Source organism: Coffea arabica, chromosome 2c (assembly GCF_036785885.1).
Source record: "Coffea arabica cultivar ET-39 chromosome 2c, Coffea Arabica ET-39 HiFi, whole genome shotgun sequence".
Taxonomy (NCBI): Eukaryota; Viridiplantae; Streptophyta; class Magnoliopsida; order Gentianales; family Rubiaceae; genus Coffea; species Coffea arabica.
The window spans coordinates 49,004,021-49,076,109 of NC_092312.1; the positions used below are offsets into that span (position 1 = coordinate 49,004,021).

Sequence of the window (72,089 nt, forward strand, 5' to 3'; positions counted from 1 at the left end):
ATCCTTGAAGTTCTTAAAAATAAGCTTGAGTGTTTGGTTAATGTTCGCAATTGAGTCCTTGGTAGTCTCAATTTTTCAACTCGATTGCTTGTTTGCTTTCATTAATTACCATGTTTTGTTTAGGTAGTACTTAATGCATGAATTTGTGAACTTTGTGTCTAAATGAGCTTGTGTTTTTCTATCTTCTTTAATTTCCCTAAATAAATTGGTTACTTGACCTTTCCTTGCTCTTGGACCTTTAAAGTTCCTAAAATGTTTCATTTGGACTTGATTGTTTTGATTAAGGGTTGCTATTGGATCTTTAGTCAGTTTTGCTATTTTAGAATTTTGATCAATGACTCACTTTTGCTTCGAATTCATGCATTATTTGATCATTTCTAAGTTGCAAAGTGAGGAAGGATTCGATGTTTGATGGATTCCGATTGTCTTATTTACATTTTATCATTAAATTGGTGCATTAATCCTTTGCTTCGGATGGTTTTAGCCCAAGTTATCCCGTTCTTTGGTGACTTTAGCCCAATTTAAGTCTTGTCCACTTTATTAGCACCACAAAAGGGGGAGGTATAATTTCTTTTATTTTTTTTTGTCTCTCCTATGTGATTCAACGTGTTAAGTGAGAATTGCATGTCTAATTTGCTTTCCTTGCCTTTCTTTAGTTCCTTTATTTCATTTACCCTTGCTTTTTGTTAAGTTATTCTTTTATGGGGTATGTGTACACCTCTTGGCTTGTAATAGGTAGGGCTTGGCAAGCATTCTTGTCCATTCTTCCCCTTCCCCTTTTGTTTTAGTTAGCAAATGTAATAGGTTCATTAGCTTGGTTATTTGCCTTTGTTGCTATGTGTTAATTTGCTTTATTCGGTTCTTGCATCTAGTCGAGCATGCTAAGTGTTATGTGCTATGTGTTTATAGGTGATTCGCATGTCTACTCGCTTTCTATAGTCATAGATGAATATGATGGATGAATGCACGTCACCACACTAGTCCAACGCTAGTTGTGGCCCATTGTCCGTTTCCACTAGTCCAACGCTAGTAGGAATTCATAGAAAGGGCTAGTCCAATGCTAGATGTGACGCCCCGAAAAGTATGAGTATGAGAATCCGATTTTTAATATATTTTCTAGACGTTATTTTGTTTCCTTGTCTATAATTTTGTACCTTTCTTCAATATATTCATTTCTTATACATTTTTATAAGGAAATATAGTTTTCAAATCATTTCCTTGATACAAGTTAGTCCACGTTAAGTTTGAAGTGTATTATGGACGTGGGACCCGCTAGTGCGGTAAATGTGGTATATTTTTGACAACTCATTGGAGTTAATTGTAAAGATTAAAAGAAGTTTGGGCCATAGTGTGACTTTGGTTGATTACAAGTTGCTAGACTTCCTAAAGGTTCCATGATATTCCTAAGCTTAATTTTCATTGGCTAATCAAAAAGGTAGTGGACTTTGACCAAGGGACTTAGTTAATATCTTCTTAGCAAGACCAAAGGCCAAAACAACAAGGAGAATTTCAGCCAGCTCTAGGGAGAAAAGAGGGGAGAAAAACCAAGAGAAAATAAGAGAAAGAACAAGAAAAAATTCTGGTTTTGTGCAACCCATCCAACAAGCTTGGGAGTTAGAGCAAAAGAAAGCTAATGAACTTGGTTCTTGAAGTGCAGCCTTGTAAACCCACCTTTGGAAGGTAAAGCAGCCTTGAACTCTTGTAAAAGCTTATAGCAATTGGGTAGAAATGTTGTTTTTGATGTTGTAAGATGCTAATAAGGGTTAATGATGGTTTATATATCACTTTTGTGGGTTTGTGTGGAAGATTTGGTGATTTCTATGGTTGTTGAGAAAATTCCAGAATTGAGATTTCTTATGGTTCAGTTCTGTCCGTTTCTGTTTGACCAGGTTAGATGCCGAATTGGCCTTAGCACAAAACATGAAAGTTGTAGATAATGATGTTTTCTAGTTACCTGTAAATTTTCAGCTCAATCTGAGCTCGGTAGCCTGTGAAAAGATCGAAATACCCCTGCTACCCTGTTTCTGTCCGAAACTGATAATCAGCTTTGGTAATTGGTTAGTTTGACTGGGAATACTACTGATTTAGTTGTTGATGTCTTCTTAAGAATTCTAACCCTGTATCTTAGCTTTCAAATGGCTTTGGAATTACCTGAATTGGAGTTGTGTGTGCTGAGATATGAGTGAATAAAGCAAGACTGCTAGTTGATTTCCGCAGTGAATTTCGAACTGGAAAATCTGGAGTTGTTTTGGAAAATTTGACCTAGTTAGGGTGAGAACTGGACTAAGTGGTCTTCATGAAAGTTATAGGGAATGATATTTTAGAGGTGCTTGCAAAATTTCAAGTCAATCGGAGTAGCGTAGCTTGAGAAAAGATGGAATTACTATTGCTGTTCTGGTTTTACCAGAATGTAAGAATTGCGCCTGTAATTGGTTGTTTTGGTCAGGATTGCTTCCGAATTAGTTGTTGAGGCCTTCTGATGAAATTTAGCCCTGTTTCTTAGCTATCAGCTGGTTTTGGAATTTCTGGATTTGGACTTGGAGAGCCTGAGTTATGATGTTTCCGCTAGAATGCGTTCTGTGAATCTGTTTTTGTGATTCTGGTGTAGTTTCTTGCATTTTTGACCTAGTTACACTCGAAACTGGGTTGAGTGACCTTCTGCAATATTGTAACCCTGTCTCTTAGCTTCGAAACGGTGGGTCTTGTACCTTCATCCGACAATCGTAGCGCCTTTGGTACCATTACCGCAAAATGACGTCCAAAACTGTTTTTCTGACTTTGAGCTTAACTTTCATTTCCGAACTTCTCCCTAGCTTGAATTGTACTCGTATTACTTGGAGTTTGCTGAATGGCTATTGGATGAACTTGTTGTTGTATGTGTACCTTTGGGACTGGCTGAAGATATAATGAAGCCATGATGGCTGGGAAAGTAAGCAAATTTAGGGGAAGTGCTGTCCGAAGTTTTAAAGGGTTTGATTGCATTGAGTTTGTGATCTAAGACTTGGATTTGAGCAAGGCAATGATATATGATGGATGGTTTCTGAGCCATGGAGGTGAGCGACCTCAAACTACTTTTAAAGTTATTTATGAACCGTTTCTTACATTATTTACTTTTGGACTGTTTCCAAAGTTACTTTTGAAATGTTTTCTTGCATATCATGTGTGCTGGCATTTGAGTGTGCCTTGTTTGCTATTTTTCTTGACTTCATGACTTGTATTTTGGTTGATAACGTGTTAAGCGCTTATAATGATTTCCAAAACGAGTTTTTCGAGGCGAGTGTGTACTTTATCCATCAAAACCTCGGACTATGGTCCCTAAAGGCCTCAGCTTGACATCTTGCAATCCTAGCTTTTCCAAGGTGCTCCAGGGACATATATTAAGAGCGGATCCATTATCAATCAATACCTTCGGCAGCATTTTTCCGTTGCACCTCACAACTATGTACAGGGCCTTGTTATGTCCAATGCCTTCCGCCGGCAATTCCTCGTCAGAGAAAGTGATTTGTTTGGTGAATAATACGTTCCCAACCACGTGTGAGAAATTATCAACTGAAATGTCTCTAGGAATTTGAGCTTTAGTCAGTACTTCGAGCAATGCATCCCTATGCACATCTGATGAAAAAAGTAGATCCAACATGGATATTTGAGCGGGCGACTTGCTAAGCTTCTCGATCACATTGTATTCGCTTCTTTGGAGCCTTTTAAGGAAATCTAAGGCTTCTCTTTCGGTAATTGTTGGTTTGGCGGGTGGCTCAGAGTTATTTGCTTGAATCGGAATGGTTGCTTCAAACGGGCTTGCAATTTTCCCCGATCTTGTGACCACTGATACTTCCTTTTTTGCAATTGACTTTTCCCCAATCTGTACGACAGGTTCATCATAGTTCCACGGTACTTGTTGCAGGCTCAAGACAGGCTCCTGCTTCGGAAATTCAATGACTATTGGCTCCAAAGCCGCACTCTCAGCTGGCGTGAGATCCAAAATAAAGGGCTTTTCGTCCTCTTCCAATGGCAGTTCTATGACAAAGGGTTGGTCTGTGACCCCAAACACTTCAGCTTCCCTTGCCAATTCTCTGACTGGTTCCACATACTCCGTATCATCCAGAATAACCCCAATAATATTGGCATGTTCCGGTAAAGGGTTCCTATTTACGTTCGGCCCTTGCGCCTCCCTTTTCCGGATTACAATCTCCCCGGCTTCCACCATATCTTGGATTTTATGCTTAAGCGCCTTGCAATTAATAGTCGAATGTCCGGTGGCCCCAGAATGATAAGCACATACAGCTTGTGGATTATACCACGCGGGCATGCCATATGGGTAGGTAGGAGGGGGTACTGTACCGATTTTCCCGGCGGCCTTCAATTGTTCATACAATTGATCCAGAGGCCTGCCTAGGTTGGTAAATGTACGGCTAGGGGGTCGGTTGTAAGGTTCAGGAGGTGGAGGATGATTGTAAACAGGTCTATTTGGTGGAGGAAATCTTGGATTATATGGAAGGTGAGGTCGATTTTGGGGTGGATTTGGTTGGGAAATTTGAAAAGGGGCTGAAGGTGGGTTTGAATAGCTTGGGCGAGGTCGAGGGTGGTGGATATTGGTAGTATATACAGGGTGCGGATTTGAGTAGTAAGGGTAATGGGGTTGGTAGATTAGACTGTGTTGGTATCGGGGTCTGGGTGAAGGGTTTTGGTTCCAAATAAAGGTTGCATCCCCCTCTTTCTTTTTGAACGGCGGCTTTTTCACATTGCTTCCTTGACCTTGTAAAGCATCCAACTGGGATTTGAGAGTAGAGACATTAACAATTTTTCCGGCTCTCACAAAGTCGTCAAACTCTTCCAATTTATTCACAATTGCAGCAAAAGAACAACCAGTCATACGGAAAATTTCTTCGAAATATGGAGGATCATGCGCCTTTATGAATGTGCGAATAATTTCATCCTCAGTCATCGGTGGCTCCACCTTCGCAGCTATTTTTCTCCATCTCTTGGCATATGTCTTATGATCTTCAGATGGTCGCCTTTTCGTTCCTTCCAGAGTAGTCCGGGTTGGCGCTAGCTCACAGTTATTGTGAGGCCCCAGTCCGTTCTATGTTGATATATTCATTAGTTAGGCGGTAACGTTTGGTTTTGTGAGTATTTCGAAAACCCTAAGTAGGGAGTAAGATTTAAACCCTAGTTTTGTATTCGAACAAGTTTGAGTGGTGATTAAAGTTAGTTATGTTAATGTGTGTTTTAGTGTGGGTAAGTATAGGATTTAATCCATTTTGTATAGATTAATTAAGTTTAAGAAGGTTAGAAACCCGAAGTGAACAAAAACCCTAATTTCCGGTTAAGCTTGGAAACCCGTCTTTTCTACATTTTTCTGTATTAGAAAAATTCCCCAGATAATTTTTATTGAGTAAATAGAGTTTTTAGATGATTTTTCTAGTATTAGTTGGATTTTGAGAAATTAACAACGTATATCGAACGTGGGACCCACTAGTGCGAAAAGTTCGGAAAAATTCGGCCAACTAGGTTAAGTTCTGAATACTGGATTTAATTTACCGGGTGTTATGAGATAATTGAAGGTTGAGATGTGGATGAGAGTGGAGAGAGACAAAGTGATAAAGATGCATTAAATAGGGTGACATGTGTCACCATTTGATTAAACCTTGTTTTGACTTTTATTCAACCATTTTCCAAATTCTAAATAAAACCAAAAAATTGACTAAATATCTTCCATTTCTCTCATAGCTTGGCCGACTTTCTCTTTCTCAAAACAAGGAAGAAACTCTTCAAGTTTTGCTTCCATTTTGCTCCAAATCATCAAAACCAACCATTGGAACTTGTTTCTACTCCATAAAACCTCTTAGTTTAGTGCTTGTAAGGTGTTGTGTGGAGTTGTTTGGAAGCTTAAGGTGCTAAGTGGTCTCTCTTCTTTGGTTCTAAGGTAAGTGACTATGGAACCCCTCTCTTCTATCTAAAGATGCTTAATAAATGACTTGTGGTTGTTATGAGTGTGATTTTGTGGACTATTTCTTGATTTTAGTTAAGATTGATGAAGTTTTCTATTTATTTGGAATTTTTGCTGGTTGCATATGATCACTATGATGTGGCTATGTATGATGATTGGAAATGAGGGGTAATGACTCTAGTAAGTGCAAATGAGTGATAATTGCAAGTAATTTTGGATTTGGAGGAAATTTCAGCAACTTAGGGTTTCACCACCCCCTTTTCTGTCCGGTTTTGTATCTCCTACTTAGAGGCCGAATTGGCCTTTTCTTAAAACATGAAAGTTGTAGGTATTGATGTGTTTGAGGTGCCTGTAAAATTTCAGGTCATTTGGAGTAGTGTAGAGTGAGATATGTCGATTTTACTGTTGCTGTTCTGGGTTGATCAGAATGTGAAAACTGCACTTGTAATTGGTTGTTTTGGCTGGTATTGCTTCCGAATTAGTTGTTATGGTCTTCTAATGAAATGTAGCTTGATGTATTAGCTACCATATTCTTTTGGAATTTATGGATTTGGACTTGTGTAGGCTGAGTTATGATGTTTGCACTAGAATACGTTTTGTGAATCTGTTTTTGCGATTCTGGTATAGTATATTGCACTTTCGACCTGGTTGCACTCGAAACTAGATTGAGTAGCCTTCTTCAACATTGTAGCCCCTTGAGTCCTGTGTATGCCTGTAAAATCTCAGGTTAAACAGATTAGTGTATCATGAGTTATAGATGAAATGCTCAAGCCTGTTTTGAACATCAGATTTGGTACGTCTTTTAGTTTAGCTTCTGCCCGTGATCTTTCGGTTTTGATACAGTACGATTTGGGTGTCGACTCCTTCATATGAAGTTTAGATCTTGATCTCAGCTTCGAAACGGTATAAAGTACGTCGAAAACCGAGTTCCGTAGCTCCGGTTATGATCAAAACAATATCGCTCGTCAGAACTGCCTTGTATTTGGACAGTTCTGACGGGTACTTTGGCACTCGAATTTTGTTTTGTTCTGAATAGATTCAGGTCTTGGCCAAAACATGAAAGTTTTAGCCTTATGTCTCAGCTTTCTAATGCCTTTGGAATTTCTTAATTTCGATTTCTGAGCCGTGAGTTACGGCCTTGCAAACAAGGCCTGTTTGGTAACTCGCAATGAAACAGCTGGAACTGTTTCACGCAATTTTCGCCTATACCCATTGAGATCTGGGTTGCGATGTCTTCATGAACATTGTAGCCCTTCCTCTTAGCTTCGTAACGGTACCTCATGTACCTTGATCCGATATTCCTAGCCTAATTTTTGACCAAAACGGTTTGAGATGGCCGACTTGGCCAATTCCGTTTGCCGTTCCGCGCGGACGTGTGCGGCCGTTTTGCCGTTTCCGCACTTGCGCGTGCCAATTTTGCCGTTTTGCTTGTTTTAAGTACGTTAGTTGCCGTTTATGATATATTGTGACATAATCTTCGTTTTCAGACAGTGGTGAGCTAGGCGGAGCCGGTGGGGCCCACTACTAGCCAACACACAAAGTGAATTCCGCCTTTGTACTACTTTTGGTATTTTGAGTAAGTATTCAGGCCGCGCTTACGTGTTAGTTGTTATGTGTTTCGATATGTATGAAAAGGGTACCTAGGCGAGGGTGTACTTTATCGCACTCGACCTAAACCCTAATTTTCGCACCTATTTGTACATGACATATGTATATGAAACATTTTGGAACTAAACCCCTTGAGCTTGTGGATCGGGGTGACTTTTGAATAAATTTTGTGAAGTTTGTGAGTTTGGGGCCCGATCTCATGACCTAGATGGACTATTCGAGCCGGTTAGGGCTTGGTCGAAGTCAGTCCAACTTAGTCTGAGATCACCAAGTTTGTAGGTTCATGTTATGAACCAATTTTGTGAATCCGGTTCACCGAGAAGGTGACCAAGTTTGTGAACCGAGCTTGCGCAGCAAGTTCAATTTCGTTCGCCCGGGCAAGTTTGTGAGGTGACTGGCCAGTGAGGGTGATAAGGTGTCGGTGGGTGTACAAGTGGAGTTCTACGGACCATTGAGTGTGGTCGGCGGAGTGTCGGCAGGAGATCATACATGACACATGAATTGGCTTTGGAGCCACCCGTATCCTTATTATATGATGTTGTTCTTTTCTGCTTTTGCTTTACTCTAAATGTGTAATTGTTGCTACGTGAATTTATGCTTTTACCCCCTGTTTACTTACTAAGCTTCTAGCTTACCCCGTTTCCTTTGTTTTCCTTAGCAGGGGACGACGCGGGGAACTTTGGGACTCTGCCGCTAGTATAGTTAGGTTGTTTGTAATAGTGAGACATCTAGCATGTTTGTTTTTGTTTTGGTGGTTTGTATAAGAACCCTTCTTAGGGTCTATCTTTTGCTGGTTGTGGTTATAGTGTATTAGAGTGGTTTGACTCGAGACTTTTGAAGATGTAAATATAACTTTTGGGATTGTATATATTGTATATAGTGCTCTTTCGATTTATCTAGTTTTATTGCTTTAAGTTTTGAGTCCTGGCGCGAGCTAGGCAGGCGGCCCGCCGATACCCTTGGGTTCGCCCTTGGGAGAAGTGGGGTCGTCACAGTTATACTCATATTGTCTAATGAAGGCATTGGACAGATCGAGCCAGGTCTTCACTTCCTCTGGCTTTAGGTTGGAATACCAATCGAGAGCATCCCCTTCTAAGCTTTCTGGAAATAATCTCAACGACAAATTCTCGTCATCCACTGGCTTGCCCAACTTGTTAGCAAACAAGCGCAGGTGCGTTTTAGGGTTGCTTGTTCCATCATATTTGTTGAATTTAGGGGTCTTGAACCCCACCGGCAGTTGCACGTTCGGAAACAGGCACAAATCATCATAATCCAACACCCCTTGTTTGCTTAAACCTTGGCTTTTCCGGATGAATTCATCAAAACGATCCAAGCGTTTAAGTAGCTTCATATCAATCTGGGCAGACGACTCTCCCATTTCTGGCTTATTTTGAAAAGTGTTCTCCGGTACCACAGGCTCTGCGGTATTCTGGTAAAAGGTTTGTAGGTTCGGATGCATGTTTGGGTCGATTTGAGGCTGAAACCCTTGCCCATAAGGAGGATAGAACGGAGGATTTTGAGTATAAGCATATTGCGGGTTGACAATTCCCTCAAACGTGGTTTGCATTGAAGGAATAACAAATGGTAACGTGGTCTGGCTGAGAGGAATAACAAATGGTTCAGATTGTGGTTGTGTGGCGGGCACAGGCTCAGGTTGCACTCCGCTACTAACGAGTTCGTCGATTAACCTCTTTTGAGCGGCCATTTCGGATGCCATTTCCCCAAATTTTGTGAGTAATTCAGTCAACTGAACCCCAGGACTTGCGGCCTCCGGCTGGGTAGTTGCAACGGCCTTATCGGACGATTCTGGCTGAGTGCTCATGTCTACACGATTCCTTTGGGCCTTACTTCGGGATCGCGTAATAATGGGGCTTTTCCGAAAAGCTATTTTGAAATTTACCTGAGAATGCAAAAGACTTCTTTAGATAAACCAATGATTACTGAATTTCTGCAATTTATTCAAAAGAGAAAAAGAAAAAGAAAAAGACATGAGTTAGTAGCTATTCGAACAATTCGGATGCATGTCCTAGTTGGGGAACCCTTTTTGTGCCAAGGGTAGGCCTAGCATGATGCAACACCTTCGGAATGAGACCCATTAATCAAACCTGTTATTTGACAAACACTTTGTGAAGAGGGAAGAGATTCATTTCATTGCAGAAACCAGATACATCTGTTTACATCATATCGCGAAGGCGATTTCGTACAAGATCACCAAAGTTCCTAAGCCTATCTAGTACAGAGTCTTTACTTTCTCTAGCATATGGCATCTTGACACGTTCGGCTTGATCATATAATTCCCCACATTTCCGCTTCATCTCTTGGCGCCTTTCTCGCTCCTTCTCATATAACCTCTTGTTTTCTTCTGCCTTTCCTTTGTGCGTTTCGATGGATTTCTTCAACTGTACCACCTCCATGTCCTTGGCTTTAATGATGGCTCTCAGCTTCTCAATTTCCTCATACGGCTCATGTTGCAACCCTCGCGTGGCAGAATCTTTCAACCAATCCTCGTATGGTACGGTCATTACCCCCTTCTATTTGAGCTCCGGAAGATAACGAATGCTTCTATCGTCGGATATTGTTCTCCAAGATTCAATGATTTGGCTCTTCATAGGGATCTCTTTTGGGCATACCCCCTGATCAAAGAAAATGGTGACTTCACTAAACTCGGAAATCGGTGGCGGCCCCTGAATGCGACCTAGTTGTCTGAGAAATCTCTTCGGGGTATATGAGATGATTCCTTGAGTACCCAGCAAGAGAACACGTTCAGATTCCTTAGTGCGAAGTATCGGCTCAAAGCAGTCTGTCCAATCTAATACTCACCTAATGTTGAAATCTTGCAATGTTTCCAAGTAGTCCACACATTCGGATGCGTTCTTAGGTAGATCTCCCTCGTTGACTCTTTTGGGATGTGTGACTACCCAATTATATCCAACCACCAGCAAACTATCGGCAACTGATGCTTGTCTCTTAAAATGTCCCGTAGCCCATATGTATAAAACCAAGTTCGCCCCATGGAAAAACTTTTCTCCCTTTCGACAACCAGTACAAGCTAAGAAAATATCTGCGAGAATGGTCGGGACTATAGAACATTGCTTACCCTGAATTCCTAAGAAAAGGTCATTCACAATTTTTGCTGATTTAAAGGCTATCTTTTGATCTTTTCGCGGAAAGAGATAGGTCCCAGCCATAACTACCCCATATACTAGTAGCCTTTTGCGCTCCCATACGGCTTTGGAAGTGAACACAAAATCCGTCACATGCCTCTCGAATCCATCGCGTGGCGCAAATCGTTCAAACAGAATATTCACGGCGACGCCCTGATCTGACCCTCGTAGTACGGACTCTTTCAATCCTATAATTTGACAAAATTCGGCCTTGTCGGAAGCAAATGGAAACACCAAGGCAGTTCCACGTGTGGGTAAACCAAGGAGGCCAGCTACTTCTTCGAGTGTTATAGTCATTTGCCTATTGCCTATTCTAAAAGCAGTACACTCGGGGTCCCAAAGATGAACTAAAGCCTCTACCAAATAATTGTTGGATTTGATCTGCTTAAAGTCTCCAATTGGTCCTAAAAATTGGGCTACTTGATTCAGTTCACTAGGTAACATGAAGGTGGGCCATTGTTGAACCTCAGTTGACGGTATTAACAATTGGTAGATGCGGCGAGGGCAAGCCATCTGATAATGAAGAAGGTAGTTTGTCAATTACCTTACCTACGAGTCTCATTCCTCCAGTTATGCGATAACTTAAACGTGCAGTCCCTTGAAGGGTTAAATACCCATGGGACACAAAAGGGTTGGTTTTATTCCTAAAACGGGATTCCCTACGTGGCGTTCCCTTTCTAGGGTTTATGCATGATGCCATTTTATTAAAACAATAAAATATGCAATTTGAAATGAAACGTGACCTAAGGAACCCTTTATTTGCCAGGGTAGGCCTAAAATGGTATGGCATTATGAATTTATGAACAAAATAAACCATAATTTGTCAAACGTGCAATAGCCTATCTACAAGGGTAGGTCCTAAAAGAAGGTCATGCCAGACCTCTTATTTCTTAATGTTTGTGAATGCCAAAGACAAAAGACAAGGAAACGTGAGCTCAACACATAATCACATAACACATTTGGACAAATAGATAATATAAAAGGCAATAAAGATAAATAAGGAAAGAGGGTTGGGACCCCTCCCCTCGTGAATAGTGTCCCTAGTTCAGGATAAGGCTGACTCTACCCTAGGCAATTCTAATATGGATGCATGAGGCTTGGCTTACTAATGCATCTAGACTCGATAGGTCATAGGCCCCCGAGCCTTCAGACTTAGAAACCAAGGGTCATCAATCCCAAGGTTCTTTGTCAGTGGCTCGAGCGATTCCCCAAACACCGCTACGCACACATCGTGTCACGGCTACGTGTTTGAGTGAATCTATCAAAACCTCAATCTTCGACCAAAAGCTAAAGGCTATCAACCAATAGCTTTAAGCGGAAGATTGAGTGACCCATTGGAACATGCTACACACACATCGTGTCGTGATCACATGTCCAAGTGAGTCACCTAATCCTAATAGGGTGGAGTGGCGTGACAAGCCACTAAAGAAAAATAAAAGGGATAAAAGAAGTAAAGCGTATGCTCGTATGCTAGTGCTCGTTTGGAGGGGAAGGGTCAAGAACCAACGCGAGACTCTAGGGTGACCCATACCTCCCAAAAATGCAATGCAAGCGCGAGATAAAAAGTAAACATTCATTCAAACATACATTCGTGAGTCGAGGGATTGGTTCGATTACGTATATAAGACAAAAGGTCCTAAAAATGAAAAATGCAATCCTAATATCCACATGCCATGCATAGAAAGGGTAGAAAAAGGAAACAAATTGTTAAGTCAAAAATGCTTGGACCCACTTAGGAAGTCCCCAGTGGAGTCGCCAACTGTCGCGCCCCATTTTTTGATAAATAAATAAAATGGTTTAAAAAATGTATTTTGATTCAATTGTGATTGGAAAATGATTTTTGTGAGTTGAAAAGACATGGGTCTCAATGGGACTTGGAAAGCGACGATTTGACCCAAAACATAGTTTTTTAAAAAGGGTTTGAAAAGAAAAGTTTGGATTCGCCACTTGGTAATGATTTAAGGTGTACCAAGTCACCTAAAAATGAGATTTAAAGTCAAGTAGTAATAAACCCTTTTTAAAACGACTCCTAGTCCACGTAAGCCAAAGAAAAAGGTTCGGGAGTCACGTTTGACAAAGGGGAAGGCAAGGATAGAATCCAAGGCACCCCTTTGACCTAACCAAGGCTAGTTGCGCGACTCAACCTTACCTTTCCTAATTTTCTACCCAATGTATGTATCGCACGTTGGATATGACTATATGAATGCAAAACGGAAAGGAAAATGCAATCCTAAATTCTACGATGTCTCTTGTGAGGCTTTTGGTCCCAAACCACATGAATTGTGGCGGCCAACAAAGGAAAACCTCATAGAGGTCGATTAATGCAAATGAGAGTTCAAATTCAAGTGTGCAAGTGTGAAAGTGTATGAAAGATGCAAGAAATGTAAGTGCAAGTGTGCGAATGTATAAAAAGGTGCATGTGTGAAATTGTATAAAATTCAAGTGTTTTTTGTGTGCAAGTGTGTGAAAATAGAATAATAGATATATAAGGTAAAGTGGAATTTCATTTGTGAGGTGGAAATGAGCACGTGATAGGAAAAATGTAGTGATAAAGTATGGTTTGAGAAATGTGCAAAATTGTGGTTAAAAGTGTATGGATGTGATAAAAATGAAAGTATGACCCTAGGGGAATGCAACAAGTCGGGTACGGGGGTTGACTCCTAACTTTTCGACTTCTATTTTCCCTTTGATTAGAAGGCAAAACTAGCGTGCTAAGGCTATCGAGTAGCCACACTCGCTCGTTTTCCTTATCGGAAGGGGACACTCAAGCAAAATGAACCCTATAGCTAGCATGAGATGCAAAACCTAAAGTGAGGGGAAAAGGGGTTCGAGGCTCATGCCAAATGATAAAACTAAGGAAAATGCGTGATATGTGGTGAACAAGCAAATGATGTACTAACAAGGGAAAAACCCTAAGGGTCTAGCGTTGGACTAGCCCATTCTATGAATTCCGACTAGCGTTGGACTAGTGGAAACGATAAAAGAAGCCACAACTAGCGTTGGACTAGTGTGGTGACGTACATTCATCCATTCCATTCATCCACACTATAAAAAGCGATTAGACATGCAAATCATCTAAATCATGTAGCATTTAGCATGCTCGACTAGATGCAAGATCCTAATAAAGCATTTAACATATAACACATAGGCATGCAACCATTACATTTGCTAACTAAAACAAAGGGGAAAGGGAAAATGGACCAAATTACTTGCTACGCCCTATCTATTACAGGCCAAGAGGTGTACACATACCCCATTAATAAAAATCAAAAGTAAATGAAATAAATGAAAGGAAATAAGGAGAGGCTAGGAAAGCAAGTAGACATGCAAATTTCAATTAGCACATTAGTCCACATAGGAGAGAAACAAAAGGGGTAAAAGAGATTATACCTCCCCATAATGGTAAGCAAATGAAGGAAAATGGCTTCAAAACAATAAAGGGGTCAAGGCATCAATTTAAAAGTAAAGTATAAGCAAAAACACCAAACCCACCTAATTGCAACTTGAATGAGCTCAAAAAATGCTTAAAGACCAAGAAAACGGAATAACCCGTTCAATTTCCAAATATAGCAGCTACTAAAGACCCAAAACAAGCATTACTCAAGCATTCAAGTCCAAATAAATCGTTTAAGCATTTCAAAGATTCCAAAAATAAAGAAAGAGTCAAACAATGATTGAAGTTGCAATGATTTTAGGACTTAATTACAAGATACTGAAACATGCTTGGGCTATTGTGGCACAAAGAGAAACTTAGAGGGATCAAATTGATTAAATGTTCCAATTACTTGGGCCTTAGTAGAACAAGAGCGGACTTGGGGGGCCAAAGTGTAATATTCAGATTTTTCCCATGCATGCATACGAATTGCTACAAGGCCATGTTTCTGCAACAAAGTTTCAACCATTTCTTAAACTTTCTGCAACATTCCAGCCACATTTTGCTCTTTGATTTATTATCTCAAACAAACAAAAATTCGAAGTATCAAACCACTGATACCACACGGTCATTAAACATTCATCTCACTTTCCAACATAAAATCTTTATGTTCAAACATCAGAAAATCATGCAAAAGGTCACGCAAGCAGCAAATTTCTGGAAAAAAACAAACATACAAGAACTGGTTCGGCACTTGAACTGTCCAAGTTCCAGCCAAGTTTTCCAACATGATTCAAGTATTTAAGATTTAAATGTGCAAACTCAGCAACAAACTTCCACTTCCCCCCCTCTTTCTACACAAGACTAACCAATAAATTGGAAGAAACCAAAGCCTAGTGCATAGTTACAGTGAAAGAAAACAGCAAAGTAGCCACGGCAACCTTGCTCTGCTGCAAAATTTTTTTTTTTTGCTTTGCATCTTCATATTAGCATGGGTAAAATGCCGAGAATATCATACAAAAACTTCATCATTCATTCATCAAACTCACACGCATCTGTAAAAATAAATCCTAAACATAGCAAAAGCATGGAAGCTTCCCCTAACTCCCTCAAACGAAATAATCTAAACCCAAAAATGAACAAGAATAACAGGCGTGCAGCAAAGAAAGTCAGCAGAAACATATGTTCATGCCATTTTTGCTTAATCGAGATATATTCCCATGGAACAATTCGAACCTTAACCCATTAACTGATTCAGTAACTTACCCAAGATAGAAAAAAAAACAGAAATTGATCATCTGGACATGAACATTAAACTCAGCCGAGACTTCATCTAAAGCAACTGAAATTTTTCCCTTTTTAATGCAGACAGTCTACTTCTACAATGGATTGACCATGTTGCAGCAATTCACCCTTTTTAGTCTCACACATGATAACAAACTGCTTTGATAGCGAACATATCCATGAAGTCACAGTCAAACCATAAACAACACCAAGAACATTGAAACACTACAACTTCAGCAATTCAAAGGATCGAATTCTATCAAAAATGCTGCAACGAACCGAAAGCTACAAGCTTGTTAAAGCAAAATTTATTCCACACTTAAATGTCAACCTAGCGCACTCTGAGTTCAAATCATGACATCAACAAACATGCTTTTCAACTCTCAACATAAAAAACTGGGATTTAGACACATAAAGGAGTCAAAATACAGGAACATGCTAATCTGAAATTTCTTTCTTTCCGCCGCTTGTATCCTCATTTTTCAATTCTGTATTTATTGTCATGCCGCAAATCAAATCCTAATCAATAGAAATATGAGCCTTTTATACCTATTACTGCCAAAAGACCGATACAAACAGGCGACATACACAATAGCAACGGACGAAGCATCGAAACTGTGCGATATTTCTTGTAGTCATGAATCTGAAACAAAAGAAATCTACCCGCCACCTCATAGATGATCTCAGTTTCTTTATTAACCCCCAGACAAACTTATCAGATCTCCTACCCCTTCCCTTAACTAGAGTCACACGGGAATGAATACATATCACTTCGATGTTTCATAAATGAAGCCGCTAAGAATCGAAAGAAAGTGTTACCTTTACCCTTTTCAAGGGCAGACGAGAGCTGGAGTGATGAAAGGGCGTCGCTTGACGTTGCTTGGTCCAAAGTCCCTTCTTTCTGGTCCTGCTACTTCTTCCGTCCTTCCTTTGCCGTTTTTCTCTTGACACCTCCAACCTTGCTCCCTCTCTTTTCAACCCTAACTGCCACTCCAAGTCCTCTCCTGGTTTCCTTCTCTTTTCTTTTTCCGCTCCCTCCCGTAACCTTTTCTTTCTCAGCCCCTTTTGTTCGTCCGTCACTTTCTCTCCTCTCTTCCTCTCTTTTCCGTGAAACCTAGAATCCTCCTCCTCTCCTTTGCGGCTGCTTGTTTTTTTTCCTTTTATATCGGAAATCCTAACCCTCTAAACCCTCAAACACTCCAGCTTTATTTGCAGCTAAGGAGCCGCACAGGTCCTTCTTTGCAAGCTGCAAAAAATTGCAGCTTGCATTTCGCGGCTTTTTTTTTTTTATTTTGAAAAGTAATTTAACAAAAATGATAATAAATGATAATAGTAAAATTAACACTGAATAAAAACAACTAGAAACAATAAAAAACAAGTGCAATTTTCATTTTTCATTTTTCATCATTTTTCTCTTTTCCCCCTTTTTTTCAAGAAATTTTATGCTAAAAACTTAAAAATAAAAATAAAAACTAGAAACTAAAAACTAAAAATCAAATAAAACTGACACGACAAATAAAAAACTAAAAATAAATAGTAAATGAAATTACACCAAAATTTGGTGTCTACAGCTAGCAAATGTAATAGTTAGGGCTTTAATTGTTTTATGTGTCTTGCATGCTTAGTTGCTACGTGTTAATGTGCTTTGTTAGGGCCTTGCATCTAGTCGAGCATGCTAAATGTTATGTGCTATGTGTTTATGAGTGTTTGACATGTCTACTCGCTTTCCATAGCTATGAATGAATGTGATGGATGAATGTACGTTTCCGCTAGTCCAACGCTAGTCGGAATTCATAGAATGGGCTAGTCCAACGCTAGACCCTTAGGGATTTCCCCTCGTTAGTACATGTTTGCATGCTAATCACATGTCATGCATTCTTTTTAGTTTTATCATTTTGCATGCCCCTCGAACCCCTTTTCCCTCCATTTTAGGATTTTTGCATTTCATGCTAGTTATAGGGTTCATTTGCTTGAGAGTCCCCTTAAATATGGAATATAGACGAGTGTGGCTTTTTCTAAGCCTTAGCACGCTTGTATTCCCTCTATAAAAGGGCAAATTGAGTCACGATTTAGGTTTCCCCGTACCCAATATGCATGAATTCCCTAGGCTCATGCATTTTTAAATCCACTCTACCATTTTATACCCTCATCACACTTTCATTTTTCCTCCCATTGTGCACACGTGCACCTTTATGTTTCTTCACTTGCACACGAACACTCTTATCATCACTTGCACACATGCACTTCATATTATCATTTCACATACCGTACCTTGCCCACTCACGTGTACATTTTCATTTACATATTTATTGTTTTTTATTACTTTTTTTAACTCATGTCCTCACATTGCATACATGTATTCCATTCATTTGCATCCCACTCGCATTATTCGTGACTTCTTCAAAGGATCGTTATTGGGCTTCACAATTAATGTGATTGGCACCACTCAACCTTTGAAGAGAAATTTCCCCCAATACCCCTAGGTCTAGGGTTTGCATTCATGTAGTGCATCCAAATGTAATAAATTCTTTGGTTAAAACAAGAAAATCTTTGATTAAATCACGCAACTAGCCTTGGCTAGGTCGAAGGGGTGCCTTGGATTTCTATCCTTGCCTTCCCCTTCGTCAAATGTGACTCCCGAACCTTTTTCGTTGGTTTACGTGGACTAGGAGTCGTTTAAAAGGGGTTTCTTACCACTTTTTCCTATTTTTCTTTAAAAATTCATTTTTAGGTGACTTGGTATACCTTAACTCATTACCAAGTGGCGACTCCGATTTTTATTTCAAAAACCCTTTTTAAACTACATTTTGGGTCAAATCGTCGCATTCTCAAAACCCCATTTAGACCCATTTTTCTTTTAAATCTCAATTCATTTTCCAATCACAAATACATTTTTTAAACCATTTATTTATTTATCAAAAAATGGGGCGCGACAGTTGGCGACCCCACTGGGGATATTCGAGAGTCCGAGCAAATTTGATTTAATCAATCTTTTTCTTCTTTTAATCTTTTCATATATCACATATGGGTGTTTAGGATTGCATTTTTCCTTTTATTAGGATTTTTGTATTTCACGCGTATCCAACTACTCCGTCGCTCACGAATGTATGATTGGTTGATTGGATGTATGTTTACTTGCTTACCTCGCGCTCGCATTGCATTTGGGGGGGTGTGTCACCTTAGAGCCTCGCGTTGGTTCTTGATCCCTCCCCTCCAAACGAGCACTAGCATACGCGCATACGCTTTAATTATTTTTACCCCTCATTTATTTTTCTTTTAGTGGCTTGTCACGCCACTCCACCCTATTAGGATTTTAGGCGACCCACTTGGACATGTGATCGTATCACGACGTGTGCGTAGCATGATCCGAGGGGTCACTCGATCTTCCGCTTTAAACTTTAGGTTGATAACCTATTAGTTTTTAGTCGAAGGTTGAGGATTTTTTTTAGATTCGCCCAGACGGGTAGCCGTAACACGACGTGTGCGTAGCAACGTCTGGGGAATCGCTCGAGCCACCGACAAGGAACCTTGGGAGTGATGACCCTTGGTTTCCAAGTCTGAAGGCTCGGGGACCCATGAGCTTGTCGAGTCTAGATGCATTAGCGAACCCCATCCTCATGCATCCTAGAATTGCCTAGGGTAGAGTCGACCTTACCCTATCAGGGACACCATGCACGAGGGGAGGGATCCCACCCTCTTTCCTTATTTCTTTGTTGCTTTTGTATCATCTAATTGTCCAACGTGTTATGTGATTATGTGTTGAACTAACGTTTCCTTGTTTCTTATCTTTTGCATTCACAAATGTTAGGAAATAAGAGGTCTGGCATGATCCTCTTTTAGGACCTACCCTTGTAGATAGGTTATTGCACGTTTGAAAATTGTGGTATATTTTGTTCATAAATTAATAATGCCATACCATTTTAGGCCAACCCTGGCAAATAAAGGGTTCCTTAGGTCACGTTTCATTTCGAATTGCATATTTACATCGCTTTAATAAATGGCATCATGCATTAAACCCTAGAAAGGGAATGCCTTTTAGGGGATCCCGTGTTAGGAATAAAACCACCTTGTGTCTCGGATACTTAATCCAAGGAGACTTGCATGTTTACATTTTTGTATCATCCAAAAGGGTTAGTGCACAAGGTAAGGTAGGATCCGATCGTCTTCATAAGAGCGATCTTTGGAATATGAGCGTCTAATAATCACTTTTTGGCCATTTTATCAAAATTGGTAAAATTCCCTTGCATAAAAGGACATTAATTTGAAGAAAATTCCCAAATGATTCCTCCTATTGAGACGATAAATAAATTGAGGCCAAAATTTGATTTTAGAAGGCTCATAGGCTAATGCATCGCAATAAATTTTTGAAACTACCAATGGGTAGACAATTCAACCCATATTTGAATAAACCATCAATTCCATTCAATTCATTTGATCAAGTTATTTATCAATTTCATCCAACCTGTTCTGTCATTTTTTAAATCATCAATTTCATTCAATTCATTTGACCAATTTACCCTTTTTAGGGTCGTCCGGTCGATTTTTGAATAAATCATCAATTCATTTGACCAATTTACCCCTTTTAGGGTCATTCGGTCGATTTTTGAATAAATCTTCATTTCATTTGGCTAATTCACCCATTTTTAGGGCAACCTAGTCGATTTTGAATTCATTTGACTAGTTTATCCATTTTAGGGCAATCTAGTCGATTTTTTGAATAAATCACCGATTTCATTCAATTCATTTGATTAGTTAGGGCAATTTTGTCGATTTTCGATAAATCATCAATTTCGTCCGATTCATTTGACCAGTTTACCCTTTTAGGGCGATCCGGTCCATTTTGCATAAAATTCTCAATTTCATTCGATCAAATTCCTTTTTTAGGATGATTCGATCATTTTAAGTAAATTTTTAAATTTCACTCAAATCATTTGACCCGTTTCTCTTTTTAGGGTAATTCGGTCGATTTTAAATAAATTGTTAATTTCATTCAACCCATTTGCCCAATTAGGGTTTTCAATGTCGAATTTCAAATTGGGAAATTTAGTCGATTTTTGAGAAAACCATCCATTGCATCCAGCCATTTGATCAGTTGGGGTTTTGACCTGTGCTTCACTGAAAATTTGGTCAACGAATTCCAACCTCTTTGATAGGAAGTTCGTCAAGGTCAAACCCGTGCGTTTTTGCAAATTCTTGTATCAATCAAAAGTGATCAATCCATTCGGACGTTGACCTCATTTTGACAAACGTCTCTTCTCACTCCAATGGGCCAAATTTTTCCAATTATTTTTCACTCCATAAGCTGATCGGATCCATCAGGTATTGTATAGTGCCTGCTCTGGAGGATTGCATTTTCATGCTAGGCCTACCCCTGGCACAAAAAGGGTCCCCCCATAGGACATGCATCCGAATTTTCTGGATATCTACTAACTCTTGCCTTTTTCTTTTTCTTTTCTTTTCTTTATGTGAAAACCCGAAAAAAAAAACCCTAATCTTTTCCGAGGGTTTTACTTCCTTTAATAGCATGTTTTCTGCGTTTTCTGGCTTAGGAAATTTTCATGAGGAATTTTTATGAGTAATTAAAGTTTTTAGATAATTTTTCTCGTATTGGAGAGTTTTTAGAAAATTAAGAATATATAATGGACGTGGGACCCACTAGTGCGAAAAGTTCGGAAAAATTCGGCCAATTAGGTTAAATTCCGGGTACTGTGTAAAATTTATCGGGTGTTAAGAGATAAGTAGAGAGTGAGATTTGATTGATGTGAGAGGAAAAAGAAGTGATAAGATTGCATTAATGAGGTGACAAGTGTCACCCTCTTATTGGTTTTACTTTAAGAGTTACTATTCACTATTTTGACTTTTGACCAAAATTGGTTAATATCTCCAAAAATTCACTTAAAAATCACCATTTTCTTCTCCTTGTTGGCCGGCCATCCCCAAGCTCAAGAAGGAAGAAACTCCATCAATTTTCAAGCTTCCATTTGGTTCAATCTTCCAAAAACAAAAGCCTAAACTAGATTCCACTCCATAAAATTCCTCCCTTGGGTGCTAGTAAGTAGTTTAGTGAAGTTTGTTTGAAGAGCTAAGGTGTCCAACATCTCCCTCTCTCTTGTTTACTTGGTAAGTGGTATATGAACTCCCTCCTATACTTAATGATGGTTCATTTGTGCCTAATGTGAGCTAAAGTGATGGATTATGTGAATTATTTCTTGATTTGAAGAGTTTTGGTGAAGTTTTCAATTTTATGATGAATTTTCTGGTTTAATATGAATGGGATGTTGTGGCCATCTTGGATGATTGGAAATGGACTATAATGACTGTAGTAGGTGTGAATTGTTGATAATTGCAACCAATTTTGGATTTGGAGTGCATTGTGAAAAGTTAGGGTTCATAATCCCCTAATTCTGTCCGGTTTTAGATCATAGGGTTAGAGGCCGAATTGGACTTTTCTCAAAACATGAAAGTTGTAGGTATTAATGAGTTTGAAGTGCCTGAAATATTTCAGGTCATTTGGATTAGTGTAGAGTGAGATATGTCGATTTTACTGTTGCTATTCTGGGTTGATCAGAATGCGAAAACTGCACTTGTAATTGGCCATTTTGACTGGAATTGCTTTGGATTTGGATGTTGGTGTCTTCTGATGAAATGTAGCCGAATGTCTTAGCTAGCATATGCCCTTGGAATTAATGCATTTGGACTTGTATAGACTGAGTTGTACTGATTACAGCATTGTGTGATTTGTAAACCTGTTTTTGGTGGTTTTGGTTTAGAATTTGGCATATTTGACCTAGTTGTACTAGGATTTGGATTGAGTGGCCTTCTACATTGTTGTAACCCTACCTGTTAGCTTCGAAACGGTGTATCTTATACCTTCATCCGATAATCGTAGCGCCAATGGTGCCAAAACCGCAAAATGATGTTAAAACTGTTTTTATCCGAAAATGTTTCTAGCTTGCTTTTCATATTTATTGTTGTATTTATATGATTTGAAGCCTAGTGAATGGCCTTGGGACATGAGATTATGCTATATGACATGTTGGGACTGATTTGAGAAAAATAATGAAGCCTATATGGCTGGAAAAATAGGTAAACACAAGGGACATGCCGTCCGTTTACTTTCTTGTCAATTGAATAAAATAAAGTGGTTTTGGAAATGTATTTTGTATCAAAGTGAACGTATTTCCTTGGAAGTGTCATCGGGTCTTTTAATAAAGGTTTGAAGGCTAAGTTGCTATTCGAACTTGTATGTTATTGTTTGGCATGTAAGGTGACCGTTTTACCCTTTTAAACATGACACCTCTTCCGTTTGAACTTTAAATGTTCCTTATGCCTTTTAACATATAATGGTGTGAGATAGGGTTTTAACGGCCACAAGTGAATTGCTTTTAAGCAAGGTTTTAAGTGTGGAAGTTAAAGTATTTTATCCTCCTTTTTCACATGATTCTCATCAAGGCTTTGGTCATTTATTGGCCACTTGAATTTATACGCTTTTGAATCTTATAAGCAATTCCTAAAGAATGTTTTCTTAGCCTCTCTCTTGGAAATTTGAATTGTTTTGAGTTAAGTGTTTCCTCTTAAAGATTTTATAACCATCTTGGTTTGGGTTGCATTAGGGTTATTCTTGTCTATGGATCCAAGTGCCCTCTTTACTTTGAAGGTCTTTTTATACGTTTACTCGCGAGTAGTCGGGTATTTCTTGATTTCATCGAAATCATGTTAGATGGATTGTAATGCGGTCTTTGTGTCATTTTAGGTTTCATTGGTGATTGAGAAGTGGGCATTATTTTGCGTGTATAGGTGAGTGTTCCTTGTTTGTTATGTTTCCTGATTATATGGCTTGTTTGAATGATTGATGACATGTTAAACGCTTTTAATGATTGCTAAATTGATTTTTGAGGCGAGTGTGTACTTTATCGCACTTAGCCTAAATGATTGTGAAATTTTAATGATTGAGCGATTGAAATATTAATTGTGCATGAATGTAAGCCTTTGGGCTGAACTGGCCATTGCCCCTTGTTACCGGTCGTCTCGCGCCAGAAGCGGACTCGGTCGGGCGACTAGGAACTTGGGTGAACGTTTCGGTATACTCGAGTATTACCTTGTAGGTTGGTGGAGCCTGGCCAAAAGCCAGGGACGGGGTGAATGAAATGAATGAACGAATGAATGAACGAGGGGTTTTATTTCTAATTTTTACAAAATGCATTTTCAAATGATTGAAGTTAGGGGAAAGAAAGGAGAATGAATGAATGAATGAATGGCTCCTTGTGAGCCCGTATCCTTTTCATGAATGTGTTTATCGCTTTATTTGTACTTGTATCTTGAAGTGTTGTTTATATGTATTGAACGCATTGATTCTCTTGTTGCTTATGTGTACGGAACCTCACTGAGCTTTCCAGCTCATCCCGTTAGTTTTTGTTTTCCTTAGCAGGGGGAGACATGCAAGGACGGAAGCTGCGCATAGACTAGCCGAGTTAGTACTGTTGTTTCTTTTGTTTTGGTTCTCGCCCCAATGTTTGGTGGGCTGGTTGTATGGAGAATGGAGAACCTTTGTACATAAATTGTGGTACTTTTGGGATGGATATGTATATAAGTTTATGTTTAAGTTTGAAATTATTGTTATTCCGATTGTTTTGTGGTTTTTGTGGTCTTATCTTATAGCGACTGACTGAGTCCCGGCGAGAGCTGGGCAGGCGGTCCGCCGAACCCTTTGGTTCGCCTTAGGGGGAAGTGGGGCTGTCACACTTTATCTTTATTATAACTAAGCGAGGGTTAAATCTAAGGGTAATCTTTCAAAAATTCTCAGGTAATATTTAAACATAGCTTTTCGGCGAAGCCCCATCATAACGCGATCCCGTAGTAAAGCCCAAAAGAATCGTGTAGACATGAGTACTCGGCCAGGATCGTCTGATAAGACCGCTGCAACTACCCAACCGGAAGCCACAAGTCCCGGAGTTCAGTTGACTGAATTACTCGCCAAATTTGGGGAAATGGCATCTGAAATGGCAACCCAAAGGAAGTTGATTGATGAGTTAATCAGCAGCGGAGTTCAACCTGAACCTGTACCTGACAGGCAGCCAGAGCCAGAGCCATTTGTCATCCCTTCAACTCAAGTCACTGATACTCCATCTTTCCCTATTCCAACCGAAGGAACTTTCACATATCCCACCATACATTTGCCATACACTTACCCTCCTGGTCCTTCATTTTTCCCTGCTCACATGCAAGGCCCACCACCCCAAGCTACTTTAAACATACCACCTGAGCCAAATACCTTTTATCACACTACTGCTGAGCCATTCCTACCAGACCATACTATTCAAACCAAGCCAGAAATTGGGGAATCTTCCGTTCCCGTTGATATAAAGCTTCTTAAACGCCTGGACCGTTTCGATGAGTTTATAAAGAAAAGTCAGGGGTTGAACAAACAAGGAGTCTTGGATTACGATGAGCTTTGCCTTTTCCCGAATGTGCAATTGCCTGAGGGGTTCAAAACTCCGAAGTTTAACAAGTATGATGGGACGGGCAATCCCAAGACACACCTCAGATTGTTCGCCAACAAGTTGGGTAGGCCAACAGATGATGAAAATCTGCCTTTGAGGCTATTCCCAGAAAGTCTGGAGGGGGATGCACTCGACTGGTATTCCAAGCTGAAACCCGAAGAAGCGAAGACCTGGTTTGACTTGTCCAACGCTTTTGTAAGGCAGTACGAGTATAATTGCGAGCTGGCTCCGACGCGAACCACGTTGGAAGGAACAAAAAGAAAACCCTCTGAGGACCACAAGACTTATGCCAAAAGGTGGAGAAAAATAGCTGCAAAGGTCGAGCCACCAATGACTGAGGACGAAATCATACGCGCTTTCATTAAGGCACATGATCCGCCGTACTTTGAAGAAATTTTCCGCATGACTGGATGCTCATTTGCCGCAATTGTTAATAAGCTTGAGGAATTTGATGATTTCGTGAAAGCTGGAAAGATTGTTAATGTGTCTGCCCTCAAATCACAGTTGGATGCTTTGCAAAGCCAAGGTAGTAATGGGAAGAAACAACAATTCCAAAAGAAAGAGGGGGAAACTGCTTTTGTCTGGAATCGAAACCCTGCTCCAATACTCAGACCTCGACAATACCTTACCTACTCAAACCCTTACCCTGACTATTCAAACCCTCATCCTGTTTATCACATTAATACCCCTCATCCTCGACCTCGACCAAATTACCCAAACACACCTACAACACCATTTCATATTTCTCCACATAGCTTTCAAACTAGACCTCGCTCTCCTTATCATCCAAGACCCACCTTACCCGTCAACCATAACTACAACTATCAAAAGACCGCCGGCACCCAAGACCCGGCCCGATATAGAACTTTTACCAAATTAGGTCGGCCCTTGGATCAACTATATGAGCAGCTCAAGGCCGCAGGGAAAATTGGTACAATACCTCCTAAAGTCTATGCTAAAGGAGTTCCCCCTGGTTATAATCCTCAATCTTTTTGCGCCTATCATTCTGGAGCTCCGGGACATTCTACTGCCAACTGTTGGGTACTTAAACACAAAATTCAGGACATGATTGAGGCCAGAGACATAATTTTGAGAGGAAGAGAAGAACAAGGACCAAGTATAAGTACAAACCCTTTTCCCAGACACAAGGACACCTTTGAGGCATCCACCTCCAATGACGAAATTTGAAAATCCTGAAGGAACTCTGCACAATTTGGATGGCTGATTATCCTCCCTCTCGAAGGGAATTTCGATAAATCTAGGGGTTGTCATTTACTAAAGTTCACAAAAACTTTTTCTTGCATATGTGAATAGCTTAATGAAAGAGTCTTTTGCAATTGAGTTTTGAAGTTGCATGAAATGCATAATTTGTTTTATTTGATTATTGTCCTGAATTTTTTTTATTTCTTTAAGATGGCCAAAGATGAAATTACTTGACCCTTTGAATATCATTGTTCTGGAATCCGATGAAGCCATACATTGAAAAGTCCCTTCATTGAGAAATCTCTTCTTCGAGAAAGCCTTCATTGAGAAAACCCTTCATTAAAAAATCCCCTCGTTGAGAAATCCTTTCTTTGAGGAAGCCATACATTGGAAAGTCCCTTCATTTGAGAAAATCCCTTCATTGAGAAATCTCTTCTTTGAGAAAGCCTTCAATAATAAAACCCTTCATTGAGAAAGCTTTCATTGAGAAAAACCATTGAAAAATCCCTTCATTGAAAATCACTTCGCTGGAAAAATCCCTTCATTGATGAATCCCTTCACTGGAAAAATCCCTTCATTTGGAAATTCCTTCATTGATAAATCCCTTCATTTGAGAAAATCCCTTTCCAGCCAGGTTGAAAGTTGATTGGTTAAAGCAGTATCATTAACGATTGATTCTGATTGATGAAAAGCAGTTGAATGCTATGTGCTATGACCAACGTTGTCAAAACGCATGGCCTATGTTCATAACAAAAGGATCAGCCACCGATCTTCTGAAGAAGGAAACAAAGTGCTAAAGCGATGAAAGATGAAGTCGAAGGCAAATTTGCTTCAAATTGACAAAGCTTATTGGGTGTTCAAAGGAGAGATGGAAGGACAGACATTCCCTCAACCTATCAACTCGGACATGTGTAAGATGTTCTTTATTTGATTATGCAAAGTTTCTTTTAGGAAATCATGCAAGAGACGAGGCAAAAGTCAGGCCATCTTCCTTTCCGATCAAAACATTTCATCCCTAGTCATCCCCTTTGAACTATCAGAACAATAATTTTCGTTTGGCAACCCCTGAGAATTGCAAACCCCACACTGGGGCAAATTTAGTTTTTTGAAGAAAAATGTAAAAAGTGAGAAAAATGCAATGAAAAAAATGCAAAGAGAGAAAAATCCAAGCAAACTGGGGCAAGTTTTCCTTGGTTTCGTTCAAAAATTGGAGATAATTTCAAAATGATGCAATCTCAGTTTATTTCACACCTTTCATCAAGCCTGCTTTCAAGCCTCAACTTTTCTTGAAAAACACCCCACCTGACCTCATTACAAAAGCCCAAAAGTCCTGGCTTTCGTCACTTGCTGCATTTCTATTAGGGATTTTGCTAATCAACTGGCACGTGATGTCCATAATGCCTTCGGTTAAGTCTATAAGGGAAGCGCATTTTACTGATGCCAGCAATCTTCAACTTACATTCCTGAGTTGACTATGCTTGAGTTCTTCCATTGTTTCATTAGGTGAAAACCCACAAGGGCACCTCAAGAAAAAAAAAGAAAAAGAAAAAGAAAAAACCAACAAAAAGGGTGGGGTACAACCTTGGTGAAAACCCGAATGGGCGCCAAGGTAGGTTTCTGCAATGAGCAAGCACAAAGAGGAACAACTGGTGGTTTGGTCCATTTAGATTTCTTCTCATTTTTGTCATACCTCTGGCAACATTGAATTCCGGAGCTAAGATATCCAGAGATTTGAATATGACATCTGTTGGCCAAAGCTGTCATTTTGTAAAACATTCTTTTGCAAAATACATTCTTAGGAAACTCATTTTTTCCAAATTACTTGCATTCATGGCATTTTTGTAGAATTTAAGCACAAATGGTTAGGTGTACATTCTCGTGTATATTCATTTTTACATGACATGTGAATTTTCTTGCATACCTCATTCTTTATCATTGAATTGTGGTGAATGACAATCCCCATGGTTTATTGCAAAAAGCATGCTTGGATTCAGTCATCTTTTGGGAACAGTTGAAATTCAGCCAAGCCAGCTACACAGACTTCACAATATAACAAAGCACATACCTGGTCAGTTTGAAAATTGGAAAAGCCTTCAGGGTGAGAAATCCAACTCAATCGGCTGCCGCAGCAAAAGTTGATAAAGGCGTTGAAAGACTCATGTTTACACGATTCTCGAAGGAAAACAGATCAAATGGTGATGGCAATTTCTTTGTTTTTTTTTTCTTTCACAGGAAAATTTGCATGCACAGGAGAAAGTAATCACACCTCGCACTGGAAATTGGTGTTGGAAAGAGGCCTCCGGGGAACAAAGGCAGATTTGAAAATGTTGCAATCAAAATTGATCAAAAGGTGTAGCGACATGGCGATATCGAATCAACTATGGACTCAAATTGCAAAAATTCATCCAACTGAGGCAAATTTATTTTTGAAAAAAAAAAGAAAAGAAAAAAGAAAAAATGTCAAAAATCAAAAATCAAGTTCAAATTCTTGTTTCTTGGAAAATCAAATTCAATTTCTTGACCGCTTTTATCCTCGGCAGGCTCGGGTTTTATCCCACTGACCGCTTTTATTCTCGGCAGGACCGGGTTTTATCCCGCTGACCGTTCATATTTCGTTGGGACCGGGTTTCATCCCGCCAACCTCGGCAGGACCGGGTTTTATCCCGCTGACCGATTATTTCGTTGGGACCGGGTTTCATCCCGCCAACCTCGGCAGGACCGGATTTTATCCCGCTGACCGCTTACTTCGTTGGGACCGGGTTTCATCCCGCCAACCTCGGCAGGACCGGGTTTTATCCCGCTGACCGTTCATATCTCGTTGGGACCGGGTTTCATCCCGCCAACCTCGGCAGGATCGGGTTTTATCCCACTGGCCGATTATCATGGCAGGTTCAGGTTTAATCCCACTGACCAATTCATTACTGGGGCAAATCTTTAGATAAATTTTCAAATAAAGTCTTATACAGTTTTCTTCATACATACCCGCATTTTCATTTTGCATCGCCACTAGCCGTGGGTCAGTCCCACTAGTGAGCATTTCATTTTCCCCCGCTGCTAGCCGCGGGTCAGTCCCGTTTAAATTCCCGTTCGGGCCAGTCCCGTTTAAATTCCTGTTCGGGTCAGTCCCGTTTAATTTCTGTTCGGGTCAGTCCCGTTTTAAATTCCTGTTCGGGTCAGTCCCGTTTTAAATTCCTGCTCGGGTCAGTCCCGTTTTAAATTCATGTTCGGGTCAGTCCCGTTTTAGAATTCCTGTCCGTTCGGATCATTTTTGCAACCGAATAACACTGGTAAGTATTTGGTGTCTACTTCTTTGTCTCAAGTTTTTTCAAAACTCAGACAAAGAGGGGCAAACTGTAGACACCAAATTTTTAAATAATTTTGTATGTTGCATCTAATTCATGATTTTGTTTTAGATTGTTTGCATTTTAGTTCATTATTGTTTGTTTTGCACTTTTAGTTGTTATTTTGTTTTAGCTTCTTTAGTTTGTCTAATTCATTTGCTATTTATTTTTTATTTGTCATATTAGTTGTTATTTAAGCTTTTCAAGTTTTAGCATAGAAAATCATAAAAAAAAAGAGAAGAAAATTGCTCACAAAATATGTTTATTTCTTTTAAATTCAACCCTTTGGCATTTTATTTTATTTTAAGTTATTTTGAAAAAAAAAAGAGAAAAATGGAAAAATGAAAAAAAAGAAATTGGAAAGTTGCATTTTGTTGTTTCTGGTTTATTTATTTTTATCTAATATTAATTAAGTTGTTTTTGTTATTATTATTATCTATTATTATGAATTTTGTTTAATTAATTAATTAGTTAAAAAAAAAAAAGAAAAAGAGTCGCGGCATGCACGCTGCAAATTTTTGCAGCGTGCAAAGCACAATCTCAGAGGCTCCTTTGGATGGCTGGATGTGAAGGAAGGACAGGCCCTTCATCCTCACCATTGGGGTGAGGGTTTAGTAGCCTTGAGTTCCATATAAAAGGCAAGAAGAAAACATCAGCCGCAAGGGGAGGTTTTAGAAGAGGACGGCTGGAAAATCTGGAGTGAGCAAGAGAGAGGAAGAGCGTGAGAGATAGAAAAATAGCAAGGGTCTGGAAAAAGGGGGAAGAAATCAGAGAGAGCGACGGCTAAGAATCCGTTGAAAGATTGAGGGAAGAGGGAGTAGCGTAGAAAGGGTGAAGCTGCCGACCAAGAGGAAAAGAAACCTGCGCGCAAGAAGAGAAAAGGCTAGGAAAAGCGGTAAGCTTGATAGAGAAACGAAAGGAAGATTGTTGGGAAAGGCTGCAGACGGCTGAAGAAAGCAAAACAAGAAGGGTTTTCAACCGTAAGAACAAAAAGAGATTTGGGATTGGAAGAAGACAACCGCATCATCATCGCTTTTCCGTTGAGTGTTTGCTGAATCGTTCAAGCTCTTTCTCCATTTCAGGTATCGATTTCTTCTTTTAAAGGTCAAAGCTTTTTTCTTTAGTTATTTGTTTGAATTTCTGTGTCCTTGTTGATTCTGGTCTGGCTTCAATATGACTAAGGTTTCTTGTTTTGGGTTTGTTAAAATCTGGAGTTTGGGTGGGGAGTTGATATCTTACATATTGGTGTTTTTGGCCGAGAGAAAATTGTCTAAAGTTTCCAACTTTGGTTGGTGGTTTGTCTTAGGTTGAGTTTTGGGATGCAAGTCTAGATTTTTCTTGTAAGCTAGTGTCATAGATTCTTATTTGAGTATTGCTCCTGTCCATGTGAGGAACAAGAACAAAACCAGAAAAATAGCACGCTTCTTCGGCAAGTTGAATTTCTGACTTTTAATTCGTTGATTTCCCTTTTGTTCTGTGGGTTTGTATATTTTTTTTATGCTGTTTTTGGGTAGTTATAGGTATAAGATGCATGTTTTGTATGTTTGGGGGCTGAAATACCTGAATTGAGATCCAATGCTTGCTGGGTAATGAATGAAATCTGCTTGCTGGTTTTGCTAGAATCCTGTGTTGCACGCATGCTTTCCAGAATCTTTGTATGATATTTTTCTGAGTTTCCTGCTTGTTTGGATCATGGTGGTGGTGTAGTTAGTGGCTTGGTTTAAGGTTGTGATGTTGGGTTTAAAAACATCTAATCAAAGTTGTGATAAAAATCTGAATTTGTAAGAAAATTGCAGCAAGTTCCACTCTCGGTTTGCTGAAAAATTTTCATTCATAGGCAAAGGCTTCAGTTTTCGTTTATTCATTGGAGTGTTAAATGTTTTTAACTGGAGATGATTAGAAGGTTTTGCATGAACTTTGTTTGCCAAAAGTTTGCACTCGATGATAGAAACTTGTGGACAAATATTGCAGCAGACTCCATTTTTTTTCTCTCTTCCTGAGCTTGAAAACAAATCGCAGCAGGCTCCATTGCTTGCTGAAGTTTGAAACCATTGATGTTTTGCTAAGTTTTTCGTTTGTTTGAATGTAGTGGCTAAGCTTTCTGTTGTTTAGTATGAATGAAGTTAGTTGTTTTTGGAAAAATCTAACCAAGGTTGTGATTAGGAGATTTGAGTTTAAGAAGATTGCAGCAAAGGTGTTTGGCCGAAAGTTGCAGAAAGTTTCAAAGTTGCTGAATGGTTTTCATTGCAGAAATTTTCCTCGTGCATGCATGGAATAATTCTTCAAAATTGCCTCTTAACCCCCTCAAGTTTCCCCTTATGCAACTATGACCCAAAATTGAGAAAACTAATCAATTGGGTCCCTGAGATTTTTGCAGCAATGCATTATGGCCCAATTACATTCCATGTTCTTGCAATTAGGTCCTAAGATATTTGCATTTGAATCATTCATACACCTTTTCTTTGCCTTTGGATCTTTGAAGTTCCTAAAAGTGTTTGATTAAGCTTGAATGCTTGGCTAGTGTTCACATTTGAGTCTTTGGTAGCATTAATGTTTCAATTCAATTGCTTGTTTGCCTTCATTGGTTACTATGTTTTGCTAAGGTGATACTTAATGCAAGAGTTTAAGAACTTTGTGTCCAAATGAGCTTGTGTTCGCCTATCTTCTTAAATTTTCTGAAATAAATTGGCTTTGGCCTTTTTCTTGCTTTTGGACTTTCAAAATTTCTAAAATGTTTCAATTGACTTTGAATGGTTGATTAATGCTTGCATTTGGGTCCTTGGTGGACCCCTTTATTGGAAACTATGTATTGTTTGATTTCATTTAAATTGCAATTAGGAGAGATTTGGTGACTTTGTTATACTTTACTATTTGAGGTGCCGTGACATTTTTATTGTTTTGAAGCCATTTTTCTTTCATTTGGATATCATTCAAAGGGGGCGGTATAATTTCTTTTATTCATTTTTGTGTCTCTCCTATGTGATCCAACGTGCTAAGTGAAATACATGTCTACTTTGCTTTCCTAGCCTTTCTTTAATTTCTTTTATTTATGTCATTTACTTTTGCTTTTTATTTAAGTTACTCTTTATGGGGTATGTGTACACCTCTTGGCTTGTAATAGTTAGGGATTTAATTATTTTATTCCTTTTCCCCCTTTTAGATTGTAGTAGGGTCTCCCTAATGTAATAGATAGGGTTTGGAGGAGCATTCAATGAAGACCTATCGAAGTCATGTGCCTAGCTAGCAAATGTAATAGTTAGGGCTTTAATTGTTTTATGTGTCTTGCATGCTTAGTTGCTACGTGTTAATGTGCTTTGTTAAGGCCTTGCATCTAGTCGAGCATGCTAAATGTTATGTGCTATGTGTTTATGAGTGTTTGACATGTCTACTCGCTTTCCATAGCTATGAATGAATGTAATGGATGAATGTACGTTTCTGCTAGTCCAACGCTAGTCGGAATTCATAGAATGGGCTAGTCCAACGCTAGACCCTTAGGGATTTCCCCTCGTTAGTACATGTTTGCATGCTCATCACATGTCATGCTTTCTTTTTAGTTTTATCATTTTGCATGCCCCTCGAACCCCTTTTCCCTCTATTTTAGGATTTTTGCATTTCATGCTAGTTATAGGGTTCATTTGCTTGAGAGTCCCCTTAAATATGGAATATAGACGAGTGTGGCTTTTTCTAAGCCTTAGCACGCTTGTATTCCCTCTATAAAAGGGCAAATTGAGTCACGATTTAGGTCTCCCCGTACCCAATATGCATGAATTCCCTAGGCTCATGCATTTTTAAATCCACTCTACCATTTTATACCCTCATCACACTTTCATTTTTCCTCCCATTGTGCACACGTGCACCTTTATGTTTCTTCACTTGCACACGAACACTCTTATCATCACTTGCACACATGCACTTCATATTATCATTTCACATACCGTACCTTGCCCACTCACGTGCACATTTTCATTTACATATTTATTGTTTTTTATTACTTTTTTTAACTCATGTCCTCACATTGCATACATGCATTCCATTCATTTGCATCCAACTCGCATTATTCGTGACTTCTTCAAAGGATCGTTATTGGGCTTCACAATTAATGTGATTGGCACCACTCAACCTTTGAAGAGAAATTTCCCCCAATACCCCTAGGTCTAGGGTTTGCATTCATGTAGTGCATCCAAATGTAATAAATTCTTTGGTTAAAACAAGAAAATCTTTGATTAAATCACGCAACTAGCCTTGGCTAGGTCGAAGGGGTGCCTTGGATTTCTATCCTTGCCTTCCCCTTCGTCAAATGTGACTCCCGAACCTTTTTCGTTGGTTTACGTGGACTAGGAGTCGTTTAAAAGCGGTTTCTTACCACTTTTTCCTATTTTTCTTTAAAAATTCATTTTTAGGTGACTTGGTACACCTTAACTCATTACCAAGTGGCGACTCCGATTTTGATTTCAAAAACCCTTTTTAAACTACATTTTGGGTGAAATCGTCGCATTCTCAAAACCCCATTTAGACCCATTTTTCTTTTAAATCTCAATTCATTTTCCAATCACAAATACATTTTTTAAACCATTTATTTATTTATCAAAAAATGGGGCGCGACACCACCAATATAAATCGATGTCCATTCGAAGCAGGAGGATCAATTGTACCAATCACGTACATACCCCACATTGAACAGGGCCATGGGGCGGTCATACTATGCAATTCAGTGGGTGGAGCACGTATAACGTCACCGTGCATTTGACATCTTATACATCTCCGGACAAAATCTATACAATCACGCTCCATAGTAAGCCAGAAGTATCCGGTTCTCATGATTTTCTTTGCTAACAAATGGCCATTCATGTGAGGTCCACAAACGCCACTATGCACTTCTTTCATCATATATTGAGCTCCGTCTTCATCAATGCACTTTAAAAGGTTCAAATCTGAGGTTCTTTTGTACAAAACTTCTCCACTTAAGAAAAATTTTAAAGCCATTATACGCAGAAAACTCCTGTCCTTTGTACTAGCATGCAGAGGGTAAGACCCAGTTTTGAGAAACTCCTTAATATCATTATACCAAGGAATATTGTTAGAGGACTTGTCTACAACCCAACAGTGGGCAGGCTTGTCCTGAAGTTGAATCTGGATTGGTTCGATTCTCAATTCATCTGGATACTGGATCATAGAAGCTAAGGTGGGCAAAGCATCAGCAAATGCGTTTCGGGCTTGCGGGAGATGTCTGAACTCCAAATTTTGAAATTGTTTGGCCAGAGTGAGCAGACTACAATGGTAGGGCAGAATTTTTGAATCTTTGGTTATCCACTGCTTCAAGGTTTGGTGCACGAGCAAATCTGAATCACTGAAAGCTATCAACTCTTTGATTTCCATTTCTAAAGCCATTTTGAGACCAAAAATGCACGCTTCATATTCTGCCATGTTGTTTGTGCAAGCAAATTGCAATTTGGCAGCGGCAGGGTAGTGCTTCCCTTCGGGTGAAACCAAAACAGCTCCAATTCCAGCTCCGAGAGAATTCGAAGCTCCATCGAAGAAAAGCCTCCATTCAGGGCTTTGCTCACTTATATCATCTGTGGCGCCTACAAATAAGACTCTCTCATCAAGGAAATAAGTATGAAGTGGTTGATAATCATCATCCCTAGGATTTTCTGCCAAATGATCCGCTATAGCTTGCCCTTTGACAGCCTTTTGTGAAGTGAAAACAATATCGAACTCTGAGAGAATTATCTGCCATTTAGCCAGACGTCCAGTTAGCATCGGCTTCTCCAAGAGATACTTCAAAGGATCAGATCGAGAAATAAGATAAGTGGTATGGCTCAACAGGTAGTGTCTCAGCTTTTGAGCTGCCCAGGCCAATGTACAGCAGCTTTTCTCAATGAATGCATAATTAGCTTCATACTGCGTGAATATTTTGCTTAGATTGTAAATGGCTTGCTCCTTCCTTCCGGAGTCATCATGCTACCCGAGGACACAACCAACTGCTTCTTCAAGCATAGATAGGTACATGATTAACGGTCGACCCGGCTTGGGTGGCACCAAGACTGGTGGATGTAACAAATAATCCTTGATCTTATCAAAAGCTTGTTGACATTCTTCACTCCAATACAATGGCACATTCTTTCTCAACAATTTGAACAACGGCTCGCATGTGGCAGTTAGTTGGACAATGAATCTCCTAATAAAATTGATCTTTTCTAAGAAACTTTTCACGTCCTTCTGAGTTTTCGGCACTGGCATATCTCGAATTGTTTTGATTTTCTCTGGATCTATCTCTATGCCTCTTTTACTAACAATGAAGCCCAACAATTTACCAGCTGGTGCCCCAAAGGCGCACTTTGCAGGATTTAGTTTCAAATTGTACTTTCGCAACCTTTCGAACAGCTTCTTCAAATCAACCAAATGGTTCTCTGCCCTTTTAGACTTGATTATGATGTCATCCACGTAGACCTCCATCTCCCGGTGGATCATATCATGAAGCAGGGTGGTCATGGTCCTTTGATACGTAGCTCCGGCATTCTTTAAACCAAAAGGCATTACTCGGTAGCAAAATGTGCCCCAAGGGGTGATAAAAGCAGTCTTCTCCCTATCCTCTTCTGCCATCAAAATTTGGTGGTATCCAGCAAAGCAATCACAAAAAGATTCAATCTCATGCCCAGCGGTATTGTCCAGGAGAATGTGAATATTTGGCAAAGGAAAATCATCTTTAGGACTGGCCTTATTGAGGTCTCTATAATCAACACAAACTCATACCTCTCCATTCTCTTTTGGGACAGGGACTGGATTCAAAAGCCAAATAGGGTAATGGGAAACAATGATAATGTTGGTTTTGAGCTATTTTTCAATTTGCTCTTTTATTTTGAGGCTCATATCTGGTTTGAATTTGCGGGGTTTTTGCTTTACGGGTGGAAAAGTAGGGTCTGTGGGCAACTTATGCACTACCACATCAGTTGATATACCAGTCATGTCATCATAGGACCATGCAAATACATCCTGGAACACAGTCAAGAATTCAAGCATCTCCTTTTTCTGCCTCTCATTCAAATGAATACTAATTTGCACCTCCTTAACTTCATCTTTAGTGCCAATGTTAACCTTTTATGTTTCTTCCAGGTTCGATTTTGGTTTCTCCTCATATTGTTCAAAGTCCTTTGCAAAAGAATCGAATACCTCCTCATTATCACTCTCGCTTTGAAGCTCAGATTCCCAGACCTCCAAGTCGTGAGTGATATAGAGATTGCCATTATTGAATTCCAGAATAGTGATATCCAAAGGGTCAAATAGTTTTATTTTTGGCCATCTGAAAGAATTAACAAAGGTGGGATAATAAGCAAACAAACATACAACAAACAAATGAATAAGCAATATGACAAACGAATAAACAAAACAACATGACAAGAACCACTTGTGCATTTTCATAAAACCTTTGATTGAAAGTGAAAACAAAAAGAAAGCAAGTGGAAACAATATTTACATGTGCAAATTTTAGTCAAAGGCAAAGATGCTTTCATTAGCTATTTACAGATGCAGAAGTATTTTCATGAATTCGCATGAATGACAAACCCCTATAGTTTTACCGAAACTCCTTCTGAATGGGCAGAAACTCGGCTGTCCAATTGGAAATTGATCCTTCAGGGATGTCGGGAAACTCGGCCTCATCTGGGGAACTGTCTTCAAATGTTGCCCCAATGAACAATTGGGTAGTTTCGATTTCGTCAACTGGGTTAATCTCTGACGTGATCACCTCGGTTGGTCGTGAAAAAAGTATAATGCAGTGGTGGAATATCAAAGGCCTTTTCCCTTCCTTCTTTCTCTGCGCTCTTGCGTTCCTTCATTTCTTTGATGTCTTTAGCGGTTGGTCGGAAACCCAAACCGAATGAATCCTTTTTCTCCACAATTTCCACTGGTTTCAGAATTCCTTGTAGATTACGTCCCAGCCCTTTGTCAAACTCATATCCTCCGCGGATCATTTCTGTGACGCCCCGGAAAAATAGGGTTTTCATTTTATGTATATTTTGTTGGATGAGCGGAGAAACACAGCTTTTCAACTCGGAAAAGAAAAGAAAAGTTTCGAAAAATGGCAGTGGCCAAATCCGGCCGGAAATCCGGCCAGTTTCTGGCCGGATAGCTGGCCGGATTGCCCTGCAGTTTTGAAAAAATTTTGATCAGCCTCGGCCTTGTATCCGGCCAGGAATCCGGCCGGAAATCCGGCCAGATTCTGGCCGGATTGTGACGTGTCACAGCCGGTCAGCTTTGACCGGCTGCCTTTTTCTTCCTTCTTATCTCATTGTTTGCCCAAAATGTCTCATTTTCTTCCCTGGTTCATCCGAGCTTCATAGAGAGAAAATACTCTCAATTTTCTTAGTTCAATTTTTGACAAATATCTTGAGTTTTAACCAATGATTTGGCAAGCTATTTCACACAAGAGTTCTCTATGGTGGGTTAAAGCTTTTGATGGATTGATTTTGGATGGGATGCTCTAAGTGGATGGCCTTCTTGAATTTGAGGTAAGGTGAATAAACAAGTTCTTTTTGGTTCTAATATTGGTTAATCTAGGGTTTATGATGTTTGAATATGTTATATTGTGGAGTATTTCATGGGTTGAAGGAATTGAGGGTGAATTGTTGATTTATTGGGTATTTTCTGATTTTATATGAAAGTTATGATTAATGTGGATTGACGGATTGAAATGATGTTAAATGGAGCTCTTGTACGTTATTTATGGTTGTTGCGGAAAATTTCCGTATGTGAAGTGAATTTCCGGTTTCTAGGGTTTCAAATTAGGGATTTGTCCAAGGTTGGCTTTAAGCTTTTAATTGGCTTTGATTGAAGGAAATTATGGCTTAACTGAATGTATGGTATTGTTTGTAAACCATATGGGTGACTGTGGTTAATTGTTATGAGAATTGGTATTTGAATAGTAGGTTTGAAATGTGTAAAATTTAGGGGTTATGCCGTCCAATTTTTGAGAGTATGTGTTTGTTTTGCATTTGAGTTGATCTTGATGCATTTTATGAAAATTCTTGTGATTTGGACATTGGGAGGATTAAGTTCCATGTTAGTGACATTTCTAAACTTTGTTTAAGATAATTCATCCTTGTTTTGGCCTGTACATGATTAGTATAGGCTAGTCTCATGTTAAGTGGGGATTTCTAGTCTATAATTGTGATTAGTAATGGTTGTATGCAAAGGTTGGTTCAAGAAGGATAATTTCAGTTTTTCCCTGTTTCTAGACTGAACTTGGACTGTCATTTTCTCTGTGCTCTAGACCAAATCAGCTTTTGCTCAAAACATGAGAGTTGTGCGTATATGAGTTAGCTATCTACCTACAAAATTTCAGATCGTTTGGACCACTGTAGCTTGTCAATTGACCGAAATACCCTTGACTGTTCATAGACTCTGTTTTGCGGACAGTTTTCTGTCCTCTTCTAGATTTCGATATTTGACCCTGAAAATGTATAATTTGGCCTTGGAGGTCTTCATAAGAAATGTTGGTATATGTCTTAGCTTCGTAACGCCATAAGATTTGCGTCAACCGGATAAGTGTAGCTTTCATTATGATTAAAATGCCAAAAGGTGGTAGAAGCTTGATAATATTAGAATTCCTTTTATTTGACCTGCTATTTGTAATTTAGGACTCCGACTTGAACAAGCCAATGAAGTACGATGGATGGTTCCTGAGCTGTGTATGAGTGAGTGAACCTTAACTATTACTCCGAAAGTTACTTTTGAAATAATTCTTGCATTGATTACACGATTGCATCTCATTGTGTATGTGTGTGTGCCATAAACTTTTGGCTCCGATGAGATCTTGGGAAAATCTTGTGCTTAGAACCAACGTCTCCATTACTGCTTATGCATCCCTTGGAGCACGATGGCTCCTTATTTCTGTTTAACTGTTACTTGATCTAAGGGAGCGTTGGATACCTAAGTACAAGGATTTCACTGGCTCCAAAGAGCAATATACGCATCTTTGATCACTGATTCATGACATCATTTACATGCACTACTGTAAAGTTTATTTGATTATTGATTTTACTGTTCACTCGCTGAGCTTCTAGCTCACCCCAAACGTTTTCTTCTCCCCACAGGGATCGAGGCAGAGGAAGCGTTTGTATTACGTTATGTGTAGGACCGGTTGGCTTGTAACTTGTATAGTTTGGATTTGGATTCATTTGTGTAATTGCTGGGCTAGGATGACTGTTTGGAATTGGAATGGATGGATTACACCTTGTACGGTTTGAATTTGGATTGCCTCTTGTGTAATAGCTTAGTATTAGGGTTTGTATTAATTGATTGGACTTGAATGGATGTACGTGTACATTCCGCTGTGTGTGTGATATGTAATTCTTGGAGAATGTGATGTATATATTTGAATCTTATACTGTAATTTATTGGAGAACTGTAGTGATTGACTGAGTCCTGGCGAGAGCTGGGCAGGCGGCCCGTTGACCCCTCTGGTTCGCCTTAGGGGAAAATGGGGTCGTTACAATTTCCTTAGCCATCATGACACTGGCCTTTGATAGAGCTCGTTCCTCTTTTGTTATCCAACTTACGGAGACGATATCAGCTGTGCTATGATGGGTCACTGTGGTGTTTCGGCTACCATCTTCTTCGGACCCAGAATCAGCAATTACGAAGCAATCCTCCTCGGCAAAGATAGTTATCAATTTGTCATTTACTATGAATTTCAACAATTGATGCAATGAAGAAGGCACAGCCCCGGACTTATGAATCCATGGTCTTCCAAGCAAAATATTGTAAATACTAGGAAAGTGCATAACTTGGCAAGCTATTTGTGTGAGGCCCCAGTCCGTTCGCAAGTCGATATTAGGGTTATTTGATATTCGGTATAGAAAAAATCAGGGTTTTATGACTAGGAAGGAAACCCTAATTCGGTTGAGCTTGAAAATCCTAGTTTACGTATTATGATTATAAGGTTCAAGCTATAATTTATACTCGGTATTCCAGTGTGTGCCTTGACATAGGTAAATATAGGATTTGTTTTAATTACAAAGGTTTAGTAAGTTTGAATGATTAGCAAACCTCTAGTGTTACTATATTAGAAAGCTTAAGTGGAGTTTTATTTATCGCCCGCCTTTTTCCACATTTTCTTTATTAGAAAAGTTCCCCAGATAATTTTCATGAGTAAATATAGTTTTTAGATGATTTTTCTAGTATCGGTTAGATTTTGAGAAATTAAGAATATATATTGGACGTGGGACCCACTAGTGCGAAAAGTTCGGAAAAATTCGGCCAATTAGGTTAAATTCCGGATACTGTGTGAAATTTATCGGGTGTTAAGAGATAAGTAGAGAGTGTGAATTGATTGATGTGAGAGGAAAAGAAAAGATAAGATTTCATTTATGAGAGTGACAAGTGTCACTATATCATTGGATTTGACTTATGGAGCACTATTTATTTTTTTGACTTTTGACCCATTTGATTAAATATCTTTAAAATTCACAAAAAAATTACCATTTCTTACCTCTTGTTGGCCGGCCACCTTGAGCTCAAGAAGGGAGAAAACCTCTTCAAGTTTTGATTTCATCTTGCTCCAATTCAACAACTCAACCAACTAAACTTGATTTCACTCCATAAAATCCCTTTAGTTAGTGCTAGTGAGTGATTTGGTGAAGCTTTCTTGGAGAGCTAAGGTGTCCTACAACTTCCCCTCTCTTGTTTGCTAGGTAAGTGATGCTTAAACTTTCTCCTATACTTAATGATGGTTAATTTGTGCCTAATGTGGGCTAAAGTGATGGATTATGTGAATTATTTCTTGATTTGTGATGAATTGGTGAAGTTTTTATATTTTTGAGATATTTTCTGGTTTAATATGAATGTGTTGTTGTGGTCATCTATGATGGTTGATAATGGGGGGGAAAGACTCTAGTAGGTGTGAATTAGTGATAATTGCAACCAATTTTGGGTTTGGATTGAATTGTGGAAAGTTAGGGTTTTATCACCCCTTATTCTGTCTAGTTTTGGATCATAGGGTTAAAGCTGAATTGGACTTTACGTAAAACATGAAAGTTGTAGGTATTGATGTGTTGGAGGTGCCTGTAAAATTTCAGGTCATTTGGATTAGTGTAGAGTGAGATATGTCGATTTTACTGTGGCTGTTCTGGGTTGATCAGGATGGCAGAACTGCGTTTGTATTTGGCTATTTTGACTGGAATTACTTTGGATTTGGATGTTGGTGTCTTCTGATGAAATATACAGGAATGTCTTAGCTACCATATGCCTTTGGAATCAATGCATTTGGACTTGTATAGACTGAGTTGGACTCATTACAGTATTATGTGATTTGCAAACCTGTTTCGGTAATTCTGGTTTCGTATTTTGCATATTTGACCTAGTTGTGCTAGGATTTGGACTGAGTTGCCTTCTACATTGTTGTAGCCCTGTTTCTTAGCTTCGAAACGGTGGGTATTACACTCCCATCCGATAACTGTAGTGAATTTGGTGCCATTACCGCATATTGAGGTCAAATACGGTTTGTGATCCTGTTTTGCGATTCTGGTATAGTGTCTTGCATTTTTGACCTTGTTACATTCAAAATTGGACAAAGTTTCCTTCTTCAACATTGTAGCCCCTTAAGTCCTGGATATTCTTGTAAATTTTCAGATTAAACGGATTAGTATATCCTGAGCTATAAACGAAATACTCAGACGTGTTTTGACCGTCAAATTCTGTTACGTTTTTTTTGGAAAGTTTATGACTGGAACTTTGGCTTCACATTTGACTGGGTTACAAGCTGTTTGGGCTTGCGACCATAACACCAAACTTATAGCCCTATATTAGAGCTTTCTAACGCCCTTGGAATTTCATGAATCGGATTTATAAAACCTGAGATATAGCCGAGCAAACAAGGCCTGCCCGTGAAAATGACCATTTTCTGGTCAGATCTGTTTTGGTCCTGATGACCAATTTCCGTTCCGAATTTGGATTGCCGACCTTCATGAAAGTTGTTCCATTTGGAATGAACCATCTAACTACCAATTTTCAGCTCTTTTGACCATGTGTAGCATAGAAAACAGTTTGCACTCAAAACTGACCATTTGTGCATTGGCCAGATTTCGTAAGTGATTGTGTTTGGTTCATTTCTGAAACCTCCTGTTTCAGTTTCGGATGTCTTCATAACAGTTGTTGTTCATCCTTTAAGCTTTGATATGGCATCTCATACACCTTAATCCGATATTCGTAGCTCAACTTATGAGTAAACTAGAAATGAGTGTCAAGTCTGCCGTTTCCGCTAACGGCCGTTTCTGTTTCCGTTCGTCATATTTACGTGCGCGCGTGTCGTTTTGCCGTTTTGCTTGTTTTAGGCACGATAGTAGCCATTTGCGATATTATGTGACACAATCTTCTATTTCAGACGGTGGTGAGCTGGGCGGAACTGGTGGGGCCCACTACTAGCTGTTCATTTCGACCCGACTTCGTACTTTTGCTATTTCAGTTTCTGAGTAAGTATTCAGGCCAGTTTGGTGTGTTTTCTTTGCTATGTGTTTGAGATATGTGAAAAGGGTACCTAGACGAGGGTGTACTTTATCGCACTCGACCTAAACCCTAATTTGAATGTATAATTGTACTTGGCATATGTATATGAACCTTTTGGAACCAAAACCCTTGAGCTTGTGGCTCGGGGCGACTTTCGAGTAAAGTTTGTGAAGTTTGCAAAGTTTGTGAGTTCGTGGGCCCGATCTAAGACCTGTTTGGACTATTCGAGCCGGTTAGGGTTTGGTCGAAGTCAGTCCAACTTAGTCTGAGGTCACCAAGTTTGTAGGTTCATGTTATGAACCAATTTTGTGAATCCGGTTCACCGAGAAGGTGACCAAGTTTGTGACCCGAGCTTGTGACTCAAGCTCAGGTTTGTGATTTCGTTCGCCCGGGCAAGTTTGTGAGGTGACTGGCCAGTGAGGGTGATAAGGTGTCGGTGGGTGTACAAGTGAAGTTCTACGGACCATTGAGTGTGGTCGACGGAGTGTCGGCAGGAGATCACGCATGGAATATGAATTGGCTTTTGAGCCACCTGTATCCTTATTATGTGATGTTACTTTTCTGCTTTTGCTTTACTCTTACTGTGTAACTGTTATGGGAAATTTATGCTTTCGCCCCTGTTTACTTACTAAGCATATAGCTTACCCCTTTCCTTTTGTTTTCCTTAGCAGGGGCCGACGCGGGGACTTTTGGCTCGTACACTAGTATAGTTAGATTGGCTTGTAATAGTTGATCAGTTAGAATGTTTGTTTTTGTTTTGGTGGTTTGTATAAGAACCCTTCTTAGGGTCTATCTTCTGTTGGTTGTGGTTATAGTGTATTAGAGTGGTTTGACTCGAGACTTTTGAAGATGTAAATATAACTTTTGGGATTGTATATATTGTATATAGTGCTCTTTCGATCCATCTCGTTTTATTGTTTTAAGTTTTGAGTCCTGGCGCGAGCTAGGCAGGCCGCCCGCCGATACCCTTGGGTTCGCCCTTGGGAGAAGTGGGGTCGTCACAGTTGGTATCAGAGCGCCTAGGTTAGAGGACTTGGGCAAGTGGGACATACGCGATAGGCACTAGGCATATTTGACCATTTTAAGTTGAATGATATCTTTTAAGCTGAAATGCTGGTTGACTGACGACTTAATGTTTTGTAGGTATGTATCCGGGCGGTTCGAGTGATGCGGGACCCAGTGGTGTGGGACCGAGACCTCCGAGTAGGAGGGGCCCAGAGGATCGAGCGCTGCGTAAGCGGGCGATCCGTTATAGGCAGAGGCTAGGAGAGCCTTACACGTTGTACTCCCCCTTCGGCCGGGTGTCGCGCCGACCCTGCGCGTGTTGGTATACGTATGGCTATCCCGACGAGGTAGTCATAGCATTGGATGACGAGCGTTATTACCTCGACAGGACGGTCGAGACTCTGAGGGTGCAGCTCGACGAGGCTAGAGCGGTTGGCCGTGAGCAGGCGAGGCGCATGGGATACTTGGAGCGGGGTCTCCGAGAGGAGAGGGAGAGGACGGATGCTTTGCACCGTCAGCTTCAGGACACACACCAGCACCTCTTCGCTATGAAGAGGCAGTTGAGGGATAGGGCTCGGAGTATGTCGGTCGACTGCGAACTCCTACTAGATCTTGCCGCAGAGGCACCGCCCCGGGCCACCGGTCCAGAGAGGATGGACGAGGTGGACACGTTAGGTTCCGTTGGGAACCTGGGCCCTAGGGGAGGCGATTAGGGTCGCTTTTGTACTTTTGTTTAGCTAGTGTATGACTTTTGTTAGAACTAATTCGGCTAATTCCTTTTGTTACTTGGCCGACTAACTAGATTTTGGAGCCGGAGTGCTCGTGTATATTGGGTTTTGACCCGACTGGAGGTCGGGTAATTTGTATATCTTTTGGTGTGACTTTGTAAATAAATGTATATATTCGAGTATTATCTTTTGCACCTATCCTTTGCGTGCCTTTCGTGTATCTGTTTTGTGTTTTTGTTTTGTTTCTAATTTGAATACTAAATACACGTTATGCTTTGCCTTGGAAGTTCTGAAAATCGAAGTTTAAATGATTTAATCATCTGATATGGCCCAAAATATGGAAGAGCTGAATTTGTTTCATCCCTTAGATTTAATCATCTTTTAATCGTTTCAAATATGTCTTTTGGGTGGATTAATTCTTGATTTTAGGCCATGTTTGTGGTTTAATGAGTTTGTTGATTTAATTATGATGGTTTTAGTGAAGTAAATGATTTGGGTTAAGAGATTATTTTTGTTTGGGTTTCGGGAATGGGTCATTGATTTGTTTTGATTGAATTCTGATTTGGGTTTAGGAGATAGAAGCCCACTCTTTTGATTGGGCTGGTTTGTTTGATGAAAATTGGGCTAATTCGTCTGTTTTGCTTGGATTTCTGGCCCAAGAAATGAATAAAATGGCCCAATGGCCTGACCTGCCAAGAATCTGGTTACCAAATTTGCAGATCAGCCCCTGTACTTTTCTTTAATTTCACTAGGGCCCTACAAACTTTCAATGCTGTCAATTGGGTCCTCAAATTAATTACAAATAGGTCCCTGAACTTTATTTTTCTTTAATTTTGGCCCCAAGATTTTATCAATCTTTGCAATCAAGTCTTTTTTTCTCTTGACTTCTTAAATGTGGTTTGTTGACATGATTTAATTGATTCAAATTCATGTTTATTTTTATCCTTTGTGATTATTTGCCAAATAAATTGGTACCTTGACCTTTTCTTTTATTTTGGAGGATAAATAAGCGATTACACTCCATTAGGGCCTCAACTCAAGGGAGGTACACCCTATCTTTTATTTGACTCTATGTGCCTTATGTGCCTTTACATGCTTGATTGTATGCCTCTTGGATGTTTTTATTCATTTCATTTATTTACTTTATGGGCTTTGTACATTTATTTTAGTTCAATTTAATTATTTGAAAGGCACTTGAATGCCAAAGTTGTAATAGTTAGGGATTTAATTATTTTATTCCTTTTCCCCTTTTAGATTGTAGTAGGGTCTCCCTAATGTAATAGATAGGGCTTGGAGGAGCATTCAATGAAGACCTATCGAAGTCATGTGCCTAGCTAGCAAATGTAATAGTTAGGGCTTTAATTGTCTTATGTGTCTTGCATGCTTAGTTGCTACGTGTTAATTTGCTTTGTTAGGACCTTGCATCTAGTCGAGCATGCTAAATGTTATGTGCTATGTGTTTATAAGTGTTTGGCATGTCTACTCGCCTTTCCATAGCCTGAATAAATGTGATGGATGAATGTACGTTTCCACTAGTCCAACGCTAGTCGGAATTCATAGAATGGGCTAGTCCAACGCTAGACTCTTAGGGATTTCCCCTCGTTAGTACATGTTTGCATGTTCATTACATGTCATGCATTCTTTTTAGTTTTATCATTTTGCATGCCCCTCGAACCCCTTTTCCCTCCATTTTAGGATTTTTGCATTTCATACTAGTTATAGGGTTCATTTGCTTGAGAGTCCCCTAAAATATGGGATATAGACGAGTGTGGCTTTTTCTAAACCTTAGCACGCTTGTATTCCCTCTATAAAAGGGTAAATTGAGTCACGATTTAGGTCTCCCCGTACCCAATATGCATGAATTCCCTAGGCTCATGCATTTTTAAATCCACTCTACCATTTTATACCCTCATCACACTTTCATTTTTTTCTCCCATTTTGCATACGTGCACCTTTATGTTTCTTCACTTGCACACGAACACTTTTATCTTCACTTGCACACATGCACTTCATATTATCATTTCACATACCGTACCTTGCTCACTCACGTGCACATTTTCATTTACATATTTATTGTTTTTTATTACTTTTTTAAACTCATGTCCTCACATTGCATTCATGCATTCCATTCATTTGCATCCCACTCGCATTATTCGTGACTTCTTCAAAGGATCGTTATTGGGCTTCACAATTAATGTGATTGGCACCACTCAACCTTTGAAGAGAAATTTCCCCCAATACCCCTAGGTCTAGGGTTTGCATTCATGTAGTGCATCCAAATGTAATAAATTTTTTGGTTAAAACAAGAAAATCTTTGATTAAATCACGCAACTAGCCTTGGCTAGGTCGAAGGGGTGCCTTGGATTTCTATCCTTGCCTTCCCCTTCGTCAAATGTGACTCCCGAACCTTTTTCGTTGGTTTACGTGGACTAGGAGTCGTTTAAAAGGGGTTTCTTACTACTTTTTCCTATTTTTCTTTAAAAATTCATTTTTAGGTGACTTGGTACACCTTAACTCATTACCAAGTGGCGACTCCGATTTTTTCAAAAAACCCTTTTTAAACTATAATTTTGGGTCAAATCGTCGCATTCTCAAACCCCCATTTAGACCCATTTTTCTTTTAAAATCACAATTTATTTTCCACTCACAAATTCAATCAAAAAATACATTTTTTAAACCATTTATTTATTTATCAAAAAATGGGGCGCGACAACCAAAAATTGACCAAATATCTTCCATTTTTCTTCAAGCTTGGCTGAATTTCTCTCTAGGAAAGGAAGAAAGAAAACCTCTTCAACTTCTTGATTCTCTCTTGCTCAAATCCAAGAATTCAACCATCTAAACTTGTTTTTGTTCCATAGAAACACTTAAGGGAGTGATAGTGAGTTGTTTGGTGGAGTTTCTTGGAAAGTTAAGGTGACCAATAGCTCTCTCTCTCTTGTTCTTAAGGTAAGTTGTGAAGAATCACCCTCCTTCTTTAATTGATGCTTAAATCATGATTAGTGGTGGTATAAGGTGCAACTTTATGGATTATTTCTTGGTTTTGGTTGAATTGGTGAAATTTTATAATTTTTGGGGATTTTTCTGTTTTCATATGAGTATGATTATGTGGTCATGTATGATGATTGTAAATGATGTTTAAGTACTCTATGAGGTGGAAAAAGTGGACAATTGCAATCAATTTCTGTTTTGGACCAAAAATTGAAAAATTAGGGTTCTTGATTCTTCATTCTGCCCGAATTTATATCTCATAGTTAGAGGCCGAATTGGCCTTAGCTCAAAACATAAAAGTTGTGGAGAATGATATTTTATAGGTGCCTACAAAATTTCAGATCAATCGGAGTAGTGTAGAATGAGATAAGTCGAAATTGGGATTTGTGACTGTTATTGGTTGTTTTGGTCTGGATTGCTTCCGAATTAGTTGTTGAGGCCTTCTGAAGAAATTTAGCCCTGTTTCTTAGCTTTCATCTGGTTTTGGAATTTCTGGATTTGGACTTGTAGAGCCTGAGTTATGATATTTCCGCTAGAATGTGTTTTGGTGAATCTGTTTTACGTTTTTGATGCAGTATTTTGCATTTTTGACCTGTTTGCACTCAAAACTGGGCTGAGTGACCTTCTGTGATGTTGTAGCCCTGTATTTTAGCTTCGAAATGGTGGGTCTTACACCTTCATCCGATAATCATAGGGCATTTGGTGCCATTACCGCAAAAAGAGGTCAAAAACTGTTTTTCAAGGCCAAAGCTAATTGCATTTCCGAATTTTCTGGTTTTCTCTACTGTTTGTATATGTTCATGGAACCCTATTGGGGTCATATTTGGCATTGATTTATGATCAGTTATCGAGTCTCATTGTACTTGTTTGTATGTTTTAAGGCTTACTTTTATTCCGGTCATTTCCTAGTTAACTTTTACTTTGAGCCTAGTGAATGACTTTTGGGAAATGAGATGACTTTTGTGTGAGATGTTGGGACTGATTTGAGGAAATAATGAAGCCTTAATGGCTGGAAAAGTAAGGAATCCAGGGGAAGTGCTGCCCAATTTTCTAGGCCGTTTGGTTCTTTAAGTTGGATTTGCCTCTTGATAGAAATAAAAGGCTTTTGGGTTGTTTGGCGCCTAGGTCTTCATGTTATCTTTTTGTTCCAAGAAAATCATGTTTTCCACCCTCGCACTAGTATTTATTTGGCAAGGCGTACGACGTGTAGTCGAGTCTCACTTGCGCATTCCGTTTACTTGATTTTGGATGTGAAACCTTCAATTGGTTTATTTTGATTATTTTAGGGTTTTTGGCGATTAAGGCCAATCTGAAGTGAAAACTTTTGAAGTTGAACCGGTGAGTGTACCACTCCCCTCCATTGCTGTTTAACTTGATTTTTGCTCTGCAATCTGTTTAATTTGTTTGAGACGAGGGTGTACTTTATCACACTCGTTCTCTTGTCTGTTCATATGCCAATTTTGAGTGCCTATCTGAATCTGCCGTCTGAATCTGCTATCTGAATATGCTATTCTGTATCTGTATCTGAATCTGTTATCTGTGTCTGCATCTGTTCGGATTTCTATGACCTATGAGCTCAATCCTGTGGCTAAGTTATTCGAGTCGGGCCGGCAAGGGCCTGGACGATTAGATAACGAACCACGGTAGTCTGTTCGGGGATTTTTGGGTATTGAGACCCTTGATTCCGGTATACTCGAGTATTACCATTTCTGTTCGGTTACGGTGAGCGGGCCCGGTAAAGGGGGTATTTGGTGGACGGAATTCGGTGTGAAGAGGGGTCTACGGACGTTTTGGTTCTATATACGTTGACGGAGAGTCAACCGGTTTGGATCAAGTACTGCGCTGGAAATTTGGCTCCTGAGAGCCACCCGTATCCTTCTGATTTGAATCATTGGTTCCTTTGCTTTACATCTGGCATGTGTATCTGATTTGTAAAATGTGAAATGCCATGATTTTTCTGCTATATGTTTGGTACCTCATTGAGCGCAAGCTCACCCCTTTCTGTCCCTTTTGTTTTCCTTACAGGAAAATAAACACTTTTGGTCTGGATTTGACAAATGGCTGCCAAATTGAGCTAGTGGAACATATCTTTTGTATAGCTCATGTATTAAAACTCTAAGTGTACTTTTGGGGCGTTTTCTCTTTTGATTTGGCAAACCGTGTATATGTATCAACTTTTGAAAACTTTTGTATGTCATTTTGGATTGTAATCGCTAAAGTTCAAATGTGAATGTTTGCGTGCTCTTTCGATTGGGTTCTGACGGGTCGGTTACTATTCATGGCCGACTCCGGATTTCATTTTTTTTATTTTGGGTTATTTTACCATTTTTACTTGTTTCCACTCGTTTGTAAGTTCCGGATCGTAATAGATAGCTCTAGTCTGCATCATTAGTCCTGGCGAGAGTTGGGCAGGCGGTCCGCCGAACCCTTTGGTTCGCCTTAGGGTGAGGTGGGGCTGTCACAAATTACCTAGATGCTCGATCAAGGAGAATCAAAGAAAACCTCTTAGATACACACACTCAAGAGCCTCAAGCTCAAACAAATCGAAATAGGAAGTTTTCACTTAATCATTGGAATAATAACCAAAAAGAATTTAAAAGTCCCATTTCTGAGTTAAATTGTGGCAAGGATTATCAATTTCAAAAGAAGAGTAAAATGCTTAATTTGGCACGGAAATCGAGAAAGGAGAAAAATGTGTTCGTACTAGAAAATTTTCAATAAAAGCCCAAGTGCTAGAATCTAAGTGAAAATTCATGTTTCTAAACTTATGAGGTCAAAGTTTCCTAACAATCACTTTTTCCATAATAAATATGAAAGTTAAAGTTCTAACTTTCAAATAGGAAATTTAGTGAAATTCCTCAAGGATTTCTCTAGTTAAAATGCGCATGGCCAAATTTTCAAGTGTTTCGCTTTATCGAAACCGACATTCAAAATAAAGTTCCAAATTATAAGTGAGCATGTTTTCACCATAAAAATAAGTTTGGAATATCCCAAGAGTCTCAAAAGAGTGGTCTAAGCTCTCAAAAGAGCAAGTAGGTTCAAATCGGAAAATTTCACTTTTACGCATGAAACTTTGAAAAATCGGTCCGGAAGTTCAGAAAGTCCAAAAATGGAAAATTTTATACCGTCGGAAACTTCATGTGAAGCATAACAACTTTGTAGAAGACCGTTATCCAAAAGTCAAATCAGAAGCAAGTCAATTTTTCAAGTGAAATTTCTGTTCATAGAAGATAGGGCAAAACAGTCCTCACTTTTCCAATAACCTTGGATTTTTGTCAAAAATCATAGAATCAAAACCAGCCTTTAAAATTTGATATGCGTTCCATTCCAGTTTTCAAAAAAAATGATCGGAACTTGATTCCGACGTTCCTAGCTCAAGAAATAAAAGTTTGAAGTTCGCACAAGCTTAAGGACTGATGAGCTTTGCTTTCCAGAATTTCAATTCTGACACACTTCAGCAAAAAGGCCATATCTGGCTCTGTATTCACTCAAATCAGGAATGGCTGGTGGCATTGAAAACTAGATTACAAGGCTACATTTATACAGAAGAAATCGTCTTCAATATCCAAACCCAAGTGGTTCAAAAATCAGCAACAAGTTGCAATTTCTGGACTGTCCTCGGGTGAACAGTGGCTGTCAATCAGCAAACTTTCAAGACCCACCACGGATCACTCGAGATGAACTAGAAAATGAGCTTGGTACCATTTTAAATATATAAGAGTCTAGTTTCAAATGCCACAAGCAGCACTTGATTTCGATCAACGAGCAAAACATTATAGCTACACAAATGTTGCTGGTCCGAAAATTCTGGAGCTTGTTCCAGTTTTGCTTCTTTACTTGTAACTCAAAATTTAACCAACCATTTGGGTTGATTTTTGGTATAAAACCACAATACAAATAGCACAACATATCTACATCAATTTGGAAGCTCAATTAGCACCAGAAAATTTTTGAAATTACAGGGCAGCAGCAAACAAGAAAGTCGGGCAGCAAGTCAGAAATTTTCCAGGATTGTGACTAAACTTTGTGTGCAATTTTGGTGTACCATGTGAGAACCCGTAAAACCCTAATTATTTTCCTAGGGTTTATTTCCCCTTAATTGCATGTTTTCTGCATTTTCTGGCTTAGAAATATTTTCTTAGTGGATTTTATGAGCAATTATAGTTTTAAGATGATTTTTCTAGCATTGGAGAAATTTTAGAAAATTAAGAGTAAATAGTGGACGTGGGACCCACTAGTGCGAAAAGTTCGGAAAAATTCGGCCAATAAGGTTAAGTTTCGGATACTGTGTAAAATTTATCGGGTGTTAAATGATAAGTAGAGTGTGTGAAATGATTGATGTGAGAGAGGAAAGAAAGGATAGGAATGCATTTAATAAGGTGCCACATGTCACCTTCTTATTGGTTAGAACTTCAGAAACACTATTCATACTTTTGACTTTTTTTTGACTAAGTGTTAAATACTTCAAAAATCATAAAAAATCACCATTTCTTACCTTGTGTTGGCCGGCCATCCCAAGCTCAAGAAGGAGGAGAACTTCATCATTTTTCAAGCTTCCAATTGGTCCAAAATCCACCAAATCAAGTGTTTAAGTTAGTTTTACTCCATACAATCTTTTCTTTTGGTGATATTGGTTGGTTTATTGAAACTTTTTGGAAGAGCTAAGGTGCCCATCATCTTCCTCTCTCTTGTTATTAGGTGAGTGATGCTTCAACCTCTCCCCTATAGTTAATGATGGTTATTTTGTGCTTAATGGTGGCATGAGTGTTGAAATATATGATTTGTTTCTTGATTTGAAGAGTTTTGGAGAAGTTTTTATTTTATTGGGAATTTTTCTGGTTTAATATGAATGGGATGTTGTGGCCTTGTATGATGAATTGTAAAGGTTGAAAATGACTCTAGTGAGTGTGAATTGATGATAAATGCAATCAATTTTGGATTGAGAGTGAAATTTGGAAAGTTAGGGTTCTTAAATCCCCAATTCTGTCCGGTTTTGGATCATAGGGTTAGAGGCCGAATTTGACTTTGCTCAAAACATGAAAGTTGTAGGTATTGATGTGTTTGAGGTGCCTGTAAAATTTCAGGTCATTTAGATTAATTTAGAATGAGTTATGACGAAATTACTGTAGCTGTTCTGCTTTGGACAGAATGCGAAAACTGCGATAGTAATTGGCTATTTTGACTGGAATTGGTTTGGATTTTGGAGTTGGTGTCTTCTGATGAAATGTATCTGGATGACTTAGCTAACTTATGCCTTTGGAATTTCGGCATTTGGACTTGTATGGACTGAGATATACCGATTACAGTTTTCTGTATTTTGCAAACCTGTTTTGGTAATTCTGGTATAGTATTTGGCATTTTCGAACTAGTTAAGCTAGGAACTGGATTGAGTGACCTTCTACATTGTTGTATCCATGTTTCATAGCTTCGAAACGGTGGGTCTTACACCCCCATCCGATAACCGTAGAGAATTTTACACCATTACCGCATAATAAGGGCAAAACAGTTTTCTATTTGGGGCCAAGGCTAAGGCCATTTTCTAATTTCTGGTTTGCTATTATGCTCATTTATGCATATGAAACCCTATTGGGGTTGTGTTTAGCATTGCTATATGACTCGTTATCGAGTCTCATTGCATTTGTTGCGTGATTCTAGGGCGTGACGGTAGCTCACGACGTCTTGGTGACCACGGTGTATGAAACACCACTTTCTCACTTGGTGAGTATACTACTCACTAAATGGTTACTATGTGGCTTTGCTAAATGTTTATGTGATGCCTTGAAGGCTTACTTGCATATTGGAATTGATTAAGGTGAGGGTGTACTTGACCGCCCTCACCTCTTTTGATATTGTCACTGAATGGCTACCGTTTTATTGCATTACTGAACTTGATATATTGGTTGGTGAATTCCATTTCATGGAAACTGAATTGATGTCGTTTGGACGATGTCCAACGGCCTTACTGCATTACTGAGCTCAACCCCGTTTGGTAGTCAATTGGATCGAGCCGGCGAGGGCTTGGTCGTGAAGATTGAATTGCCACGGGGACTGTACTGGGGAACCTTGTGGTAATGAGACCCTTGGTTCCGGTAAACTCGAGTATTACCAAAAACTACTGAAATGAAGTGCGGGCCCGATTGGGGTATGTTAGGTGGAAGGATTGGAAGTAAAGGGTGGTCTACGGTTTGGTACTTTTAACATTGACGGAGAGTCAATGAGGTTGGATCAAGATTGCAAGCGTGGAAATGGGCTCTTGAGAGCCGACCGTATCCTTTTACCATTTTGCTTCATTGCTTAATTGTGCACTTTAAATGAAAGTTCATTCTTATATGACTTTGATTGCTTATTGGGTGGTATACCACTGGGCTTTAGCTCATTCCGTGTTATTTGTTTTCCTTACATGGTGATAATTACTTTTGAGAATGGATTGGATAGTCAATTGCCGAATTGAGCATGTAAATGTCTTTTGTATTGCTCTTGAAGTGAAACCCTAATGTATAACGGGTTCATTTCCTTTTGATAGGCAAATCGAATGTGTACTTCCTTAGTGAATGGTTTTGGCTTGCCGTTGTGGCTTGTAAATGGCTAATGTTATGTTGTATATGTATTTCGATGCTTGGTTGGGTTTCGGACGGGTCGGTTACTATTCATGGCCGACTCTGGAGTTCGTTTATTTTATTTTGGGATATTTGGCCCTTTTGCCTTGTTGCGCGCGTTATAAGTTTCAAACGTGATAGATCGCTTTATACTGCACCGTTAGTCCTGGCGAGAGTTGGGCAGGCAGTCCGCTAACCTCTTTGGTTCGCCTTAGGGGAAGGTGGGGCTGTCACATACCAAATCAAAGGGTTTTTGGCTGAAATTTTGTACACTTAAAGCTCAACATATCAGCACTCAAATGGACTAAAAAAAGGCACGAAAATATGGGCAGAAAAACAGAGTAACAAGGTCAAGAATTTCGGTCAGCAGTCCTCCCTTCTCTCGCTTGCAATGTTATGTCATGAATGCATGTGTCGTTGGAGTGAACCTCCTCGACTTTCAAATGAATGGGGGACGCCCAAACTCATAGGCCGACCCTAGACTCGAGCCAGCAATGGGCTTGGTCGGGGACTTGGGCGAGCCATGAGATATATATAAGCTCGACCTAATGAGAGGTCTTGCTTGGCATACTCGTACAGTATCGCCTTATAATAGACTTGTGGGCCCTTGGGGTGTACGGTGGACGGAGGGAAGTAAGTGGTGATCTACGGAAATGGAAATACCGACCCGGTTGACAGGAGGGTCAATGCGGGAAGGTATACGAATGACATCGGCAGATCGAGTGGAACTTAGCTCCTGAGAGCTACTATATCCTTGAATTGTTTCTGATTACTTTTCCTGTTTGAATGATTGATTATTGAAAAGACATGGCTTTATTTATTAAATTTGGGTTTGTTATTTGACTAAGTGCTGGCATGTGTGTTCTTGGCCTCACGAGCGTTTAGCTCACCCTATAGTTTTGTTTTCCTTAACAGGACCGAATCTTGGAGAAAATGGAGAAACCATCCGTTGTACTTTTGTTAAGACTCCTGTTATATATATTTTGACTAGGCCCTGGTTTGGGTTGTACTTTTGGAAATTGTAATCTTTAAAGTTTGGGCCCTGACGTGTACTTTGAATTTAAGTCGTTTTATGATTACCCGATGTACTGGTTATACATTAAGTGACTTGTTAAGCTTGAACGCTTCCGCATTATTGTATTTATGTTGCTCTCATCGAAGTGTTTAGTTCGGTTTGAAATTGAATGGAATTGCTTGAGTCCTGGCGTGAGCTGGGCAGGCGTCCGCGGATACCCTTTGGTCCGCCTTAGGGAGATGTGGGGCGTCACAAATACTCTAGTGGATAGGTCGGTAGAACAATCAAGGACAATACGCAAGATTGCTCAAGAACCCTTGCCAAGCAAGTTAAGGTTCGAATGCTCTCAATAAGTCGAAGAGAAACAAATCAGAATTTTATTATCAAAATTGTGCACCCGTTAATCGTACAAAGTGAGCCTTTATATAGGATAAGGGGCTAATAAAACCCTAAGAAACTAGACAAGGAAGGTCGGCCACTCCTTGGACAAGGTGGGCCGGGCCATGACTCAAATAAACTAATCTAATGCAACTCTAAGCAATTGAACCTAACACTAAGGCCTAGGGCTTAGTCTACCAAACCTTCATGGGCTCTCTTCGTGGGCTTGGATCATCATGTAGACAACTTGATTATCACCTTCCAAGCCTTCAATATCCCGATGGACTCCTTGTTGGTCTTGAACATTTCACACAAGAGCTTGAAGGGACTCCTTGAAGCGCTTGGCCAGTGCACGTGTGACTGGGCCCAATGGAACTCAAACTGGATCATTACTTGGGCTAAGGTCCGTACACACATCAGTCCCCTCCACTTGAGAAGGATTTGTCCTCAAATCTGGATAGAAATGGATGATACTACAAGCGTTGGTAGTATCAAGCCCAAATCTAATGCCACCACATATTGGCCCTCATACTATGATTCGGTGCTCATGTCTCTTGGTTAGTTTGAAAATGCTCACAACCAGCCAAGAAAAACTCATGGCTTTACTCCAATGGCTCCTCTTGTTTGTATAATTCCCCTCCTCTTGAAAGCAATTTGCCCACAAATTGAAGCACGAATGGTGACAAGACGAGTTACATGCCTTTGACTCAATCTTGTTACGATTGCTACAGATGTCATCCAATGCAAAACCCACGTGCTAAGTTGGAAAATAACCCTTGTCGAACCTTGAATCTCACAAACTATCTTCAATGTGTGCTCAACCTGATCGTTTGTGGTCACGAGGTAAGGGTCCTCAAAGTGGTGTGAAGTGTATCCCATGAAATTGAACTCCGGCCAGAACACACTTGCAAGGTCCCATGGCGGATTTGGTGATGTTGGAGCTTCATGTGTACTAAGAACAAGACGAAAATCACAACTGTCATTGAGGTACTTGTTCTTTAAACGAACCCTTGGTACACAACCATCCCCAAAATGTGGAGTGTTCCCTTCAAGATGAAAATGCTCATTCATGTCTCTTGGTTAGTTTGAAAATGCTCACAACCAGCCAAGAAAAACTCATGGCTTTACTCCAATGGCTCCTCTTGTTTGTATAATTCCCCTCCTCTTGAAAGCAATTTGCCCACAAATTGAAGCACGAATGGTGACAAGACGAGTTACATGCCTTTGACTCAATCTTGTTACGATTGCTACAGATGTCATCCAATGCAAAACCCACGTGCTAAGTTGGAAAATAACCCTTGTCGAACCTTGAATCTCACAAACTATCTTCAATGTGTGCTCAACTTGATCGTTTGTGGTCACGAGGTAAGGGTCCTCAAAGTGGTGTGAAGTGTATCCCATGAAATTGAACTCCGGCCAGAACACACTTGCAAGGTCCCATGGCGGATTTGGTGATGTTGGAGCTTCATGTGTACTAAGAGCAAGACGAAAATCACAACTGTCATTGAGGTACTTGTTCTTTAAACGAACCCTTGGTACACAACCATCCCCAAAATGTGGAGTGTTCCCTTCAAGATGAGCTCGAATCAACTCCCTTTTGGTGTGGACTGATTTGAGTTGACATTGTTCCATGAATGGATACCAACGGGGTTTAACTCTTGGAGTACCAACTCCATGGAGGCTTGCAAAGCCTATAATTGATTTTGGAATGGAACGCACTAAGAACAGCTCAACTTCCCTTTGCCTGATCTGTATAAAAGAAGAAATAGTAAACAAAGCAAAGGTAAGTTCGTTAGGAAAATAATAGGCCTTCACCGGGTTGTTCAAGATCAGCCCACTTTCTCTCTTTTCTTCCTTTTTACCACCCATCTCATCAGATTTTTCCATCTCTTTTTCTAGTTCAACAGCTGACCCTTTCATCTCGTTGCTTTCAACTCCCTCGGGTTTTACCTCTTCAGGCACAATTCCATCATCTAGCCTTTTCTCCATTCTATAACGCTCAAGCTCATTTTCATGTATGCTAGATCAATACAAAGCTGGTCATAAGTAAGTGATACAAGTACAAAACGACGACTATTAAATAAGAAGGCATACTTATTAGTATGTCCGTCATATTTAACTTCTCGCCTCGACATCCATGCTTTGCCCAACAACACAGGTGCCACTTGAATTGGGACTATATCACACAACACCTCGTCCACATATTTGCCGATTTGAATAGGTACAAGTGTGTGCTTAGTAACCCAAACAACACCATGAGTACGCATCAACTTGTACAGTTGAAGATGATCAATGGTTGGAAGATTTAATTTCTCAACCATGATAGCACTTGCAAGGTTGACTTCACAACTCTCATCAATGGCCAAGCTACAAATTTTATCTTTGACACCGCAACGAGTATAAAACCAACCAAGCAACTGAGATTTGACGAGGTCCAAATGCTCATCTACACCGCGTAATGCCACTTCTTTGACTCCCTTAGGATAAGGAAGACAATGTTGTGGGCTAGCTTTTATGCGTCTAGTATTCACCATGACGTATGAGGGAGCCTGCAAAAAGTTAGCAACGAAACCGAAGATATTGCCTTTCACGCTCCCTTACGTGTATCCACTCGCACTCGTGTATATGGATGTCACTCTAATGGACTTACCAAATACTTTTACCTGTTGGGTTCTGTAGTTGAGAAAGGCCGCTCAAGTCCGATAATTGTCACCACGTTTGCCATAAGAGTAACCAAGAAGGTAAGACACAAATGTGGGTGCAAAATGAAGTGGGAATGGACGAATTTGGAAGGCCAATAGTGGCGGACAGAAATGGAAGTGCACCAATGGGAACATAAAAGACAGAAACCCTAGCTTCCTAAAATGTAGGAGTGGGTAGTGTTCCTAAAATGTAGGAGAGAATGTAGGAGAGTAGCCAAGTGAAAACAAAGGAGTTATCCAAGTGCTTTACTTAGTTTCCTAAATGAATTTGGAAATTAAGTAAACAACTTGGATGAAGCAAGCAATACTCGGACAGATTTGAAACAGAGAAACCCTAGTGCAAATGAAACCCTAGCCGCAAGTAGAAACCCTAGCCGCCGCCCCACTTGTTTTCTTGTTGCTCAAGTGATGACTAACGACCAAGACAAATTTGGGAACACAACCTTTCAGCAAATTTTGGACAGAAATTATCGACAAACTAGACACAAACACAAAAGGGATAACACACCAACAGATTTTGTGTTCGGATAAACAGTAACGTGAACAGTGTCAGTGAACAGTGTCATTTTTTTCTTCTTTTTTTTTTTACATGGCAGCGGACAAAACACAAAAACCCTTCGACGCAACTACGAAAAACAAGGATATAATGAAAGATACCTTCACCTAAGCTCTGAAGCCAACTGATACAGTCCTCGATCAACTCGTTTCGAGGCAAGTAACACACCTGCCCAAGGATCTAGTGAGGTTGTCCAACCCTTGGATTGTGGAACCTAAAACCAAAACGGACGACACGAATTGATTGAAGGTGGTAGAATGGCGACTCCAATTGAGGTGAATACTCTCCAGTTTGAAGGTCCAGCCAGGGCTTGGTGGAATGTAATTAGGGCCAAGTGGGAAAGAGAAGGAACTGCATGGACCTTGTTAAACTTTGTATGGGAGTTTAACGAGAAATACCTTTCGCCTATCGTCCAGGAGAAGCGAGAGGATGATTTTATTAAGCTCCGACAGGGAACTTCTAGTGTAGCTGAGTATGAGACTCAGTTTACAAAATTGTCAAAATTTGCTCCTAAGCTGATCGCTACGGAGCAAAGAAGAGTACGGAGATTCGTGCAAGGGCTCAATGTGGAGTTACAAGAGACCTTGGCGGCAGCCCAAATTAATACGTTTACAGAGGTATTGGAGAAGACCCAAAGGATAGAGACTGCCAGGGTACATATGAGAAATTTCCACGCTAAATGGAAATGGGTACCTAATGGAGGCCAAGTGATGCAGATACGGGTGCGCAACAACTTCAACCTTGGGTCAAGGACAACATTGACGGTCCGATGACAAGATCAAGATCCAAGAAGGTGAAGGAAGCTTTACAAGCCTTGATCATTCACCATACAAGCAAGGAGCAAGCTAGGTTTGAAGATTTGATGGACCATGACGTTACTTTATTCACTTGTACGTTTGAAGTGAAGGAATGATCTCATACTTGTTAGTTTAGTTGGTAGTTGTTTTAAGACTGTCTAGTTTAGTAGTTGTTAGGCGTTAAGTATTTTATTACTTATTGGGCCTTATCGGAAAGCTTTAAAGAGCTGACTCTTTAAGCCCTTTATGCGGACCGAATTTCTTTCAGGTTTATGTGGGCCGGATTTTGCCCTAGTTTTAGCCTATAAAAAAGGCACCTCTTGTATGAGGAGGGACAGAATATTACAACCAGAAATCGTGAGGAATTTTCCTTCAAGTTCTTAATCGAACTTACTCTTGAATTCTTGAGTTCATGGCTTAGGATTCAAATCTGACTTTATCGATTAGCTTGTTCCCTAGTCGTGGTGTCTCTTCATCCATCTTTATTTGCTTAAGGTTGCTGATTGCCTTTGTGTGTCAGAGGTCTTGAGTTCATGAGAACAATCGAGTTCAATTTCCATTGGGAGAAAAGGTCCAACTCTGATAATTACAAGGTTGGGAGGTTCTAGGAGGGTCTTCCCCTAGGGTTGCCTATATCAGTTGGTAATCAGAGCATTAGGTTAATTCTCTTTCAATTGAAGTTGTTCATATCTTATTAGTTTGTGTCTTTTGTCAAAAAAAAAAACTGTAGCGATTACTGTTCCGAAATACTGTTCATCGTACTGTAGCGTACTGTTCACATTACTGTTCATCCGAGTAAAAAAAAAACTGTTTGGGTATTGTCTTTTGTGTTTTCTGTCCAACTTTTGTTCTTGAGTCTATTATACTTTTGTTCGGATTGTTAAGGTTTAAAGACAAAAAAAAAAAAAAAGAGTCACGTACCTTATATTGTTTTTAGTGTCCAAGTTGCTAGAGTATTGCTGGAATCTTTCTTTTGAGTATTGCTGAAATTCTGTTTTGCCTATTTCTTGAGTATTGGTTGTTGTTCTTGCCAACCCTAAACACCACAACGTAATTTGGGGAAGTTCTTGAGCTTCTTGAACAAATTCTTAAAGTTCTTGGACCACCAAACCTTGTTTTGAAGGTTCTTGAACAATAAATCAAGAACTAGGGTCTTCTTGAAATTTGCATAACCTTTCATCCATTTTTCTTAAACTTGTTGGTGTGATCTGAATTTGTGTTCCTTGAAGAGCCGAAAAAAAAAAGAAAAAAAAATGAAAGAGGAAAAAAAAAAGGAAGAAGAGAAGGCATTGGCTCTCATACAAAGGAAATCAAGTTTCCAAAAAAAAAAAAATCGTGAGTTTCCAATTCTTAGTGGGTTCCCAAATCTTGATTAGTCTCCAAATCTTGGTTGATTTCCCAAAATTTGAGTTTCCTAATCTTGATTGGTTTCCAACTCTTGAGTTCCAATCTTGATTGAATTCCAAAGACCCCAAACGACCTAACTAGCCCCAAACACACCCAATTCCGTTTTCAAAACCAAACCAAACACCTTAGCCCAAACCGCCTTGGGAGTTCTTGAGTTTCTAAAATCGGTTGAGCTAGTTTTGCGATCCGATTTGACTGAAATTTGAGGACTGGTTTGTACATTATTTGAGCACCCTAAAAGCACCACTTACCATCCAAAATACTGACCAGAACTCAGCAAAAACAACAGCTCAAAAAAAAAAAAAGTTCTAGTTTCGGGTAGAGTTTTTCTAAGATTTGCAAATTTCTGCTTTGTGTCTTGTTACTTGCTTATAGGGTAATTAATTCTGGAATTTTTGAGAGTTTGAGTTGTTTTAAGAACTTCGAGAAGGAAAATTGAGAGTGAGTGTGTTTCCTTGAGTGATACACGAGTGCTTGCACGGTAGATACACTTGTTTTGCAGGTTGACAATATGTCTCAAGAGGGGAACATGCCTGAGCCGTCTGAAACCGACGTGTCACTCAAACTGGTGCTCCAAGCTCTTCAAAAACAAGTGGAGAGACAAGAATTTGTGACGACACAACTATCCGACAGGTTGGCTGCCATTGAGATGCGAGGTACTGGAGATATTCCCAATAGGGCTTCAAGTGCTAAGAGTGTTGAGCATGATGCAGATGATGAGGGGTATCATTCTAACACCTCATTCCGATCAAGGAAAAGCCACAGGGAAGCGAGAGAAGGTCGAGACCGACCTAGGAGAACCGATGACAATCTTGGTTCCATCAAGACTAAGATGCCTACCTTTCATGGAAAAAATGATCCTGAAGCTTATTTGGATTGGGTTAGGCGAGTTGAGCAAGTGTTTGAAGTCCACAACTACTCTGAAGAGAAAAAGGTGAAACTTGCGGCTATTGAATTTCAAGATTATGCATCCATTTGGTGGGAGCAAGTATGTGCCATAAGAAGGAGAAATAGGAAACCACCAATTGACACTTGGGCTGAAATGAAGCAAGTGATGAGGAAACGATTTGTACCCTTCCATTATACCACGGACTTGTACAATCGGCTCCAACGACTCACTCAAGGTTCTAATTCGGTTGATGAGTACCACAAACAAATGGAGATAGCGATGATAAGTGTGAGGCCCCAGTCCGTTCGCAAGTCGATATTAGGGTTATTTGATATTCGGTATAGAAAAATCAGGGTTTTATGACTAGGAAGGAAACCCTAATTCGGTTGAGCTTGAAAATCCTAGTTTACGTATTATGATTATAAGGTCAAGTTATAATTTATATTCGGTATTCCAGTGTGTGCCTTGACATAGGTAAATATAGGATTTTTTTTAATTACAAAGGTTTAGTAAGTTTGAATGATTAGCAAACCTCTAGTGTTACTATATTAGAAAACTTAAGTGGAGTTTTATTTATCGCCCGCCTTTTTCCACATTTTCTTTATTAGAAAAGTTCCCCAGATAATCTTTATGAGTAAATATAGTTTTTAGATGATTTTTCTAGTATCGGTTAGATTTTGAGAAATTAAGAATATATATTGGACGTGGGACCCACTAGTGCGAAAAGTTCGGAAAAATTCGGCCAATTAGGTTAAATTCCGGATGCTGTGTGAAATTTATCGGGTGTTAAGAGATAAGTAGAGAGTGTGAATTGATTGATGTGAGAGGAAAAGAAAAGATAAGATTGCATTTATGAGAGTGACAAGTGTCACTATATCATTGGATTTGACTTATGGAGCACTATTCATTTTTTTGACTTTTGACCCATTTGATTAAATATCTTTAAAATTCACAAAAAAATTACCATTTCTTACCTCTTGTTGGCCGGCCACCTTGAGCTCAAGAAGGGAGAAAACCTCTTCAAGTTTTGATTTCATCTTGCTCCAATTCAACAACTCAACCAACTAAACTTGATTTCACTACATAAAATCCCTTTAGTTAGTGCTAGTGAGTGATTTGGTGAAGCTTTCTTGGAGAGCTAAGGTGTCCTACAACTTCCCCTCTCTTGTTTACTAGGTAAGTGATGCTTAAACTTTCTCCTATACTTAATGATGGTTAATTTGTGCCTAATGTGGGCTAAAGTGATGGATTATGTGAATTATTTCTTGATTTGTGATGAATTGGTGAAGTTTTAATATTTTTGAGGAATTTTCTGGTTTAATATGAATGTGTTGTTGTGGTCATCTATGATGGTTGATAATGGGGGGGAAAGACTCTAGTAGGTGTGAATTAGTGATAATTGCAACCAATTTTGGGTTTGGATTGAATTGTGGAAAGTTAGGGTTTTATCACCCCTTATTCTGTCTGGTTTTGGATCATAGGGTTATAGGCCGAATTGGACTTTGCTTAAAACATGAAAGTTGTAGGAATTGATGTGCTGGAGGTGCCTGTAAAATTTCAGGTCATTTGGATTAGTGTAGAGTGAGATATGTCAATTTTACTGTGGCTGTTCTGGGTTGATCAGGATGGCAGAACTGCGTTTGTATTTGGCTATTTTGACTGGAATTACTTTGGATTTGGATGTTTGTGTCTTCTGATGAAATATAGAGGAATGTCTTAGATACCATATGCCTTTGGAATCAATGCATTTGGACTTGTATAGACTGAGTTGGACTCATTACAGTATTATGTGATTTGCAAACCTGTTTTGGTAATTCTGGTTTCGTATTTTGCATATTTGACCTAGTTGTGCTAGGATTTGGACTGAGTTTCCTTCTATATTGTTGTAACCCTGTTTCTTAGCTTCGAAACGGTGGGTATTACACCCCCATCCGATAACCGTAGTGAATTTGGTGCCATTACCGCATATTGAGGCCAAATACGGTTTGTGATCCTGTTTTGCGATTCTGGTATAGTGTCTTGCATTTTTTACCTTGTTACATTCAAAATTGGACAAAGTTTCCTTCTTCAACATTGTAGCCCCTTAAGTCCTGGATATTCCTGTAAATTTTCAGGTTAAACGGATTAGTATATCCTGAGCTATAAACGAAATACTCAGACCTGTTTTGACCGTCAAATTCTGTTATGTTTTTTTTGGAAAGTTTATGACTGGAACTTTGGCTTCACATTTGACTGGGTTACAAGCTGTTTGGGCTTGCGACCGAAACACCAAACTTATAGCCCTATATCAGAGCTTTCTAACGCCCTTGGAATTTCATGAATCGGATTTATAAAACCTGAGATATAGCCGAGCAAACAAGGCCTGCCCGTGAAAATGACCATTTTCTGGTCAGATCTGTTTTGGTCCTGATGACCAATTTCCGTTCCGAATTTGGATTGCCGACCTTCATCAAAGTTGTTCCATTTGGAATGAACCATCTAACTGCCATTTTTCAGTTCTTTTGACCATGTGTAGCATAGAAAACAGTTTGCACTCAAAACTGACCATTTGTGCATTGGCCAGATTTCGTAAGTGATTGTGTTTGGTTCATTTGGGACTGAAACCTCCTGTTTCAGTTCTGGGTGTCTTCATAACAGTTGTTGTTCATCCTTTAAGCTTCGATATGGTTTCTCATACGCCTTAATCCGATATTCGTAGCTCAACTTATGAGTAAACTAGAAATGAGTGTCAAATCTGCCGTTTCCGCTAACGGCCGTTTCCGTTTCCGTTTTCTTCATATTTACGAGCGCGCGTGTCGTTTTGCCGTTTTACTTGTTTTAGGCACGATAGTAGCCGTTTGCGATATTATGTGACACAATCTTCTATTTCAGACGGTGGTGAGCTGGGGCGGAACTGGTGGGGCCCACTACTAGCTGTTCATTTCGATCCGACTTCGTACTTTTGCTATTTCAATTTCTGAGTAAGTATTCAGGCCAGTTTGGTGTGTTTTCTTTGCTATGTGTTTGAGATATGTGAAAAGGGTACTTAGGCGAGGGTGTACTTTATCGCACTCGACCTAAACCCTAATTTGAATGTATAATTGTACTTGGCATATGTATATGAACCTTTTGGAACCAAAACCCTTGAGCTTGTGGCTCGGGGCGACTTTCGAGTAAAGTTTGTGAAGTTTGCAAAGTTTGTGAGTTCGTGGGCTCGATCTAAGACCTGTATGGACTATTCGAGCCGGTTAGGGCTTGGTCGAAGTCAGTCCAACTTAGTCTGAGGTCACCAAGTTTGTAGGTTCATGTTATGAACCAATTTTGTGAATCCGGTTCACCGAGAAGGTGACCAAGTTTGTGACCCGAGCTTGTGACTCAAGCTCAAGTTTGTGATTTCGTTCGCCCGGGCAAGTTTGTGAGGTGACTGGCCAGTGAGGGTGATAAGGTGTCGGTGGGTGTACAAGTGAAGTTCTACGGACCATTGAGTGTGGTCGACGGAGTGTCGGCAGGAGATCACGCGTGGCATATGAATTGGCTTTGGAGCCACCTGTATCCTTATTATGTGATGTTACTTTTCTGCTTTTGCTTTACTCTTATTGTGTGATGGTTGTTACGTGAAATTTATGCTTTCGCCCCTGTTTACTTACTAAGCATATAGCTTACCCCTTTCCTTTTGTTTTCCTTAGCAGGGGCCGACGCGGGGACTTTTGGCGCGTATACTAGTATAGTTAGCTTGGTTTGTAATAGTTGAACAGTTAGGATGTTTGTTTTTGTTTTGGTGGTTTGTATAAGAACCCTTCTTAGGGTCTATCTTCTGTTGGTTGTGGTTATAGTGTATTAGAGTGGTTTGACTCGAGACTTTTGAAGATGTAAATATAACTTTTGGGATTGTATATATTGTATATAGTGCTCTTTCGATCCATCTCGTTTTATTGCTTTAAGTTTTGAGTCCTGGCGCGAGCTAGGCAGGCGGCCCGCCGATACCCTTGGGTTCGCCCTTGGGAGAAGTGGGGTCGTCACAGTTGGTATCAGAGCGCCTAGGTTAGAGGACTTGGGCAAGTGGGATATACGCGATAGGCACTAGGCATATTTGACCATTTTAAGTTGAATGATATCTTTTAAGTTGAAATGTCGGTTGACTGTGAGCTCCTACTAGATCTAGCCGCAGAGGCACCGTGTGAGAACCCGTAAAAACCCTAATATTATCCTAGGGTTTATTTCCCCTTTAATTGCGTAATTTTGCATTTTCTGGCTTAAAAATATTTTCTGAGAGGATTTTATGAGCAATTATAGTTTTAAGATGATTTTTCTAGCATTGGTGAAATTTTAGAAAATTAAGAATAAATAGTGGACGTGGGACCCACTAGTGCGAAAAGTTCGGAAAAATTCGGCCAATAAGGTTAAGTTTCGGATACTGTGTAAAATTTATCGGGTGTTAAGGGATAAGTAGAGTGTGTGAAGTGATTGATGTGAGAGAGAAAAGAATGATAAGATTGCATTTAATAGAGTGACACATATCACTTTCTTATTGGATACCTTTTAAGAATCACTATTCACCTTTTGACATTTTTTTTGACCTTTTGACCCAAAGGTTAAATATCTCAAAATTCACCAAATTTCCTCATTTTTCTTCCCCTTTGGCCGGCTCTCTCTCTCACTCTTGCAAGAAGGAGAACTTCTTCAATCTTCAAGTTTCTACTAGCAAATCATCTCAATCAAGGCCATAAACAAGATTTCACTCCATAAAAACTTTCCTTCTAGTGCTAGCAAGTTGTTTGGTGAACTTTGTTTGAAGGACTAAGGTGCTCCACATCTTCCTCTCTCTTGTTTCTTGGTAAGTGAAGCTTGAAACACCCTACTACCTTTAATGATGGTTATATGATGCTTAGAAGTGGCATGAGTGTGTGAAAATGTGATTTATTTCTTGATTTGAAGAGTTTTAGTGAAGTTTTTATTTTATTGGGATTTTTTCTGGTTTAATATGATCTTGATGTTGGGGGCTTGTATGATGAATTGTAATGGTTGGAAATGACTCTAGTGAGTGTGAATTGTGGTTAAATGCAATCAATTTTGGATTTGGTGTGAAATTTGAAAAGTTAGGGTTCTTGAACCCCAATTCTGTCCGGTTTTAGATCACTGGGTTAGAGGCCGAATTGGACTTTTCTCAAAACATGAAAGTTGTAGGTATTGATGTGTATAAGGTGCCTGTAAAATTTCAGGGCATTTGGATTAGTGTAGAGTGAGTTATGACGAAATTACTGTAGCTGTTCTGCTTTGATCAGAATGCGAAAACTGAGTTTGTATTTGGCCATTTTGACTGGTTTTGGTTTGGATTTTGGAGTTGGTGTCTTCTGATGAAATGTATCTGGATGACTTAGCTAACTTATGCCTTTGGAATTTCGGCATTTGGACTTGTATGGACTGAGATATACCGATTACAGTTTTCTGCATTTTGCAAACCTGTTTTGGGAATTCTGGTATAGTATTTCGTATATTTGACCTAGTTGTGTTAGGAACTGGATTGAGTGGTCTTCTACATTATTGTATCCCTGTTCCATATCTTCGAAACGGTGGGTCTTACACCCCCAACCGATAATTGTAGTGAGAGTTGTGCCATTACCGCATTATGACGTCAAAACCGGTTTTCTTATCAAGGCTTAAGTTAAAGCCCTTTCTTAATTTCTGGTTTGCTATCATGCTTGTATATGTTTATAGAACCCTATTGGGGTTGTGAATTGGTGTTGTTTATGGCTCGGCATGGAGTCTTATTGTATGTGTTGCATGATTCTAGGGCGTGAAGGTAGTGCACGACGGCTTGGTGATCGTGGTACATGAAATACCACTTACTTGCTTGGTGAGTATACTACTCACTTACTTGTTATAATGTGGCTTTGTGCTATGTGTATTTGATGCCTTGAAGGCTTACTTGGTTATTGGAAATGATTGAGGTGAGGGTGTACTTGATCGCCCTCACCCCTTGTGATTTTATTCATGGCTATTGATTGTGTTTTACTGAAATACTGCACTGGATATATGAGATACGGCATTCCATTCATGGAACTGATTTGGTGTCGTTGGACGAGTATCCAATGGCTTTACTGCATTTATGAGCTCAACCCCGTATGGTAGTTAATTGGATCGAGCCGGCGAGGGCTTGGTCGTGAAAATTATCATGCCACGGGGACTGTACTGGGGAACCTTGTGGTAATGAGACCCTTGGTTCCGGTAAACTCGAGTATTACCAAAAATATTACTGAATGGAGTGCGGGCCCGGTTGGGGTATGTTGGGTGGAAGGAATGGAAGTAAAGAGTTGTCTACGGTTTGGTATTTTAACATTGATGGAGAGTCAATGAGGTTGGTTCAAGATTGCAAGCGTGGAAATGGGCTCTTGAGAGCCGACCGTATCCTTTTTCCGTTTTGCTTCATTGCTTATTTGTGCACTTTAAATGAAGGTTCATTCTTATATGACTTTGATTGCTTATTGGGTGGTATACCACTGGGCTCTGGCTCATTCCGTGTTATTTGTTTTCCTTACAGGGATATAATTGCTTTTGAAAATGGACTGGATAGTCAATTGCCATACTGAGCTTGTAAATGTCTTTTGTATAGCTCTTGAAGTGAAACCCTAATGTATAACGGGTTCATTTCCTTTTGATAGGCAAATCGAATGTGTACTCCTTAATGAATAGTTTTGGCATGCCATTATGGTTGTAAATGTTGATTTCCATTGTACATATATGCTTGGCTATGGTTTAGATAAATTTCGACTTCGGTTTTCGTTTTATTTTATTTTATTTTATTTTGTGTTTTGACTTGTTTGCGCGCGATGTTATGTTCCGGAACGTTTTAGATTGACGTAAACCGTACCGTTAGTCCTGGCGAGAGCTGGGCAGGCAGTCCGCTAACCCCTTTGGTTCGCCTTAGGGGAAGGTGGGGCTGTCACAGGTGGTATCAGAGCCTAGGTTTGAATTAGCCTGGGTATAATAGAAGTGCTCGACTTGAGGGTTTTATTGATTATGGTTTTTAAGGTTATTCATGTTGTTTATTCCTTTGCTATAGGATGGATGCCAGTGGTGACCCGAGTGACCATCCGGCAGGAGATCGTTCTCGTAGCACGTTGCCGCCGATTAAGTATCAACTTAGGCAGAAGGGGGCCGTGGTCCGTTGGAGCCCGGCCAGCCGCGTTCGACAGTGTGGGTGTCGTAGCAATTTTGCCTACCCAAATACACTAGTTTTGTCGGTGGCAAAGGAACGCGAGGAGTTTGCTAAGGAAAATACTAAGCTTGAAGCTGTGGTTGCTGCGTTGGAAGCTGAGGTGACTCAGGCTAAGGCGACCAATGAGAAGCAAGCCTCGCGTATTAAAGAGCTAGAATATGACGTGCAAGAGGTCGAGGAAAGAGTTGATGATCTATGTGATCAGTTGAGAGATGCACGCGAGCGCGAGACTAAGCGAGCTCGTAAGGTCAGGGGTCGTGCTGAGGCGATCCTTAACCTATGCAACGACGGACTCGAGGAGTCTAGTGACGAGGCCTCGTATGCTGGGGCCGAGGCTGGGGAGGAGTCTACCCCATCGCCTGGGTCTCAGACCCCGGCGACTGATTAGGCCTTGATCTTAGAGGCTTCTTTTGGCTAGTGGTGGCTCTTGTATGTATATAGGGATAGGGATAGTGCCTTAGCTAACCGTTTTGGATGTAGAGTTAGCTATGTGTAAATCTCTTTTGATAGGCCTATCCTCAGGTGGATCTTTTGTGTACGTACGTGCTTTGGCCGTACCTGACTGACTGCTTGTATATATGTGTTTGGCATGTATATATGTGTGATTGTGTTTATGCTTGGACTGTATAAATGTGTTTTTGTGCAAAACTTAAGTGTTACTTATATGCTTTGTTATTGCTTTGGTTTAGTACTTTTGCCTAGACCAAGTATACCTTATGGAAGGAACACGGAGTGGACGGGGACGTGGGCGTGGTAGGCAACCCACACCAGTTAGGGAAACGGGGGAAGCTTCTACTGGACCAAATCCTGAACCCCAGATAGACCCCAACGTTCAAATAGCTGCTGCTATGCAGCAAATGACCAACCTACTTGCACAGGTAGTGCAACAACAGGGCCAAAACCCAAACCCTAACCCCGAAAATCCTGGTAACCACGTTGAGAGCGAGGATAGAGCTCTTGAGCGTTTTCAAAAGTTTTCCCCACCAAAGTTTATTGGGGGACCCGACCCTGACGTCGCCGAGAAATGGCTGGAGAAGATGGTTGATATATTCGCGGCTTTACACTACCCGGACGAACGGCAGGTCACTTTTGCCGTGTTTCAACTGGAAGGAGCTGCCCGTTCCTGGTGGAACGTAATTAGGCAGAAATGGGAGCGAGAGCAGACACCGAGGACATGGGTGAACTTTATACGAGAGTTTAATGCCAAGTTTTTCCCTCCTCTAGTCCAGGAGAGGAAGGAAGACGAGTTTATCCGGCTCCGGCAAGGGGCTCAGACTGTGGCGGAGTATGAGAGCCAGTTTACCCGCCTGTCCAAATTTGCGCCTGAATTAATCATGACTGAGCAAAGACGAGTGAGGCGCTTCATTCAGGGCTTGAACGTTGAGATCCAGAAGGACCTCGCGGCGGCTCAAATTACCACGTTTAGCGAGGCTATGGAAAAAGCCCAACGAGTTGAGAGTGCACGGCTTCAGGTCCGAAACTTTCAGGCTAAGAAGCGTGGATTTCCTGGGAGTACGTCTGGACAAGGTGAGAAGAGCACTCCCTCCAAGTTTGGACGAGGAACTGGAGGTGGTCGTCATTCTGGACCAGGCAGAGGGACTCCGTTCAGGGGCGGCCAAGCTGGGCGAGGGCAAAGGGGAAACACCCAGAGTGGCTCGGTTTCGGCACCTCGTGGTCCCTGTGGGCACTGCGGAAAGACAAACCACACCGAGGACAATTGCTGGAGGAAACTGGGGAAATGTCTGCGGTGTGGAAGTGCGGACCATCAGCTGGCTACATGTCCGGTCCTGAAACAAGACGGAAAGGGGAGCCAACTACCGTCGAGGACCAATACTGGATCGGCCAAGGGAGACGGATCCAAACCAAAAGTTCCGGCTAGGGTATATTCCTTAGAGCCCCACCAGATCCCAGAGTCTTCCGAGGTGGTGGAAGGTACGATCCCTATTTTCCACCGTTTTGCCAAAGTTTTAATTGATCCTGGTGCCACTCATTCGTTTGTTAACCCTGATTTCATGTGTGGCATCGATATAAAACCTGCTAGCTTACCATATGACTTAGAGGTTAGTACACCTACGGGGAATCAACGTTTGGTGACTAGTATGGTTTATAAGGATTGTGATGTATGGGTAGGTGAGCGGAGGTTTTTAGGAGACCTGATTAGCTTGTCCATTAAGGGGTACGACGTGATTTTGGGTATGGACTGGTTAGCTAAGTATAACGCCCAACTGGACTGTAAAACGAAAATAGTTGAATTTCGCATTCCTGGCGAGGCAACCTTAAGGTTAGATATAAGGGGTAGGTTAGCCTCATCTGCTCTCATTTCGGGCATTCGAGCTAGGAAACTGGTAAGTAGAGGGGCACAAGGCTATTTGGCCTTTCTAATTAATACCCCAGCGGGTAAGTTAAAAGTGGAAGACGTGGCTGTAGTGAGGGAATTTCCGGATGTGTTTCCTGATGAGTTAGTAGCCTTACCTCCGGAAAGAGAGATAGAATTCCGTATAGATCTTTTACCTGGAACCGCACCTATCTCCAAAACCCCTTACCGAATGGCGCCTGCGGAACTTAAAGAGCTTAAGTTGCAATTGCTAGACCTTTTGGAGCGGGGATTCATTCACGAGAGTGAGTCTCCTTGGGGAGCTCCGGTCCTATTTGTGAAGAAAAAGGACGGAACGTTGAGGATGTGTATTGATTATAGGGGGTTGAACAACGTTACGATCAAGAACAAGTATCCACTGCCCCACATTGACGAGTTGTTTGACCAGCTGCAAGGAGCAGTGGTCTTCTCGAAGTTGGACCTCCGACAGGGATACTATCAGTTATTGATAAAGAAGGAGGACATTCCGAAAACTGCCTTCAACTCGAGATACGGGCATTACGAGTTCGCCGTTATGCCCTTTGGATTGACTAATG

At 40.1% G+C, this 72,089-nt stretch overlaps 1 protein-coding gene across 1 annotated transcript; it reads right to left on the bottom strand.

Moving 5' to 3' along the window:
• Nucleotides 1-10,371: 10,371 nt before the first annotated feature.
• LOC140035677 (uncharacterized) lies at nucleotides 10,372-11,232 on the bottom strand. Its single transcript, XM_072076998.1, has one exon. The coding sequence runs from the start codon at nucleotides 11,230-11,232 to the stop codon at nucleotides 10,372-10,374; it is 861 nt and encodes a 286-aa protein (XP_071933099.1).
• Nucleotides 11,233-72,089: the final 60,857 nt, after the last annotated feature.

Coding starts and splice junctions, on each gene's coding strand:
- LOC140035677 (XM_072076998.1), bottom strand. CDS start 11,232: ATGGCTTGCCCTCGCCGCATCTACCAATTGTTAATACCGTCAACTGAG.